The 72,089-nt window shown below is 37.4% G+C and overlaps 2 protein-coding genes across 4 annotated transcripts in view; both read right to left on the reverse strand.

Annotated features, from left to right (window-relative positions):
- Window positions 1-48,369: 48,369 nt before the first annotated feature.
- On the reverse strand, window positions 48,370-52,210 carry Rpl22l1 (ribosomal protein L22 like 1). Of its 2 annotated transcripts, none has more exons than XM_026394999.2 (4): window positions 52,179-52,210; window positions 50,621-50,713; window positions 50,342-50,463; window positions 48,370-48,615 (listed from the first exon to the last, which is right to left on the reverse strand). In XM_026394999.2, exons 1-4 carry the CDS (start codon window positions 52,185-52,187, stop codon window positions 48,471-48,473), a joined length of 369 nt encoding a protein of 122 aa, XP_026250784.1. In that variant the 5' UTR covers window positions 52,188-52,210; the 3' UTR covers window positions 48,370-48,470. The 2 variants fall into 2 exon arrangements, with proteins under 2 accessions (XP_026250784.1, XP_026250785.1); XM_026395000.2 differs by having other exon boundaries at window positions 50,621-50,710; window positions 52,179-52,200.
- Window positions 52,211-64,230: 12,020 nt separating this feature from the next.
- Eif5a2 (eukaryotic translation initiation factor 5A2) overlaps window positions 64,231-72,089 on the reverse strand; it is an 11,665-nt gene continuing 3,806 nt past the window's right edge. For both annotated transcript variants that reach the window (XM_077794081.1, XM_077794082.1), the window contains exons 4-5: window positions 65,562-65,693; window positions 64,231-65,251 (exon numbers count right to left, since the gene is read on the reverse strand). In XM_077794081.1, coding sequence (XP_077650207.1) covers window positions 65,192-65,251; window positions 65,562-65,693 — 192 coding nt within the window. In that variant the 3' untranslated portion in view covers window positions 64,231-65,191. The remainder of the gene's footprint in view (window positions 65,252-65,561; window positions 65,694-72,089) is intronic.

Raw genomic sequence — 72,089 nt, forward strand, 5'->3', positions numbered from 1 at the left:
CACACAAGAAAGTTACCTCACAGTGAATTTGTTTAGGAACTGTAGCCTGAGCTAGCATACGCCAGTTAACCACTGGGCCTTCTAGGTTCACAGAGGTAGTAACCGGGTTAATACATACTATTTTACTACTTGAGTAACTAGGTCTTTATTGCCTCTCACTGGACAACACAAACAGCTTTAACCTCTCTCTCCCTTCCTCCCCCAAATACCATATTGAATGCTCCACTCTAACATCCTATTTAGGTCTTCAGGGTCTCCTCTGGTAAGGAGAGGAAAACCTGAGCGCCCCCCAGTGGTAAACTGTCTATAATTGCACCCCCAGGCTTTTTGTTCTTTGCTGACTTTAACCATGAGTACTGAAGCCAATTTCAAGTATCAAATTCAAGGACATTTGGGGCCGCAATGTGGAGGTTAAGTCACCAAGCTAGGAACAATTTTGATTTAGTTGCAGCTAACAAAAAGCTTAAAAGTCTTTGGGTCTAAGTGCCAGTGTATCCTCATTTTTTCCTTCATACTTGGTATGAAGGTAATCAATACCTTCAAGGGCTTGGTAATGTGTACTTTGCTACATCAAAAAATAGTTCTACCACCTCCCACTCATAATATTTGTAGAATGAACTTGCTGAGGGTATAGCCACAGCAAAGGCCTCACAGGAATTAACACCTCATGCATCTGTTTCCAGAGCATCCTGTTCACTACCCCATGGAGTCAGTCAATCGCTACATTTTCATAAATTATTACTCCTAGCCCCTAACATAGAGCCCAACACATAATAGGTGATCAAAAATATTTTTGTAAGAAAAAGAATTACATGCTAGATTGTGTCTCCACCACCCCCGCCACGCAATGTCCAGTGTTGTAACCTTAATTCAATGTGTAACTATATTTGGAGATAGAAAACTTAGTGGGTATTTAAATTCAAATGAGATCCCAAAAGAAGGATCCTAACCTTATTAGGATTGGTGTTTTGAGAGAGAGAGAGAGAGAGAGAGAGAGAGAGAGAGAGAAAGAAAGAGAAAGAAGAAGAGGAGGAGGAGGAGGAGGAGGAGAGAAGAGAAGAGACATCAGAAATTTATCTCTTTCCATTTACAGAGAAAGAGCCCCGTGAGGGCACAGCCAAGAGGGTAGCTGACTGCAAAGCCAAGACGAGAGACCTAACCAGAAAAAAAGTCTCATATCACCTTGATCTTGGACTTCAGGTCTCTAGAACTGAAAGAAAATAAAGTTCTTCTGCCTAAGCCACCCAGTCTGGGATTTTATTATGATAGTCCTAGCAAAATAATACAGAAAGGAAAGCCTACAGCCAAACTGTATGCTGCAGTTTGAATGTGTCCCCCAAATTCATGAGTTAAAAACTCAGTCCCCAAATTTAGATGTTAACAATACTTAGAAATAGGACCTTTGGGAGGTAATTAGGATCAGCTGAGGTCCTGAGACTGGGGCCTCCGTGTTAGCATTAGTGGTTGTAGAAGAGAAAGAGAGATCCAGGTTAGCATGCTTGCTCTGTCTGGTCCTGTGGTGCCCTCTGCCATGTTATGACACCGCAGGAAACCTCTGGCCAGGTGCAGAGCAGATGCCAGCATCAAGCTCCTGGACTTCCCAGCCTCCAGAACTGTGAGCTGAATAAACCTCTGTTCATTATAAATTACTCATCTGTTTGGATCTGAAATATCCCCCCATGGCTCATATTCTAAAGACTTGGTTCCCAATGCATCAATGTCCAGATGTGGGGCTTTTGAGATGTGATTGGATCATAAGTGCTCTGACGCATCAATGGATTAACCCACTGATTGCTGAATGGATGATTGAGAGGTGGTAAAAACTGTAGGAAGGTGGAACATGGTTGGAGGAAGGAGGTCACTGGGGATGTGCACTTGAGGACTATATCTTGTCCCTGGCCCCTTCCTGTCTCTGCTTCCCAACTGGCTTCCATGAGCTGAGCAGCTTTTCTCTTTTATGCCTTTCCACCATGATATTCTGCTCACCTCAGGCCAGAGCAATGGAGTTGGTCAATCATGGACTGAAACCATGACTCAAAATAAATCTTTCCTGTTTTATGTTGTTTTTCTCAGGTATTTGTCACAGCAATGAGAAGTTGACTAACACAGTTGTGTTCATTTATAGCAACAGAAAACAGATTAAGACACCATAACAGAGTTCAAAACTCCAAAGCAGAAGAGAGAACAAAAACTATTGTGTATTCAGAATTGATATATGTGGCATTTCCAGACCAGCTGTTTCTCAAGGAAATTCTCAAACATCTGGGGAGGTTCATGTGCATCCAACCAAATGCCCATGGGTAAAGCATTTCCCCCTGTATTTTTTCCCCCACTAGCATTTCCCAGCTGCTGGTTTTCAGTGATCTCATGAGTATGTGACTTTGAAATTGTCTTCCCACCAGGAAAGATGAAGTTAGCACAAAACTCTCCTGTTCCCCAGATATTACTCCTGAAAGTCACCACAAATGCCAGCAAGCACCCAGGAATAAATGATGTACTTCTCATCCTGCCTTGGGTTTTATAGAACTCAGTCCATTTTGATCAACAAAACTGTATAAGGAAACCAGGCTTCCTGTGAGCCATGAGCCAACACCTGTGTCAGATTCTTGTCATAAACCTTGTCTTTCCAAATACCAGATATCAGATCACCTGCAGAAATACTACCAATAACTTTTTAAAAAATAAATATTCACTATAGATATGTGATGGAAAGAAGGCTGCTACCTCTGGACTTCAAGTGGGCTGCTAAGAATCTTTGCATCTTTAATAATGAAAACTAGGCACATGGGTAAAAGTAAAGAGCAGAGGATTTGGGTAATAAACCCCAAAGACTCAATACCATAATCCCAAATGTTGAAATCCTAGAAAATCAAAATCTCAAGAATATAATTCTGGAAAAAAATAATTTTAAAATTATTTTTAAAACATTTCAATTTTAAAGTGATTTTAAACTACTATTTAAATTTTAAAATAATATTTAAGAATTTAAAAGGGAGTTTATTTGAGAAACATAAAAACGTGTCAGAAGACTCCTATTTCACTTTACACAGTAAAATAGGCAATGAGAACAAAAATATTTTTGCAAGTATAAACACTCAGGTAATCATAATCCCAGAGGTATAAGATTTATGAGCAGAATCATATTCATTCAAAAAATGGCTCGAAATGTGAAGTGTAAAAACACACCCCCCCTAGGACTGGTAATCGTATGCACCCAGATTTATAACAGAAGTTATCTGAAATACCATGTGGACAACCCTAGATCCTCTGAAGAGATAAACCAAAAGCTATGATGGGTTACCATCTCATGTGCAGTGACCCAAAGAGCTGAGTACTCAAGAAATTTCATCTTTCACAAAGGCAGATATACATGAGGACATTTGTTTATTTTTTGAGGATGTTTTGATATTTTTACATACATGCATGTTGTTTATGCAAAAAATAAAAAAGCCGACATTGTGATAATGTACTTTTGTAGAGAAATTTGCAAACTTCTAAAAGTCTTTACACGATTTATACCTCCGATATTGGAAATGGTGTGAAGATAAAATACATAATGGAGCACATTATAAAATGATGCTGACAATTTTAAATAAGTGGAGAAAAACTTTTCAAAAAAAAAAAAAAAAAAAAGCAGAATCATACTAAAAAGAAAATTCCAAGTCAGGTCCAGTGGTGCATGCCTATAATCCCAGTAGCTCGAAAGGCTAAAGCAAGAGGATCACCAGTTCGAGATCATCCTCAGTAATTTAGTGAGGCCCCTCAGTAACTTAGTGAGACCCTGTGTCAGAATAATATTTTTTAAAAAACTGGGGATGTGGAGCAGTGGTTAAGCTCCCTTGTGTTCCAAACAATTCCACCTGGGCATTCTAGTAACTGCAGTTAGCTCAGGAGACCAAGACAGGAGGATCTCAAGTTTCAGGCCAGCTAGCTGGATAACTTAGTGAGGCCGTGTTTCAAACTTTTAAAAGTGGTGTGTGTGTGTGTGTGTATGTATGTGTGTGTGTGTCTAGCGGACAGGGTATGTCTAGAGTTTTATTATGGGCCATTGCATACAAGTAGCCAACTTCCATAATAATTAACTTTTTTTTTTAAAGTCTTGCATCACAATGAATAGCTGCTTTTTTTTTTTTTTGTCTTTTCCATTTTTCCATTTTTGGAAATGGCTCTACTCACTACATTTTATGTGGTACCTACTCTTTGAAATTCTTCTATGATTTGATATACACCCATGTGAAAATTCTCTATTAAATCTTCCCATCTTTCAGGCCATGCTTCTCTGTTTGGGGCACATGGAAATCCATTCTGCAAGCACTCAAATACACATCACAGAAACAACTGGCAGAAACAGTTCTGGTGATGGAATAGCAATACTGTTTTTTGTCTTCTTATCCTACTGTGCTCAGAATTATTTTTGAATCAGTCAATAACTTCATTGGCTTCTTCAAGCAAACGTAGCTCGGATTTGTAAAAAGCTCATGTAATTTCATCAGCTGGAAGGAACAGCCTCCCCAATCCACTTCCTCATGAGAATTGAGCTTTTCAACATTTGGGATTTTAATCTTTTGAGATTGTGAATTTGGGCATTTTGACTACAGGGATTTTGGTCTTTCAGGATTTCAACATTCAGGATTACGGCATTCAGATGATGCCTTGGGGGATTATGACCAGGACTGCACAGCAGAGCAGCCTCCTTTTCTTCTCTACAGGCAAATGCCAGAGTTGACTCCCAAGTGAGGCCCACCAATCACAAAATGTGAGGCCTTGGACAAGTTCCTAAACCTGTTTATGTCTCAGTTTTTTCTCATCTCAAAGTTGGTGATGATATCATAGTGTGTTAGTCAGCTTTTCATCACTGTTGACCAAAATACCTGAAAAGAACAACTTCAAGAAGGAAAGGTTTATTTTGGCTCAGAATTTCAGCGGGCCCCACGGCAGAACATCATGGAGGAAGGGTGTGGTGGAGGAAAACTCTCAGTTTATGGCAGCCAGAAAGCAGAGTGAGGAAAGGGCCAGAGAAAGATATAGTCCCCAAGGTCCTCCCCCTACTGGTTTACTTCCTCCAGCCATGTCCAATCTGCCTAGGGTCTCCATCACTTCCCAGTAAATGCATTCAAATTATTAATCCATCAAATGGATTAATCCAGTGATGAGGTCAGGCCTCATGATCCAGTCATGAGCACTTTCTGTAGTTCACGACAAAGAATAAGTATTCAGTAAGTGTTAACTATCAGCTGTCTTTCCATCAGGAAGAGGGAGAGTGTCACAAAAACATGAACTTATCTCTAAAAAAAAAATCTCATGAGATATTTCTAAAGCTTTATTTTTATTACAAAATTTGATTGTAGAAAATATGGAAGGTACTTGTAGCAAGATAGTATTTTGAGATGTTAATCAACATTTTTTTTCCATGTTTCCTTAACATTTTCCTTCCCTTCCCCGCCCCCATTCTTTTGGGCCAGGTAAGGTTGAAATTAGAGAAAAGCAGAGGAAATGACTTTTACTGAGTAGAATCAAAGTTTCGAGTTTTAAATCAGGACATGAAATCAATGGCTCAGCCCAGACTTGGAGAGCTACAAAATGACAGAAGAAGCAGTTTGCCTGCCCCAGAGAAGCAGAAGATTCCCTGGGTAGAAAACATAAAGAATACAAGGATAAAGGGGCTCTGTGTCTATCCATCCCTGCCCATCCACCAGCCAGTCTTAGGGAAGTGAGAGATGGCAAAAACCCACAGGAAGGTTTGGGACATCTGGGTACGGCTTAGGAGGGCAGTAAGCATTAACAGTCCCCCAAATGTCACAGGAGTGATAGCTACAAGGACTATCCAGGCAGCAGGGGCTGAGTTGGCCTGGTGTTTCCTGTTCCCTACAAGGTTCATGCAGCAACCAGGTATTTCCCAGAAGGGTTCTCTGAGATAGAACCTGGCCCAGAGAAGCTTTGGACCATTAAAGTGGCCCCAGCCCAGTCTGGTCAACCAGCTTCCTTGGAGGCTGACGGGAATGAGGGCATCTTAATGAGGACAGTGTCATTGGTGAAGATTACAAGGACTTCATGCCTTCCTTGACTCCCTCCCAATCCAGTGCCACCACGAAAGCTTGCAGAATTTACCTAAAAGGTTGAATGAAGAAATGGAGTCCTAAATTAGGTGATCTCAGAACCACAACACACCGAAATGCAGACTGTTCAAGGCACAGGACACCCAGCTCCAGAAGCAGGCAGAGGCACAAAGCTTGCTATGTTTTGCCCATCACACTGGGAGCACTGGTGTGGGGCTGCATCCGCCTGCAGGGGGTGCTTTTCCTAATTGTCACAATGCCACTGTGAGGATAGTGGGAGCTTAACTGAGCAAATCTTGATTTGTCTGAGATCTCTCTGCACTGACTGAGAAGTTTGTATCAGAAGAAGACTGGGGCTTATAGTAGAAATTAAATTGTGGCTTATAAAAGTAAAATTAGCATTTTTTACATAGCTAAATCTGTGGCTTGAGATTTGTGACTATAGAGATATATATCAGAAATCAAGCCCCTACCCCCTCAAAACAAAAACAAAACAAAACAAAAAAACTCACTTCTGTTTGTATCATGTATAATATTTTTGTATATTTTCTTTTACAAATTTTTCCATAATTAATATCACATGGAATATGAAATTTGGAATTATCAATTTTCTTAAAGTTGTATCATGTAGACAGTGGATATTGACCTTGTCTGTATTATTGAAACATCTGAGGTGCTTACATAAGTGCCAGTACCCAAAGCTTCGTCTCAGGCCAATCAGATCAGAAACTTAACATATCACCAGGATCACTAACTTGGGGTGCAAACATATGTAGTATAGAGATGTCTGAGGGCCAAATCTTTGAGAACTTCTTACTCCTATGGGTACTTTTCAAATGACAATGAGCTGTGACTCATCTGAAGATGCTGTTAAAATGCAAATTCTGAGTCAGCAGGGCTGGAGCCTGACATTCTGCATTTCTCTCAAGCTTCTAGATGATGCCCTTGGTGGGTAGACCACACTTGGAGTACCACAGGTGTACAAGTCAGGAAGGTGAAGAAGAACCAGAAAATAATTTCTATTTTAAACACTTTCCCAAGTCATTGGAAACTTTTTGAAACTATTGGTTTAAATATATAGACATTTTTAGAAATGAAGGGACCATATTTCTTCTTAACCACCCCCTAGTGTCATTTAAATTGTTTTCAATTTTGCTTTTGTAGCTAATGCAGGAATGAATCTCATTGTGCAGACTTCTTTGTCCCTACCTTTTATTTGTTTTGCTTTTGGTTTTTGTGGGGGATTAAGCCCAGGGTCTTGTGCATGTTAGGCAAATGTTCTACCACTGAGTTACACCCTCAGCCCTGCTCCTAACTTTTAAATAAGCAACTAGTAAAGGAAAATGAGGAAGTGGTAGAGAAGGCCCTGTGACCAACCAAGATACAAGTTTCTTTCCAGTGTTACTATGTGTGCTCAGATAAGTTCTACAATGTTTCTTCACTTCCGGCTCCATTGCTACAGAACGACCTTTTTCTTCTCTCATGTCCTTGGAACAAAGGGAGTTTAGAAAGAGACCTGCATCTCAGCACTCCCTGCTACAGCTTGGGGACAAGACCTGGGTATATGATAGCACCTGGGGCCACGTTCCCTTCATACCAACCCAGTATGGAATCTCTGGTGCCACAATCATGAACAAGCCCTGGGATTTGGTGTACCCTTGGCTGTTTGGATTTCAGTACCAGGGTAGGAGATCTGAGAGACATGAAAAGAAACAGTTGAATTCCAAGACACTCCTTCAGATCAAGTTTCCTTTAAAACATTTTTACCATTCTTCATCAATATTTATAAAGTGATGTCCAGATACAGCCACATTCCTTCAGAGCTGTGCCTAGAACACCCCCAGAGTACCTGATCAAAATACAACTGTTGTTTGTTGGAAGAGGGCACTTTTACAGACAAGCTTCTCTGAAAATGAGAAACCAGATCAAAATCAAGTCAAAACACAGTGAAGCAAAAGCAAATCTAAATCAATTACCTGAGCAGGAAAAGATGAATGTAGATTTTTAAGATCAACATGGTGTGGCAGAATGCATATAGAATTTTGCGTCCTAAGGAAGATTCCAAAATTGTTCTCTTGCTACCAAAGACTCAGAGCTTTGAGATTCAGTTTCTTCCTCAACAAATACTATGGAAAGTTTTTGTAAGCACAACCTTAAAAAAAAAAAAATAGTAGAGATATCTGGCCTCCCAAGTAGGCAGAATAGTAATAATTACTTGCCAACATGTGAGGATTGAGGACTATAAATCCGTTGTCATTTGTTTTCCATTTCCTCTGACTGTTTTCATCTGCCTTCCTGCCTTGGCTTCCTTTGGAAGTGGGGGTGGGGATGCAGACCATTGCTGATCTAATCTTTGAGAAACACTAGAAAATACACCCACTGTCTAAATAAGTCCTTCACTAGGTCCCTACCCGGTGCCTGGAATTCCTAACTGACTTGATGTTTGGGGTGAGAGATTTGCATCCCTTGCTTATGTTAGAATTACCTGAGAAATATTTTTAAATACTAATGCACAGGCCTTACCCTCAACCAAGTAAAGCCATGCTCTGGGAGTTCACGTAGCTCCCACATGTTTCTATCTTGCAGCCTGAGCTCAGAACCACTGAATTTGGATTTTAAAATACCAACAGGAAATCCAGGGTGGGTAAACCTGTAAGTCATTTTTTTCCCCAATGATCCTAGTTTCAAGAAACTTGTTATATTATGAGTCAATCCACCAGCAATGTACCACAGGGCTATTCTGGATGTCAAGATGAAGCACAACAGAGACAAGCCTAGAGTACCACAGAAGCGCTGCACCCCTATAATGAGTTGGGGAAATAGGGGGAGAAGCAACAATGATAATAAACTTTTCATCAACACCATTATCATCAATTACCATTTACTGAGTCACTACCAGATTCCAGGTACTATTATAACAAGCATTTCACCTTTTGTTCTTCGGACAGGATGAAGATAGTGATAGAGAAATTGCATTTTTTCTGGAAGACAATTTGGCAATGTGTGTTAAGTGCTCTCAAAATAAATATTCACGTTCTTGGGCTCAGAATGCCACTCTGGGGTGACTATCCCATAGAAAGTGTCACAGATGCAAATGGTGCTGATGTTAACACAGATGTTCATTACAGCATGGTTTATATTAGTAATAAACTAGGAATACCTTACTCAATGAATGGATGATGATTACATAAAAGTTGCTATGTTATACTCTGAAGTATCATGCAAACCACTGAAGATGTTTTCCTCTATGAATATATCTCATAGCACGAAAAATATAATAAAATATTAAGTAAAATAAGATATAAATTGATACAGTGTGATTCAAGAATGTAAGCTGAAAAACTTGTTTCAAAGTTGGTTGCAGTGGGCAGGACTCCATTTGTACCCATATTTTCTTTAGAGACCAAACTTCAAATGGTTAAAAATATATTGCTGTTATGATTTGGATCTTAAGTATTCCCCCAAAACTCATGTGTTGAAGGCTTGGTCCCCAGTGCAGCTTGGCCCTCAGTGTAGTCTTTGGGAGGTAGATGGGTCATGAAGGCTCTCATCTCATGAATGAATTAATCCATTTATGGATCCACAGCTTACTGGATCCTCGGAGAGAAATTTGTTATAAAAGTGAGCTCCTTCTTTGCTTTCTGGCTGCCATGAGGTGAGCAGCTTTGCTCTGCCATGTGTTCCCCACTGTGATGTTCTGCCTGCCACAGGCTGAAAGCAATAGGGCCAAGAGATCATGGACTGAAGCCATGAGCCAAAATAAACCTTTTCTCCTTTAAGTTGATTTCTCTCACGTGTTTTGTCACAGTAACTGAAAGGTGACTAACACAAATAAGAAAATAAAACTCTTTTAGTAACAACCGCTTTCATTTGTCACGTTGTGGTGCTGTGGAGTCATTTTGTTTTGATCCTTATACTCAGGCTTGACTCTGCATCCCCACCCCTACTTCCAAAGGAAGCCAAGGCAGGAAGGCAGATGTAAATAGTCAGAGGAAATGGAAAACAAATGACAACAGATTTATAATGTAACCAAAATATTTGATTCACAAGTTTTTCTCACTACTGGAATCAAGTTTCTCCGTGGGTGTGAAAAGAGGAACTGAGAAAGTAGGAAAGATTTGCAGAGGAGAAAACAAAAGAAAGTGGAGAATGTGGAGGGAGGAAAGCAAACAAAATTCAATTCAGCTTGCTGAAAGAACTCCTGGTCCACTACAGAATCTGGTTGGTCCTCACAAAGCCAGGATGTGGCTTGTTTTCTGACATTTTGCTTGTGTTCTGGTGATAGCCCAGGCAAAAGGGACCCTAGCACATTTTCAGGCCCGTATTCCCCTACGGTAAGCCTCTTCTTCCATCCCAACCCTAAGCCCCTGCTCCTGTGGCACTGGGGCCATCCACACCCGTGCTCAGCCTAGGATAGGTCTCCAACCCCAGCTCTGACATTCTCAGCATTTTCAATCTGAAATGACTTTTTTATTTAAGAAACTTAAAAAGGGATGGGCAGAGGCTCGCCCATTTAATCCCAGTTACTCTTGGATACTGAGGCAGGAGGATCACAAGTTTGAGGGCAGCCAGGGCAAATGGAGTGAGACCAGGTCTCAAAAAAAGAAAAAGGGGTAGCAATGTAGCTCAGTTTGTGAAGCCCTGCTTTAATCTCCAGTGCCTCAAAATATAAAAAGTTAAAAATAAAAGAGGATGGGAGGTGGAGAGGGAGAGGGAGGCATGCCATGTATTAGAATCATCGTATTTTATCATCCATTGGTTGAGACCATATGGAGCGGCCAAACCACAATGAACTCAAAATGGATTTTTAATGAAGTTGTGTTTAAGAATGGTAATAACATCCACTGACTTTTGAAAAGTCTTTGGAATATATGAAGTATTTTGTTTATGTAGCTCACAAATAATGCTTGATTTGTAAAAGTTTTCAAAGACAGGATAGGTCTATCTATTCTATTCTCGGAAGGCCTAGAAATAAGACTAATTCTAGTGCTCCCACCCTGCTCCTCCTAGTGAGCTAAGAAGCAACCATCCCTTGTGACTACCATTTTCACCAAAGTGAGAAGGACACTCATTTTTATTGGGCCCACACTGAGTGCCAAGCACTGTGCTGTGAAATAGTTATTGTTACTATCTTCGTTTCACAGATGGGGAAACTGAGGCTGGGGAGGTAAGTTGGTAAATAGTAGCCTGGGATTTCGTGACTCCACAGCCCTATTGCCACATGTGAATTGCTGATTATTGTCTTCCCAGATACAATACCTTTATCCTGAAGGGGCGGTTGAGCAATATAGAACTATTTTCCAATTCGCACACAGATGTGGCTATATATGTCTTCTGGGCCTGGTCATTTTAGGCATCTGGGGCTGTTGATCCAGTCTATTTCTATAAGATATATGTAAAAATACATTATGTATCAAAATAATATTATATAATGAACAATAATGAATGTGATGATATATGATGGATGTGGTTGTGATATACATGGCATATACAATTGTATGCTATATCATAAAAATAGGATACTTAGTTCTACCATCTAGAAAGGTAAGATTCAATGAGAACAGCACAGATAAAATTATGGAGAGATGAACCTCAAAAAATATAGAAATTTTATCCATATCAGGTGCTGTGCATTGGGGTGCTAAATTGTTCTGCAGGTATTTGAGAGCAGGCAGATTAATTTTAGTCTACAAACCAATGAGTTTGGGCTGCAGATGTGGCTCAAGCGGTAGCGCGCTTGCCTGGCATGCGTGTGGCACTGGGTTTGATCCTCAGCACCACATAAAAATAAAATAAAGATGTTGTGTCCATCGAAAACTAAAAAATAAATATTAAAAAAATTCTCTCTCTCTCTCTCTCTCTCTCTCTCTCTCTCTTAAAAAAAAAACCAATGAGTTAAATTAAGTCAGGCCTTGTAGTCCTCTGTGAATACTAACAATGTTTAAAGATTCTTTATACTCCAGATGTGGGACTCCTTGTCCAAATCTCTTTGATCAGGGTGAGTCATCTGGGAACATAGCTGCTCTGAGGTTGTGGCATATATAACCTACTGCTAGGTTTTCCCTCCTCCATCACATCCTGGTTCCTATTAAGTTAGAAGCACTCCCAGTGACTTGTCTCTTAGCATAATAGTCCTCTTGTTTCAAGACAGATCATGTGGACATTTAAATTAGCAATGAAATTTGTAAAACTTACCTACAGGATCCAACTGTCTTCCCCAAAGTTAAGAGGCACCACCCTCTAGCTTCAGGAGTCAACTTTGCTTTTATTTTTCAACTGGGGATTTCCACTGAGCTACATCTTCAGTCCTTTTTTGTTTTGAGATAAAGTGTCTCACCAAGTTGCCGAAGCTGGCTTCAGATTTGTGGTCCTCTTGCCTCATCTTCCCTCAGACCTGGATTATCAGGCAGGCACCAACACGCCCAGCGGTCACCTTTGCTTTTAATGATCAAACAAAACAACTATAACTTGAACCTTAAGAAATAAATGTACCAAGTTATACTATGTCCATGTATGAATATGCCACAAGGAATCCTGTTTATATTAATATAACTACAATGCACTAATTAAAATAATAATAGTAGAAGGGATATCAGTAGAGAAAGCAGATCAGAGGGAGGGAGAGGGAGAGGAAAGGGAAGGTGGTTGATCAAATTGTCATGTGCATGTATGAATATGGCATAATAAAGCCCACTATTACATATCATTATAATGTACCAATTAAAAATGAAATCCAATGCTTTCCACAAATTTTCTGGGGGAACTTACATTGTCCTTGTGCCCACCATTCACTCCACATCTCCTCTGTTGGTCTCACTTCAACCTCCTCTACTTTCTGCGTCATCGTATTCCTCTGAGCTGCCATCTTTTCATTACATTTTGTCCCCAGGGTAGTAGCATCCGACAGCTTCCTGGTTCTCCAAGGCAATGGTGTTTCATGTAAGAGGCTTACTGTGTGTTTGGATGCAACAAAGAAGAATCATACCACAGTTTAACAACTCAAAATGAAATATTCCACCTCTGTGTTCTTGAATTTCCTCCGGCATCCCAATGTTGCTTTCCTGGCTTGCTCTCTTGCCATCTATTGTAATGAGAACAGGGAGGAGACTGAGTAAGGACGCCTCAGAGTAAAGCTACCATCATGACTTCAAGACCAATTCTGGGTCCCAAATCAATCTAAGGATGTGTGTGGTCCAGATTCACATGAAGTCACAATCAAAGATCAGGCATAGAAATCACTTGGATGTCTAACTGCATCTGCCAAAGGGTGTGGAAGGCGCTCAGCCCAGCACCCATGGACTCTTCCTCCTCTCACCTCCTACCCTCTGGCTCTGTGGTTATTCAGGAGCCTCTCACTCTCAGAACTCTTACTTTCAGTTCTCCTTCAGGATTCTTTTTTCAAAGTTCAGCCAAAGTGGACTTTAAACCCTTCCGTCTCTTTTTCTTTTAGCCCCAATTACATCAATTTTGCCTTCTCAGGATTCCTTTGTTTTCTCTGTTTTGCCTACTTTTAGAATTCAACACAAAAGAGAAGAAACTTTTCCCATGAGAAACTGAAAAGAGAAAGAGAAGAAGGCAGGAGGAAAGAAACATTAGAAAATGCCCATGTTGATAATCCCTGTTCCCATTGTGCATTAATACAGTGGCCTCTCAGTACCCATGGAAGTTGGTTCCAGGACCCCAGCAGATACCAAAATCTGCAAACACTCAAGTCCTCTATGTAAAGGAGTGTCATATTTACATAGAACCTTCACCTGTCTTCCTGTATACCTTCTCATCTCTAGATTACTCACAATATCTAACACAAAGCAAATACAATGTGAATTATTGTTACACTGTACTGTTTAAGGAATAATGTTTACTACAGACTCAATTTTTTTTCAAATGTTTTTGATTGGCAGTTTTAACAACCAACCCTTCCAAGGAATTTCAAGCAGCTGAAATTTGAGATGCACTACCCTGACTTCTCCAGGCTAAAGAAACTGATTGCCCTTTGGCTCTGCCTCTCCCTACCTCCCTGGCCTCTGCCACATTAGCCTGGGAGGAGAACACACTGGACTTTTAGCCACAGGGTCTAAGGGTTCCTCATGTCAAAGTCTAATTCCTAAAAATTATTCTCTGTTTCTATCTCCAAGACTTAACCTTATTTTTCTCTCCCTCTGCCTTTGGGAAGCTGCCATCTTTTGCTTTTGTTCTTTGGGGTGTCTCTCCCCCAAGTTTGGGCACACTTTTAATAATTATAGCAACAGCTGTTCTCAGACCTCTCTGTGATGGTTACTTCGCATCCCTAAGGAAGTGGTTTACCTTCCTGACATTGGGCCTCCTTGATGCCGCCTTCCCTAGTCATTCCCCAAATGTATCTCTCAATTTATCCATCAGTAAATGTTCATTATGTGAACAGAGTATGGAATTTTAGTTCTTCTCTCAAAATGGTCAAAATGATTGTGTATGTAGAGACACAACTTGAAAAAGAGAATTGGAATTTCTCCAGATGCTAGCTGCAAAGACTTCTTTCATTTTAGCTAAGGCTGATATTAATCATGCCTTTTTTATTTTTGTATTTCTGATATTTTGGCATCTGGGGCTTTGCTGGCCCCTGGGAGGATTGTCCAACTGCTTCTCTCGGGGGTAGCTAATTGCTGGTGGGAGCAACCATTAGCCTGAGTGTACCTTTCATACACAAGCCAGCCCATCTAGCACCCATATCCTCCCAGCTCCCAGACAACCAGACACAGTGCTATACCCCAGAGCCCACTAAAATTATTCAAATTTGCTGTGAACCTGCTTACCCTGCCTCACCACATCCTTCCTATGAAAGCCACAATAATGGCTCTCACCATGTTTTCCTGATTGATCCCTCTGCCTCTGAGAGCCTCCCTGCACTCTCCAGCAGAAAGCTTTTGGCTGCCTTAACAAATGCCTCTTGAATTTTTAAATGTTAACGTGTATATGAATCATTTGAGAAGCATACTAAAATTTACATTTTGTTTTGCAGTGCTGGGGATCAAACCCAGGGCCTTACATACATATTCTAGACAAACATTTCACACTGAGCTATACCCACAGCCCAAGTTGTACATCGTGGTGCAGCATATATGGCACCTGAGATTCTGCATTTCTAACCATTCCCAATGACAAGAGTCTGACTACTCCATTTGTAAGGCCCTTGGCTAAGAGGAAGAACAATAAAAACATAGAAGCTTATTAGCTGGGATTTTACAGTAAGCATTTTTGCCAAGTGTTGTCATCAACTTAACATTGTTAAGGTAAAATACTATCTTGATTCAGAGTTTGTTTTCACCCTTTTTTTTCCAGAAAAAAAAAATATTTTAAGTGGTATATGTGTGCTATTAATTTGTGCATGAATATGGATTATATTTTCACTTTCTTGGCCAAGCTTTTGCTTAAGGAACATCCCAGGGAACTTGATGAAGAGGAGCAAGCATTGCCCCTAGTCACCACAGTCATTCAAAGGGAAAGTGCACAAGTTAGAACCAGATGGTTGAGGTTCCCAGTCTCTGCCATGCTGTTCTCCAAAACACTACATTAGCCCGTGCTTCTTAGATTTGCTTGGGAAGCAAGCAAGTACTTGGGAATCATGGTGCTCCATGAAGCAATATATTTATGTAATGATAGGAGGCAACTTTACCGGCAGAAAATATGACTCCAATAAATGAATGCAACATAAACTAACACCCATTCCTAAGTTCTCTTGCTAATGAGCCTCAGTGTCATTACTAGCAAAAGGAGGGGCAATCACCTGTACCTCAAAGACAGACCTCTGTTCCTTCAGTTGAAACCAAAGATGTGCCAAAGATCTGTGCTTCTGGTGCTTGCGTAACCAACACCAGAAGGCACGCGGTATAGCCACCATGATTTCCACGGCTGCTGGCCCCCATCATCTAGCATCTGTCGTGAACCAGGTACGATGCTAAGGGCTTTGAAGACATCTCATTGAACATGACAATAACTTGGCTGGATGGGCAAGCATTTTTTTTTTTTTAATCTTTATACTAAAGATGAGAAAGTTTAGGGCTGGGGTTGTAGAGCGCTCACCTAGCACATGTGAGGCCCTGGGTTCGATCCTTAGCACCACATAAAAATAAATAAATAAATAAATAAAGGTATTGTCCAACTATAACTAAAAAATAAATATTAAGAAAAAAAGATGAGAAAGTTTAAACCATGGTTCCTTGTGCTCTTTAGTACAGTCCGTTTCTTATTCTTCTTACAGTCAGGCACTTACCAGCCCAGGCTTCCATGCTCCAAATTTGCCTTTTTTTCTTAATAATTTTATTTATATATGACAGTGGAATGCATTACAATTCTTATTACATGTATACAGTACAATTTTTCATATCTTTGGTTGTATACAAAGTATATTCACACCAATTTGTGTCTTCATACATGTACTTTGGATAATGATGTCCATCACATTACACCATCATTTCTAACCCTATGCCCCCTCCCTTCCTCTCCCACCCCTCTGCCCTATCTAGAGTTCATCTATTCCTCCCATGCTCCCCCTCCCTACCACACTATGGGTCAGCCTCCTTATATCAGAGAAAACATTCAGAATTTGTTTTTTTGGATTGACTAACTTCACTTAGCATTATCTTCTCTAACTCCATCCATTTACCTGCAAATGCCATGATTTTATTCTCTTTTATTGCTGAGAAATATTCTATTTTGCATATATGCCACATTTTTTAATTCATTCATCTATTGAAGGACACTCCAATCAGAATGGCAGCTATTATGCATACAAACAACGATAAGTGTTGGCGAGGATGTGGGGGGAAAGGTACACTCACACGCTACTGGTGGGACTGCAAATTGGTGCAGCCAATATGGAAAGCAGTATGGAGATTTCTTGGAAATTGGGAATGGAACCACCATGCTACCCATCTATCCCTCTCCTCAGTCTATACCCAAAGGACCTAAAAACAGCATACTACAGGGACACAGCCACATCAGTGTTTATAGCAGCACAATTCACAAATCTGCCTTTTTTTTTTTAACAAAAAATTAACACATGGCTTTGGATCAAAGAAGTCCCCATGGCAGCTTTCTTAATCCATTTTGAGTAACAATCCTTCTGAAAATCCACTAAAAGCCTGAGACCCTTTTCCAAGAAAAGTGCACATAAGCAAACACAGCATTTTGCACTCAATTTCAAGGGGTTCATGGTCCCCGAGGAAAGAAACTTTATGCTCTGGAGTTTAGGAGTTCAGCTTCAGGCTGAACTCGATCTACTCTCCGCAGCTGAAATGTTTTCCTTAGCCATTTTCCTGACTATTTTATTTTTCAAATATTTATATTGATAAAAGATAAAACAAACCCTAAATGTCAAAAATATTCCCTGGAACCAGGAAGCCTATAGAGTTTCCATTTTTTTTCAACCACTGGTCATCAAAGAGGACTGTCTTTCTATTATTAATAGATAATATCAGTTCAGATTAGTGAACAACCCAGAGACTGCTTATTCCTTTTTCTCTTGGTATCTGAATGAAACGAGACACCTAAAACAAAACAATATTAATGCTCCCTCCTGTTTTGTTACATAAGAAGAGATTTGAGGTATTGACAAAAGATACAAAGGTGAGAAACACAGAGTTTGGTGGTTTCTACAATCCCCAAATATGAAGGGGAAAGAGTGGGACGAAGAGGAGGGATTAAGGAACAGAGGGAGGAAAGATGGACAAGAGAGAGGAGACCAGGAATTGATGTTTAGAAAGATTTGAAATTAATCTTTATCGTGCATGTTGCAGATCCTGTGTTCTCCCCAGCCAGCAGCATCAGCTCACCTGAGAACTTAACTAGAAACATAAATTCACAGAATCCATCCCAGGTCTGCTGGATCGGAAACTCAAAGATTGAGACCCAGCTTAGCTGTCTGCTTGTTTTGTTTTGTTTTTTGTTTTCCATAAATAATTTTTTTTAAGACTTGATTTTTTTTAACTTCAGGTTCATAGTAAAATTGAGCAAGAGATAAAGAGAGTTCCCATATGGTCCCTGCCTTCACACATGCATAGCTTCCCTGATTATCAATAACCCCCCACCTGATTACCAATACCCCCCATCAATACCAGAGTATTTTTTTTACAATTGATGAATTTACATTGAAATATTATTATAACCCTAAGTGCACAGATTACATTAGGATTCATCTTGGTGTTTTATATTCTGTGGGTTCTGACAAATGTGTAATGAATGACATATATTCACCATCATACTATCACTCAGAATTATTTCAGGGTTCTAAAAATCCTCTCTGCTCCACCTATTCATCCCTTTCTCCAATTAGCCTCTGGAAACCACTAATCTGCATTGTCTCCACAGTTTTGCATTTTCCAGAATGTCTTAGAATCGGAATCATATAGAACATAGGCTTTTCAGACTGATCTCTTTCACTTAGTAAAATGCATTCAAGTGTCTTCCATGTCTTTTTGTAGCTCAATAGCTTTTTCTCTTTTTTTAGTGCTGAATAATATTCTGTTGTCTTTATGTATGGCATCTTGGTTGTTTCCAAGTTTGAGTGATTATTAAATAAGATGGGATAGTTAATGGGGTCCAACATTAAGGCTTTTTTAAAATGTAAAAGCCTGTAGAAACATTCCAAACATTTCAGCCAATTCCTTTGTGCTGGGGTGATGGGACTAAGGTGGCAGGACAGACCTGAGTAAAGTTTACAGACTCAAGGACTAAACAGTAGCCTTAACACTTTTCCAATTCCTGTTTAGCATGGATTTGATTAATGCTCTACCTAGAAGCTATATAATACAAGCCTCTAGACTAGTACATTTAAGGAGTAACCTTTTCTCAGATCCTCTCTCTCACCTTGTGGGAGTTCTCTTTTCTTCTCACTTAAATAAACATACTCCTTTAATTCTTGCCTTTCATTATTGTTCATGGATTTCATTCTTCACATTTGTGAGACAAGAACCCAGAAAGAAATTGGTGGTGAATTGCTAGGGTCAGCCATTGAGAGCTACAACACACCACTTGGTAGATAAAGAATCCTGCTTTGCCAGCAGCAGCCCTCAGAGCTAACACCAGCAGGCATCCCCTGCTGTGATTAGCTGCTAACACTTTAGTGTTAGCCCATTTTAATGGACTTTCTGGGACTGCAGCAACCTGAGTTTAGGATCCCACCCGCCAGGAGAAGCAGAGAATCTCCTTTCATCTCCAACTTCAGTTTCATTATGAATAAAGCTGCAATAAGCATCTGTATGCAAGTTTTTGTTTAAACATATGTTTTCAGCTCATTTGGGTAAATACCAAGGAGCACCATTGTTGGATCAAACAGGAAGAACATGTTTCGTTTTGTAAGAAACTGGCAAACTGACTTCCAAACTGATTGTATCATTTTGCATTCCAACCAGCAATGAATGAGAGATCCTTGGTCCACATTCTCACCAGCTTTGGGTATTATGGACTTTGAACATTCTGATGGGTGTTTGGAGGTCAGTATTTTGTTTATATTGTGCACCCAAGGTCATTCTGACACACACTGAAGATTGAGAACTAGTATAGTGAACAGATCTTCTCTCACAGAAGTGACCCTCTCAACTCATCTCATCTCATCCTAAATCAAATGATGAAAATTGTGAAGGAGAGGACAATAGTGAGGAAACCAGTGTTCATTAGGCAACAACAACATGCCAGGCACTGTTTATTGTCTTATTTGACCTTTCCATAACTTTTACCCTTGTCTCCATTTAGTTTTTTATTATTATTATTTTTGTAGTTGTATATGGGCAGAATGCCTTTATTTTACTTGTTTATTTTTATGTGGTGCTGAGGATTGAACCCAGTGCCTCACACATGCTAGGCAAGCACTCTGCCACTGAGCTACAGTCCCAGCTCCTCTTGTCTTCCAAAAGATATAGCTATTTAAGCATACAGACCTACTAAGTAGTGAATTCACAGAAGGAAATTTGGAATGTATAAGTCATAAAGAAGAATATAGGAATTACCCACCACCCACATTCAAAACAACCACTGTTATCATTTTTCAAAAATATTGTTTAGTTGTTAATGGGCCTTTATTTTATTTATTTATTTTTATGTGGTGCCGAGAATCAAACCCAGGGCCATAGACATGCAAGGCAAGCGCTCCACCACTGAGCCACAACCCCAGCCCTACAGTTATCATTTAATGTGCCACTTCATAGTGGTTTGTTGTTGTGTTTTTTCAATCTCCCCTGTTAAACCCACTCTGGATTTAAAGGTTACATTGTGATAGTTCATGAAATTTAGGTTCCAGAGAAGATTCCTTTCTCTGAGATCTGAAGACCCAGGGACAAATGCTTCAGCTGCCAGTTTTGTTCTCACATCCTCTAAAAGCAGGTATCTGGATCTCCTTGTGACTGTGTTTGATAATACACAGAAATAAAAGCATAATAAATGTAAAAAAATGAGCTGAAGTAGATGCTGTTGATTCAAAACGAAGAGGCAGCCGAGATCCCACTGTAAGTCAGAACAGAAATCGTCCTTGACCCAGATGAGCTGCTTATCCTCAGTTCTCTAGGAAAAGTGTAGAGGCTTCTTTTGAGACCTGCCTGTCTTGTGCTGGGGGCTGAAGGGGATTGCTGTCTCTGGAACACACTGCCAGTATCTGTGCTGGGCACTGGACATCATTGTCTCTGCACCACAAACCTGAGCCAGGCATTGTGCAGCAGGCAGGGAGTGGAAGTCATCAAAAATTCTGGAAGATGTTCTGTGATGTTTGGATAGTTCTCTGCTAGCCCCCCGTGGAGGCTGGTGTGTATCTGTTTCATGCCAGACTCAGAGAAAATAGTAAAGATAAAAGACAGGAGGCTTGGGCTTATAGATGTTATTTTCATCAAGTGTGTGTTTTCCTTACTATTAAGACCACTTGTCCATGTGCATCATTTGGGGTTGCATTTTATGAAATCACCTTTAAACAAAGCAACATGTTTTTAGAATCTATAGCTGTGGGTGGCCTAAACATAATGAGCTTCCTCCTTCTGATAAAAAGGAAAGAAAAGAAAAAAAAAAGAAAGAAAAGCTTAGATCTTTTGTTTATTTATTTTTTCCCATCGCTGCCACTGATTCTATGAAAACCAGAGGCAATTGCCACCCTTTGCCTCCCAAACCCTTAGTTTTTACCCAATATAAAATGAAAATGATTATAACTAGAAGGATCTTATACATGACAGAGATGTATCACTTATAGCTTATAGATAATTGAAATTTACAATGAACAATTTTATCAGAAGAATGCTTTTTAGTCCCAGGGGTCCTTTATTATATTATGTATGCTAATAGGACACTTAAGGATAAAGGCAAGAAGTGGGTTCTAAAGAAGAAAAGCACCATTATCTAAGTCAAGGATTATTAAAAATATTCACTTATGAGAGAGAAATTTTAATGTATTTTACTTACCTATTATAGAAATAGAAAATATATTCATATAGTTCAAAATTCATAGTAAAAAGAGTGAAAAGAATCCATTCACATCCCAGTTCTCTACCTCTCCATTTTCCTATCTGGGTATAATCAGCTATAGGTGTCTTTTGTATTCAGTGAGATATATATTATGCATAAACAAGCAACAAACAGGGGAGTTTTTTGTTGTTTTCCAGTACTAGGGACTGAACCCAGAGGAGCTTAACCACTGAGCCAGTTCCCAGCCCTTTTTACTTTTCATTTAGAGACAGGGTCACACTATGCTGCTTAGGGTCTTGCTAAATTGCTGAGGTTGGCTTTGAACTTGCAATCCTCTTGCGTCAGCCTCTTGAGACACTGGGATTACAAGAGTGTGCCACCGCAACCAGCCATCTTAAACCCTATTTTTAATGCAAACAGAAATGTTCAAAACACTGTTCTTCATCTTGCTTTCACATGTAACAGTGTCTCTCTCTCTCTCTCTCTCTCTTTTTTTTTTGTTTTAGTGTATAAAGAACTTCCTCACACATGATCCCAACCTGAAAATCATATTCCATACTAAAAGTTCCTTTCAAATGTCCTTGTCTGTGCCTGTTTCTTCCCCCCTTTTAGTTGTTTTTGGTCTCTGCTTTATTTGTAAACTTTCTACCCTCGCCCCAAACTCAGAATTGGTCCTCCACCACTGAGTTGTGTTGCCAGTCCTCTTTTTAAATTTATTTTTTATCTTGAGACAGGATCTTGCTAAGTTGCTAGGGTTTTACCAGGCTCTCCAGGTTGTCCTCAAACTTTTGCTCCTCCTTCCTCAGCCTCCCGAGTTGCTGGGGTTGCAAGTGTGTGCAGCCCCATTCTTCCTGTATTTCATCTGGCTTAAAGGAAGATCAAATCTTTGTGCTGCAGTGACCTTAAGCTTCAGAGAATTCTAGTGATAGAAAGTCTCAAGAAAATCCCTGAGGTTGGGAGCTTGCAACTTTCTGGAGGGACAGATGTGCAACCAGATGTGAGGAGCAAGGAGTAACAACCAGACAGGATGTAGAATCAAGACTAACCACAAAAACAACGAGAGAGAACTAGACATTGGCCATAATATAAAGTATTTGGGTGAGGGAATTACTAAAAGCTGTTTTTCTATGTGAGGGTTCATGGTAAACATACAGAGGCACTTAAAATGATCAGTAGAAAGGGATTATGATGGATGTACATGGTTAGTGATAGAAATTAATATAGTCTCTCTAGATAAGAATGTAAGTCAAAAGTATTTCTAATGACCAACTTGGGAGAAAAAATTAAAAAGGTTAATAAAACTGTATCTGTCCTATAGAATTATCCAGAAACTCCAGTTACTTTAAGGAAACATGGATGAAAACATTGTCATATTGTTTGTAACAGCAAAATTTTAAAAACAATCTAAATATTTAATGTAGGAGATTAACATTATAAATTATAGTTCATCCATATGCTGAAATGCTATCAACTATAAAATATGTTTAGAGGTATGGAAAAAATGTTCTGCCTATAATTCTAAATCTGAAACAGTGAATAATATACTATGTAAAGCTAGAAAACAGAAACCGACATGATTCTGCAATCTGCATTTGGGGTAAAATTGGGAGTTCATAACCCACTTGAATCTAATGTATGAAATATGATATGTCAAGAGCTTTGTAATGTTGTGAACAACCAATAAAAAAAAAATTAAAAAAAAAAAAGATTACATCTGGGGCTGGGGATGTGGCTCAAGCGATAGCGCGCTCGCCTGGCATGCGTGCGGCCCGGGTTCATCCTCAGCACCACATACAAAAAAAACCCAACGATGTTGTGTCCACCAAAAACTGAAAAATAAATATTAAAATTCTAAAAAAAAAAAAAAAAACAACAGAATTTTGAATGTGTTCATCATAAAGAAATGATAAATAAGAACATAGATATGTTTACCCTCATATAAACATTACCTAATACATGCATGTTTCAAAACACGTTACATCATAAACATATACAATTTTTATGTTTTCATGTATCAGTTAAAAACATAAATTTATCCAGCCAGAGGCCTCTATAAATTAGAGGCACATGCCTGTAATTCCAGCAACTCAGGACACTGAGGCTAGAAGAGTGCAAGTTCCAGGCCAGTCTTAGCAACTTAGCAAGGCCCTCAGCAACTCAGTGAAACAATGTCTCAAAATAAAAAATCACAAAGGCTAGGGATATAGCTCATTGCTAGAGGGCCCCTGGGTTTGATCCCCAGTATAAATAAATAAATAAATAAGGAAAAAAAATAATTGATAATCCCTTACTATTTACAAGAAATATAAGTTGTTCATTTATAAGGGGTTTCAGGACCCAACTGTTACAAAAATATGCAGATACTCAAGTCCCTATTATATAAAATGATGTAGTATTCACGTAGGTAGATGAATTCAAACTCAGGAACTTCAAAAGCAAAAGGACTTTATTTGGGGTATTAGGAATCACAATAAGGAAACACAGTTTTAGATCATTAGGAATCAGTGTTTCAAAAAACAAGAAAACAAGGAAAGCAGACATCTAAATGAGCAAGCAGTTTAGTGATAAAAATCTCTTTGTTGGAGACTTCTGTTTGCATTGAGAAAGAACCAGTGCTCCATGAAAAATAGAAGATAGAGAAAAGAGCAAATGTACTTAATCAAAATGTCTATAAAACTGGAATCTGGCAACCTCTTGATACACTCTTGAGTCTCTGGGCATAGTGTAATTATCTATTCTAGAAGTTTGCAGTCAAAAAGAGCCAAAGTTCACATTCCTAGGCTGCACCTGGAATCATGTGGAAGTCCTTCTCCCTCTTGGCCTCCAGAATGACAGGCTCTTTCAATGTTGTTTATGTGTAATTTTCCTTTTACTTTCATACACATCCTCCCGTATACTTTAAATCATTCCTAGACTACTAATAATAAATAATATAATAATAAATAATATAATGTTAATGCTATAAACAATTTGCTACACAGAATTGTTTGGGAATGGTGACAAGAAGAAGAAAGTCCCTGTGTGCTCAGTAAGATACAATGGGGTGTATTTTCAATCCACGGTTAGTTGGATACATAGGACCAATCATATAGCAAAAAGGTTTACTCTGTATATTTGTCTTAGTGTATTAATAATAGTAAATGTTTACCAAGATTCACCATGTACCAGAAGCTCTTTATAGCATTTTAAATGCAACTTATTAAAATGTAACCCGTAAATTAGGAGCTACAGTAATTTCTAATTTGCCTACAAGAAAATTAAGGCAAAAAACAGTGGAGTAACTTGAATGAGATCAAACTGTTGGCAAGTGCAAGGGCCAGAGCCAGAGCCACATTCCGCCAGGTATAATGGTACCCACCTACCTGCACAGTGAACCACCTAGAAACAAAATGGTGCCACCCTGTGGACAGGTGTCCCCCTGCATGGGAAGGAGTCCTGGAGGTACTGGAGAAAGTGGATGCAGGGTGGCTTTGCCTGCACTGTAACAAAAATTCTGTTCTGACAGTCCGAAGTGGGAAACTTAAGTCAAGGGTAAACAATATTTTTAAAGAGGTTAGGAAAGGATCAAAATGAATCACCTTAGTTTCTTAAAGATTATTTAATTTAATCACAAAATATGCCATGAAATCATTCAATTTTTTTAAAGTATAAATAGTGTTTCTGAATCTGAACTTGCAGTGGGTTATTTATTTATTGACTAAGTAGTTCTTTAGTCTATAACGATTGGAAGTCTTTTGAAAGTGTGCTTTCCTAGCAGTATGGACTAAAATTACTTGGAAAACTTGGAGTGGCACCATCATTTGACCCAGCTATCCCACTCCTTGGTCTATACCCAAAGGATTTAAAAACAGCATACTACAGGGACACAGCCATGTCAATATTTATTGCAGCACAATTCACAATAGCTAAATCTTGCTAAACCTAGATGCCCTTCAGTAGATGAATGGATAAGGAAACTTTGATATATATACACAATGGAACATTTCTCAGCATTAAAAGAGAATAAAATCATGGCATTTTCAGGTAAATGGATGGAGTTGGAGAATATAATGCTAAGTGAAGTTAGCCAATCCACCCCAAAAAAACAAATGTCAAACGTTTTCTCTGATATAAGGATGCTGATTCATAGTGGGGTTGGGAGGGGAAGCATAAGAAGATTAGACAAATATAGATAGGGCAAAGGGGAGGGAGGGAAAGGGAGGGGGCAAGGGATATAAAAAAGATGAACATAATTTCCCTAAGTACATGTATGAAGACACAAATGGTGTGAATATACTTTGTATACAACCAGAGATATGAAAAATGTGCTCTATATGTGTAATATGAATTGTAATGCATTCTGCTGTCATATATAACAAAAACAACAACAAAAAAGTGTGCTTTCCTCAACACCAGGGACTCTGAGGCATGAGGATCATAAGTTCAAGGTCAGCCTCACCAACTCAGCCAGGCATCAAAAAATTGAGCAATATTCTGTCTCAAAATAAAAACTTAAAGGGGCTGGAGATGTAGCTCAGAAGTAAAAGAACCTCTGGGTTCAATCCTCAGTACCAAAAACAAACAAAACACTGTGCTCTCCTCCTATGTTTAAAATCAAATTAAATTATTCAGAATAAAATAAGGTTATTTATTATAATAAAAAACATAGTCCAAAAAAATCCCAATGTTAAATTTACATTATTGAATAGTCACATGGGGAAACATGGGTCATACCTTTTCTTTGGAAATGCTTTCAAAACCATTTTTATCATTAATTATCTCACATTGGTTTAAACAATCACCTCACCTATATCATTTGCCATAATTGTCACCAAATGTCTGTTTCCACAAGTTGAAACCCACTGACAAACGACAATTTGTCACCATAGAGGATATTTTAATAAATGGCCTCAGCTTTTCAGGACTCAGATATTCCCATAGCATATTCAATAACATCAACACTGTATGAATAAGTACACTGTCCGAAGATGGCTCCTGAGAAACTCTTTGACATTTTTATTTAAAAACCAACTGTCACATTGCTTTATCGTGTGTGTAACTTCATGTTTGAAAACTATATATACATAGTGTAAATTGGACTATATTTATATACACATAGCTAGAATGTGTTTCAAGGCATATGGGCACAGTTCTCTGAAAAGTACAATAAACACAATTTTCCCGTACATTGCATAATGGCCTGGGGCTTTGAGCAAACTAAAATAAACTACGCTAATTTTTAGTTTTATGTTAAAGTCTTAAATCCACCATATAAATATTCCAAAACCAACTCTAAGCAGTAAGCTGAGGCTGGAGAGAGCACAATCAGAGGGATCATCCCAAGGCTTTTGAGGGGCAGGGCAGTGAGCTTCTCGACCTTCTGTACTAAAAGGCTCCTTGTCATCTGGTTTCAATTCTCTTGTTTGTGCACCTTGCCATATTTATTATTGAATTCCTAGTTTCTTCTTCTTGTTTCATGTTCCATGTTCCAATGATTTATGAGAAATTGCTGATCTTGATGTTATCTTTGGCATCCAGAGTGTGCACAGAGCCCCTTAAGAATGCTGAGAGAATGAATGTGTTTTGAGCTGCACAATACCCAGGCTGAACAGATGTCCATCAATTCATGAAAAAATGCCAGCTGAAGATGCTTTTAATAAGATGGGTTTTTCTTCCCAAACGCAGCAACAGCAAAGATGCATTCAAAATCCCATATATTTTTCCCTATTTGATAGATGATCATTATTAGGAATGATAAGACTTGGTTTTAACGCAGTCTTTTGAAGAAAATTCTGGTCAAAGGTTTTTGTTTTTCCTTTTAGTTTTAGCTCAAAATGAAGCCTCTTTCTTTTTTTTTTTTTTTAACTTTTTTTTTATTGTTGGTCGTTCAAAACATTACATAGTTCTTAATACATCATATTTCACAATTTGATTCAAGTGGGTTATGAACTCCCAATTATACCCCATATACAGATTGCTGAATCACATCAGTTACCCTTCCATTGATTGACAAATTGCCTTTCTAGTGTCTGATGTATTCTGCTGTCTGTCCTATTCTCTACTATCCCCCCTCCCCTCTCCTCCCTCTCTTTCTTTATTTATTTTTCCTTCCTTCCTTCTTCCTTCCTTCCTTCCTTCCTTCCTTCCTTCCTTCCTTCCTTCCTTCCTTCCTTCCTTCCTTCCTGGTACTGGGATTGAAGGCAAGTTTGCTCTACCACTTAAGCTACATCCTCAACCCTTTTGTTAAAAGTTTTGAGACAAGTGTCATTAAATTGCCCAGGCAGACCTTAAACTTGTGATCCTCCTGCTTCAGCCTAAGTCTTCTCAGTTGCTGTGATGGTAGTCATGTACCATGGTGCTAGGCTACATCAGGAATTTTTCTTATTTGGTTGACTAAGAAATGAAATATGCAAATCAGATTTTATTTGTTTATTTATTTACTTATAGTGGGTGGCGTGGCAGGGATCTTGCTACATTGCCCAAACTGGTCTCCAACTTTTGGGTTCTTGCCATCCTCCTGCCTCAGTCTCTTGAGCAGCTGGGACTATAAGCAAGCACTTCTACATCCTCTCCATAGAGATAATTTAGCTTACAAGTATGTAGGAGAGGTAAGTTTTTAAAATGGTGATCAGTGAAAACTAATTAGCAAGTCAAATGTGCTTGAGAAAATGTATCTAATTAGATAAGTTTTACAGGCTAATCCAAGACAGTTGGGGAATTTTCTCTAGACTATCTCCCCTTCCCAAGAGGCAGTTAAACACAGCCCCAGGAAATTGCTCTCCCTAAATAAATGTTTTGTGACTTTGCCCATAAAATTTAATAATTTTTATTATTTTACTTTTGCAGAGCTGGAAATTGAACCCAGTGCCTTACACATGGTAGGCAAGTGCTCTATCTCTGAGCTACATCCCCAGACCAGAATCAGATGTGTCAACATATCAAGTCCTAATTATTTAAAATTATATTCTCCATTCATGCCCATCTTATTTCTCAGAGTTAAATCAGGAAAGCCACCCAGAGAAAGAAGATAACATGTAGAGAGGTTAAGGAACTTTTTGAAAACAGTGCACTTGGAACAAAAGTATATAATAGTAAAAGGAGAAAAGATATCCCATTTTTTTATGATAAAAACAGAGATAGTACTTCCCTTTCTTTTTTCAAACCCATGTATCAGCTGACAGAATACTTTGAACAATTGCTATCTCTCTAAATAGTCAAACAGATTTAGCAAGTAAGTAAAGATGATTTTAATAAATCAAGTGTTCATTTCTGCAGTTCCAAATAACCCATGGTACTTACAGGATAAACCTCAGTGGATTAATCCAATTGATGGATTAATAATTTTAATAGATTACTGGGTATCAACCATAGGCAGGTAGGGTGTGGCTGGAGGAGGTGGGTCACTGGGGACATGCCTTTGGGGTTTTTATTTCATTCCTAGCACCTTACTTTCTCCCTCTGCTTCCTGGCTGCCATGAGCTGAGCAGCTGTCCTCCACCGTACCTTTCCACCATGATGTTCTGCCTTGCCTCAGGCTATAGGCCATCCTTGGACTGAACCTCTGAAACCATGAGCTCAAAATAAACTTTTCCTCCTCTAAGTTGTTCTTGTCAGGTATTTTGATCACAGCAATGAAAAGCTAACACAGGACCTAATTATCTTTTCTGAAAATTTTCTAAAAAAGTTTAAGAAGGACCAACCCCACCTAAGAAATAATCCATGATAAAATTAATAAACATTTGTACCAAGCCCCAAAGCAGAACAACAACATAAAAAGGAGATATATACAACAAAACATTATATTAGCCTCAAACTGTTCTCTCTGGGATTCAGAAGAAACTGCTAGCCATAAATGATCAGAGAGATTAAGAGGGAAGGCTTGGTCCTGCCTAGATCTTGTATTCCCTCACAGCCAAATTCAGTTTCATCTGCGGCTGCTTCTCTGTTCCCCACAAGGGACCAAATCACATGCCAGTCTTGAGTCCTCACTACAGCATTTAATTCATTTATACTGTGCTTGTATTCTCAGACTTTCTATCTCTGATTGTTCAAATCCCTGACTTTAAGAAACAATGTCTTCTTTAACTATATTTCTAATTGCCAGCTACTTCAGTCTCTAACTGCCATTTCACCACCGAGGGTTGCAAATATAACACTGTTCAAATGCCATAAATATCCACTGTTGTTCCTCTTACAAAATACCTTTTTCTTTCTCAGACAATGAGAGGGGTTTTAGACCCTGGTGAATTGTTAGACACTGCATGTTTTCATTTATAATGAAGATAGGAGCTGCTACCTCATCCTTCTAGACTGACTTAACCCAAGGTCAGCAAGAATTTACATAAATAATTTTTTTACATAGCCATTCTTAGTACTTTGCATTTTTAAAAACTAAACTTTACTAAAGGTTTCAAGGGGGAAACCAAAAAGTGTTATACTTCATAGCCACAGACTCCTTATCAGTGCTGACTCTCCTCCCTCCACTCAAGCTTTCCACCCACCCTCACCCCCAGGTTTTCTTTTTTTTTTTTTTTTTTAAGAGAGAGTGAGAGGAGAGGGGGAGAGAGAGAGAGAATTTTTAATATTTATTTTTTAGTTCTCGGCGGACACAACATCTTTGTTGGTATGTGGTGCTGAGGATCGAACCCGGGCCGCACGCATGCCAGGCGAGCGCGCTACCACTTGAGCCACATCTCCAGCCCCCCAGGTTTTCTTTTCACACATCATTCCCCAGAGAGCCGCCAGCCTTTCTGCTTCCATTTTCTTCATCCAGTCTCTTACTTCCAGCCTACATATATATCCAGTTGTTAGCAAATTGAAAGCCTTCTTTTAAAAGTTAAGGGAGACTATCAATATCAATGTATTTTCCTGTTACTGTCACATTATTGTTTATAGCAAAGCTTTGTGATAGGTTTCATCATCCTAGTTTGCACTGAGAAGATTCCAGAAAAATACAAACTCAGCTTCTCTCTTCCAGAGCTTCTTTCTAAACACTATACAATGTCTATTTCCTTGTCTGATTATATCTGTAGGACCTTCGAATACATAAAGGTAAAATGCCCAAACACCAAAATCCAGGCAGCTTCATATACAGGGATAGTTTTTGCAATGCAAGACAGAAATTAACCACAGTATTATGGCTTTGTTTGTCATTTTTGGTTTGATAATAAAGGAAATATTTCAAGATCTAATCTAATATTGAAAATTGTCTCTCTTTTATTAGAGGGAGGGAGGGAGGGAGGGAGGGAGAAAGGAAGGAAGGAAGGAAGAGAGTTGGGGGGGAGGAAAAGAAAAAAAAAGAAGTAAGGGAGCCAGAGCAGCCTATACTACCTGTCAGACACACAAAATGAAGAAACAGTTTCAGCATTAGGCTTTTATGCAGAGTTAATAGTGAACCAAACATTCTTAACGTTTAGCATTTTATAAAGATGCATGCAGTAGCATTGTGTAGCAATTGGTGAGGATTCGGTACTGCAAAATCTGCACTTGAGAACTGGAAATAGAAAGACTGAAAGATATCTGCATCTTCATTATCAGTCCCTATCAAGGCAGGGAACGATGAGATATGAACGTGCATAGTTATAAAAGGGTAACAATAAATGACTCCTGGTAAAGGAAAAATGAGGGCCCAGGCAAAGCTATAGGGAAATACTAGTGAAAACAAGTCCTAATTCAAACACTTAATGTCTTCCCTGCACCACACTCCCAGCTTTGATCTACATCCTGCCACATAATCAAAAAGAGCTTTCTTTTTCTTGCCTTTAAACAGAGGAAACACATGAGGAAAGTAGCTCTCCCACATGCACTTGGATTGTAAATTTATCAGTTAGTATGAGCTAGATTGTGCTGCAGAGATAGAAAATTTTGAAAAATCTCAGGCTCTTAAAATAATAGATGTTTATTTTGTGTTCACACTTTTACATTCATCAAGATTGACAGTGACTTACTATAAATTCTCAGGGATCTGACTGGTGGACTCTCCATCTCAAAGTGGGCTCCCACAATCACAAAGGCACAAAAAGAGGAAAACATACTGCACTTCTTAAACTTTCCACAGAATTGACATCTCACATTTCATTACCCAAAGCAAGTCACAGGGGTATGGTTAACTTGGAAGAAGTTGGGAATGCATGATCTTATCATGTGCTCAGAAAAAAGGAGATGTGAAATATTCGGAACCAAGCCCACTAATTACCACAGGGAACTATAATCTAATTAAGGGAGAGCTGGCAGATTGTCTTCCTTCAATTTCTTGGCTTCCAAGGATCACAAAGGCTATTCTGTGCCTCCATGCAATGCATCAGCCATTTTGATTTGGTTTCACCATGGGCTTTCCCATTCCTTAATGAAAAGGGATTAGAATTAACACCAGAAACTCCCAATGCTTCTAACTCTATATTAGTCAAAAGCCAAAGGTCAAAATGAATTTAGTAAATGGCATAGAATTCATTACAAAAGTAGATTGAGCTCATTGAGCTTCTATGCTCAGTCATCTTTAAATAAAAGTAGCAAGTAAAGAGTCATTGAAAATTGTTAGGAAAGAGATCACCCTGGCAAGACCCACTTTCGTATCACTACTGGTGAGAATATAATTTGAAAATCTTTTTGTAAAGAAAAGTAGCAGTATATATTAACAGATTTAAATTATTACTCATTCTTTTAACTGACAGTTCAACTGCTGGGAACCTACTTTAAATAATCCCAAATGTTTAAAAACAAAACATTAAGTTCATTGCCCTACTGTTTATGATAGCAAATTATTTGAAATCGCTGAAATGTTCAACAACAGAGGAATGATTTAAGCAAATCATTCCAGGTTTGTGTGGTAAATATACATGAGATACTCATTAAGAGTTGAGTTTCTGGGAATATTATTATATTATAATATTAATTAGAAACAAATATTCAAAATTACTCATATAGTATGATCAAATCTGTGTTGAATACCAATGTCATTTAATATGCATTGTTGTGCATATTACAATTGTAAGCAGACCACTTCATACAATGAAGCTAAAGAAAACTTATTTTCTTTTTTGATATGATGCAGGTCACACATGCACAACTGATGAACTATTACTATTTCTTAATTAATGAGACCAATGACCACAAACTTGCTGACAACATGAGAATATGTAATAAGATTCTGAGTTGATTTTAGAAAGTTGGAAGACAGAGACAAAGTTGTGTGTGTGTGGGGGTGTGTATGTGTTTAGCAAAAACTCACTTTCAAAGCTAGGTGCAATGGTGCATACCTGTAATCCAAGAGACTTAGGAGGTTGAGGCAGGAGGATCATGAGTTCAAGGCCAGCCTGGGTAACTTAGTGAGACTGAATCTAAAAATAAAAAATATAAAGGGCTGGGGATGTAGGTCAATGGTAAAGTATCCCTGGGTTTAATCCCCAGAACCAAAAATAAAAACAAAACAAAACCAATTTTTTCAAAGTTATCAGAAGAAATTGGTTTGATATAAAAAGACATAGCAGGGAAAGACCCAGCAGACACATTATAAAGATTGAGACTGTTCTAGAGCATAATTCTTAGATAACGTGCCTACAGAGGTAATTCTCCTGTGTACTAAACCTTTAATATACTAATGCATATAAGATCAAGGGAAGTTGTTCAGAATAATAAGGTTTGAGAAATGGTTACAATGGGATTTTTTAATGATAGGTTTTAATTAATTAGCTAATTAATTAATTTTTAGACAGGTCTCACTATGTTGCCCAGTCTGGTCCTAAACTCCTTGTCTCAAGTAATTCTCCTACCTCTACTTCCAAGAGTAGAGTAGGACTGGGGCTGTTCGGAAGGAAGTCACAAAAAACAAAGTTTTATTAAGTATACTATGTCCGCAGAGAATGTGAGATATAAAGCCTGGACAAAGTCAACTTGATTTCAGATATTTGAAATAACATACTATTCTAAAAACAATTTACACCATGCATTTTAATAAACAATTCTTTCCTGTTTTGCTTTAAAATTCATCATCTATAAAACATCCCTTTCGTAAATTTATAGAATTCTCCTGTAACAAAGATACAGCTCCACCTAATGGAGAGAAATACTCAATTACAGCCCTTCCTGGAGCTAGGAATTAACCCAGCAGATCCTTAAATGTTAGTAAAATAAGTTTGTGTGGCCTGTACAAACATACACAATAACCAGATGTGCTTCTGTGCTTCTCCTTTTTGGAAGCCAGATGAGATCCAAAGGGAGTTGATGATAATTCATCCTAGGGTCACTCTTTTCCTTGGATTGGACTATGAAATATAAATATACATTTTATTGCTTATAAACACCAAAACCTTAAGCTCATTTTCCACCTGCTGCCCTATTAACCTACAAAACATAACATTAAATGTGTTTAATTTTCTGGCTTCTGGGAACCAGAATTTGAATCATGGCTTCTTTAGAGGTGGAAAGGGCATTAGAGAAGATCTGAACTAGTGGTTCTGTAACTGCCTGTATTAGAATCATCTGGGATAGTTAAAAATAAGATATCCCTACCTGGTCCCAACAACAGAAGTTCTGATTTAACTGGTCTGGGGAAGGGGCAGGTTTGGGTGGTGTGTGAAAGGTCCCTCAGTTGATTTTAATGTGCAGCCAGAACTGGACCCCACTAAATTCCAAGCAGTCTATATATTTTATGTTGAGAAAACCAAACTCCACTGAAGGGAATGATTATTTAACCTAGAATGTTACAGACTCTGACATATAAAAATCATGATTCTTTCTTTTCTGTAATAATGTTCTTACCAGCTCTTTTTTTATGTTAAACTTTCATCTAAGAAAAATAGCAAAAAAAAAGTCCTATTTCAAATCTCAGTAATATCAAATCAGACTTAAGAATTGTCCTCATTTTTTGAGAATCTAACCTCCAGTTCAAATTGTAATCAATTTTATCTCAATTTTTCTTTCACCCCACTTTCTACTCCATTATCAAATCCTGTTGGTGCTTCTTGTAAGCTCTATATGGGCAAAGTGTGAGCATCATGTTTGATCTATAGTCAGAGGTCAACAAATATGCACAAAATTAAATAAGTGAAATAAAGATTTCTTACATCCATCCATTGCTTATTCTTGACACCAAAGCTTCAATTATTCCTACTGGATATCCATCAAAGTCTCTTTGCTAATTTTTTTTTTTTTTGTAAATTCCCTAGCCTCTTCGCTAATTTGTCAATTTTTATTCCCTCCAATTAATTTATTATTCATCTTAATTTCAGCTTTCACCATTTCATTTCCCTCTAAAAAAGCACACATCTCTGTTTTAATTTGTTAATCTCATTCCACTGTAACTATCCAACATTTTTCTTTTCTGTTTTGTTCCCTATTCCTTTCCATTCATGCCATCTTTGTACTTCTATATCCTTCCACTCACTCATTCCTTAGTGCCTTGAAGTAGTTGAACAGGGGCCATGGGATCAGACAACAGTAAGTGTTTCTGATTTCAGCTCTGCTACTTAATTACTCAGAGCCTCAATTATTTCATCTATAAAATGTACCATGTAGATTTGCATTTCCTTGATTTCTAAGGATGTGAACACTTTTTCATACATGTGTTGGCTGTTTTTACTTCTTTTGAGAAATGTCTGTTGAGATCATTTGCCCATTTGTTGATTGAAAAATCTTCAACATCCTTAGCAATCAGGAAAATGCAAATCAAAACTACACTGAGGTTTCATCTCCAGTAAAAACGGAAATCATCAAGAATGCAAATAATAATAATTGCTGGCAAGGATACATTGTTGGTGGGACTACAAATTAGCACAACCATTTTGGAAAGCAGTATGGAGATTCCTCAAAAAACTAGGAATGAAACTATTTCACTCCTTGGTATTTATTCAAAAGATCTAAAATCAGCATATTATAGTGATACATATATTATGTATCAATATTTATAGCAGCACAAGTCACAATAACCAAGTTATGCAAATAGCCTAGGTGTCTGTCAACAGATGAATGGATAAAGAAAATGTGGTAAAGATACACAATGGAATTTACTCAACCATCAAGAGCGATGAAATTGGGCTGGGGTTGTGGCTCAGCACTCGCTGCACGTGCAGGACCCTGAGTTCGATCCTCAGCACCACATAAAAATAAATAAGTGAAATAAAGGTATTGTGTCCAACTACAAATAGAAAATAAATATTTTTAAAAAAGAACAATTATGTCATTTGCTGCTAAATGGATGGAACTGGAGAATATCATGCTATGTGAAATAAGATCGATTAAGAAAAATTAAAGGTTTAATATTTTCTCTCATATGTGGAAGCTAGAGAGAGAGAGAGAGAGAGAGAGAGAGAGAGAGAGAGAGAGAGAGAAAAGAATTTTTAAAAAAAGATCTCACAAAATATCAGAGAGACCAATAGAGTAGAGGAAGGGGATTGAGAGAGAAGAAGAAGAGGAGGGTTAAAGGATATACTGGGGAATGAAATCTACCTATTTATGCTGTGTCCATGTACAAATATACCACAATGAGTCTCACTTGTATACATATTTACTAATTAAAATAATAATAATAGAGGCCAGGCATGGTGGCATATGCCTGTAATCACAGTGTCTCAGGAGGCTGTCAGGAGGATCGTGAGTTCAAACCAGCCTCAGCAACCTAGAGAGGCTCTAAGCAACTCAATGAGACCCTATCTCTAAATAAAATACAATAAAGAACTAAGGATGTGGCTCAGTGGTTAAGCATCCCTGAGTTCAATTCCCAATATAATAATAATAAGAAGAAGACTAGTAGAGCAAGCAGATAGGGAAGGGAAAAGGAGGGAAAGAGAAGGAATTGAGAAATGTAATTGATCTAATTATGTCATGTACACATACAAATATAGCATAATGAGTCCAACTACTATGTTTAACTATAAAAAAGATACAAGTAGAAAATAGGATAATATATAAAACTCCTAGTCCTATGTCTTGTATGTAGTACTGGGTATGTACTCTGTCAATACTCACAGTCTTGATTCCTGTAGCTAAATAAGTCTTGATATCAGATGGACTGATTCCTCCCAATGTGTTTTTCTTAGATGGTTTTAGCTATTTTAGATCTCTTTCATATAAATTTCAGAATATACTCCTTCTTGACTAAAAATGATATACTTGTGATTTCCTTAAAGGAGCCAAGCTCCTTCCCCCACCTCCTATCCCACATGGTTTGAGGAACACAAACATGGTTTGAGAACACTACCTTCTGTCTTCAGCCCAAGGGCTATTTCATGATTGGATTAAGCCAATTAGCTTACCCCATCTCCTTTATTTCAGGGATTGGTTTAGGGAAGAACACCTGTCTGGTTCCTACCAAGAAACAATTCAGTCCTAGGCTGGCTTATGTTTTGCCCAAATCGATGTGGTTTTAGTTTTCTCTCATTTGCAACCTTATGAGTCTTAATTCTTGAGAAAGAGAAAAGCAGCCATGAGCTGACCTGGTACTCACAGGTAGGTCAAAGTATTCTGTTAAACATAAACATTTTCACAAAATATTAACACCAGAGTCACTCTGTGCCTCGGAAAAAGCAAGACAGAAACAAGACAACGTAGTGATCGTTTCTGAACACAGAAAGCAGAATACTGACAAAACCACAAAAATAACCAAATATCCTCCCCACCCTTCCTTTTTTTGGCTGATATAAGAAACAGCCTTGATTTTATTATTAGAGTTTTACCCCTAATTTATTTTTTTTTCCCACTAGGTAACATTCCTAAAGATACCCAATCACAGAATTACTCCTACTTCCTGATAGCACCCAATCTTAGCAAACTCTTGCTGCCTTAAACCCCTCCCCAAATCACTTAACACAAGCCCAGAGTTCTTTAACAATTCCCTATAAGGTCTTTACACTGTATATCCCCATCTTCCTTGCGGTGTGCTGACTCAATATAGCATTCCACCAAATTCAGCTTTAACTACAGGTGTTTCTGGCAGTGTTTGACTGCTAGACATTGTGACGGTTCATTTGGGATGTCAACTTAACAGTTGAGGGAAACCAGAGAGCTGGTAGAGCATTATTGCTGGGTATGTCTATGAGAGTTTTCCGGAAGAGATTGGTATTTGAATGAGAGAACTGAGAGGGAAGCTCTGCCCCCCACACCATGTGGGTGGGCACCATCCAATTGGCTGGGGAGCAGATAAACAAAAAGGCATGGGGAAGTAGGATTAGCTATCTTGTTAGAGCTGGCACTTCTGCCCTTGGACATCAGAACTCCAGTCTTCAGACTCTGGGACTTGCACCTGTGGCCTCAGTTTCTCAGGCCTGTGGTCTTAGACCTGTCACTAGCTTTCCTGGTTCTACAGCTTGTATCTGGGACTTCTCAGCCTCCATAATTGTGTGAGTCAATTCCTCTCTGTTATGGTTTGGCTCTAGAGTATCCCCCCAAGGGCTCATGTGTTGAAGGGTACACCCAATACAGCAATTTTCAGAGGTGAGGCTTTTAGAAAATAATTGGATCATGAGGGTCTAAACCTCATGAGCGGGTTAATCCATGGACAGATTCATAATTTGAGTTAACTGTTGGAAGGTGGTTGTGGGACCTAATTGAAGGGAGTGGGCCCTTGGGGGAGGGGTGCCCTTGGGGACTATATATCCATGTTCTCTCTCTCCCCACCCCTCTATTTATCTCTCCTCTAAATCATCTCAGGTGTTTTTGTAACAGTAATGAAAAGTTGACTAACACATTTCAATTAAGTATAAGTTCTGACAAGAGGTGCTGGTATATGTGAAGTCCTTTCCTGTGTCCTAATGTCCAGGGACTTTAGGAGTACACAAAGTCTTATAAAATTGTATGCAAAATATTGTAAAAGTTGGGTATATACATTTTTCTGGTGAGATCAGAGCCTGTCCCTGGGCAGGCTGAACAGAGAGTGAGGTGAGGAGGCCGAGGCTTTATTCTCAGGGGAAGCCACTGGATGGGGGAAGTGGGAGAGCTGCGAACTATGATCAAACATCCTTTTAAGTTCTTCAGGCTGCTGGGAAGACATGAGGGCTGGGGGAGGCTGTTGGACTCCTGCAGACAGGAAATAGCAGTGGCTTGAGCGGGTAGGGCCTCAGGACAGGGATAAGGGTGCTTGGAAGGCAGGGCTGGCAGGACGTCCTAATGAGCTGGGTTTGGGGAGAGAGATTGAGGAGCCTACACCTGCTCTTCTGGCTTCTCCACTTCTTTCAGTACTATTTTCCTACTTTCCCTCAAGAACTAGTCCCCTCTGCTCCAGTGGTTCCCCAAAATGACTCCAAACTAAGCCTGCACCAGATGCAGGTTTCACTGTCAAAAAGCAAAAGCCTGCCCCACAGGGTATATTTTAACAATAGCAAGACTTAACAGAAAGGAACCAGGACTGAGAGTAGAACCCGAGAGAAAGGGCATCCAAACTAAAAAAATACATTCCTTCAAAAAATTGACTTTATCTTTATATACCCATCAATGAGCACTCGTCCCCAGGAAAAAAAATTAGTAGTGTATGTTTAAAAGAAAATATCACACATTTTATCATTGCATATACTTCAGTTTGTTTATTTTAACAAATAAAACAACCATACTATTATAATCTTCCCAATAAAATGAACAATGATCAACCAATAACCAAACTTTTAAATAACACTTAATTTTAATAATTAAATTATGGCATTTTAAAATTTTGATAATTGAATAAATTATTATTCGTTTAATTATTGTAAGTATTAAAGTTTAAAATAATACTTTTACTACCCTGTTTGTGTTCAATTATGTTAGTTTACCTCAAAAACTTTTGTTTATATTTGGATTTTGTTGCTTTTTTTCCTTTCTTTTTCCTTCAGAAAGGAGACTGAAGACTGAACCCAGGGCCTCTCACATGCAGGTATGTGTTCTATCACTCAGCTACACTGCCGTTTGAATCTTTTTCTAAAACAACCCACGTATTATAAACAGTGACTTTTTTTTCCTTAAATTTCTTATTCTATAACTGTTTCCATCTGCTTCTGTTAGTGTTATTTCTTTGTTGAAAATACTGGTCATTTATATTACAAAATTTCTCACATTTTGGATGTAATAAATTGGATTTTCCTGATGTCATTTCCATTTTTTAAAAAATAACTAGACTTTTTTTTTAGTTGTAGTTGGACACAATATCTTTATTTTATTTTTATGAGATGCTGAGGCCTCATCCATGGTAGGCGAGTGCTCTACCGATGAGCCACAATCCCAGCCCATCATTTCTATTTTTATCCAATGCATTTTTTGCAAACCAGTAATTAGATGGAGAAACTCAATATGCTTTCTTTCTTTTGGGGAATGGGGTGGGGTATAGGGGATTGCACTCAGGGGCACTCAACCACTGAACTACATCCCTAACCCTATTTTGTATTTTAATTAGAGAGAGGGTCTCATTGAGCTGCTTAGCACCTTGCTTTTGTGGAAGCTGGCTTTGAACTCACAATCCTCCTGCCTCAGTCTCTTGAGCAACTGGGATTACAAGCGTGAGCCACCACACCCAGCTTCAATATGCTTTCTTGAGTTGGAAAGTAAACATGCCCTATGATCTGGAACATTTGGGAAATGCATGTACATTTTTGAGAATCATTACATTTTGGAATTCAGTACATTTTGAGGAAACAATGAATGGAAATCCATAAATAAAGACCTGAAAAGGGGAAATGTTTAATTTTGCTTAGGCATATATTTCCCATGTGATCTGTTTTTGCTGTATTACTATCCATTCACATGAAACTAGAGTCCTATTTCATGCCCTCTGATAAATTGGAATAGAAGATTTCAGAATCCTATGATTTAACATGACATGAGACACAACATGGATGTTCATAAAAATGTACTGATTGATTAGCCCAGTAGACACATATTGTATATTTTCTATTTATAGTGTACTTTACATGAAAGCACTATTCCTGTTCTTAAGAAATAAGGTTAAGTTGACAAATCAGCATGTATCCAGACAGTAAATTCACATGCTTGTTCATTTAAAGTGAAGGGCAGTAAAAAGTCAAATTATATATATATATTTGCAGAGTGGTGGAGCTGAGTGGCCTAGATGGGTTCATCAGGAAAGTTCCAGTGGAGAGGTCAGCTTTGGAAGTTGACAACAAGAATTCACAGCAAGTGAGAACTGAAAAATTACCAGAAATCAGCTGGTCCAATTTCTTTAATTTACAGAGGACATGAAAGCTTAAAGTCAGAAAAGAATAAACCAGATGTTCCTGCAGCCAAGCTTAGTGCATCCTTGGGTAGGTCTGTTGATTCTGTCTTTGTAGTTTTTTATTTTGCTTTATTTTCTCTCCCCTGAGGATGCTTTGGGGATTTTTCTCTTTGACCTTTGGAGTACTGAAATTTCTTCAGGAAGTGTTTGGTTGTGAGCATCCCTTCATGCTTTCTGGCCTACAGCCAGTTGAGGGAAACTTTGTTCTATTACTTGCACATCTGTTTCTGGGTCATTTGTTTTAATTTTTTTATCTGAGTCATTTTCTTTGGTGCCTTCAGTTTTATTCATTTGGGGCCATCCTTGTTCCCCTTCCTACATTTATGAATGGAAGGTAATGTTATTAATTACCTGACTTGGAATTCTTGTGTAGCCATTGAATTTGTTTACCTAGAAATGCCCATAAAGATAAATTTGGCCCATAAAATATGAGGTATTCTTTTTTAAAATATTTTTTAGTTGTTGATGGACCTTTAATTTATTTATTTGTATGTGGTGCTGAGGATTGAACCCACATGATAGGCAAGTGCTTTGTCACTGAGCCACAACCCCACCCCCCACACCCCATTGCCTCATTCTTTACAATCATGATCCAGCTCATGTAAATAGATGAGCACATGACAAATCACCACACCTTCGTTCTATGGAATACTGGAATATGCAGGCCTTTTCTGTTAAAAGAATGAAGTAAATATACTTATTGATAAACAAGCTTTAAGAAACATTTGGTAAAGCACAGAAAAACAATGTACTGCTGTTGGGAGCTGCCACATGGGAAATGAGCACCCCTTAGCCTTGAGTGATGAGAATGTGGAGATGTGGCAAGCCAGCCATGGGCTGTGTGTGTGTGAACTATGGGCATCGAGCACACAAAGTGGACTGAACGATTTTGTCCCTCTGTTCTCTGGTATGAGGTATTCTTAAGTCTAGTGAAGGAAGAAAACAAGTACACTGAAACTTCTGACAAAGTGTCAGAATGTTTACAGTGCAGTTTAACAACTGATTAACAAGCTTTGCATGGATTTGGAAAGTGGGGATGTTTGGAGGGAATTCCAAGGCGTGTCCCTCCCCAGACCTCTGGCTCCACTAGGGTTGGGCTGGAAATGTAGGGACCTGGCAGAGAACAGAAGGAAAGAAATGATCTGATTTAATAGCTACAGTTTGGTGATATGGCTCTCTGGGCATGAAGAAAGTCAACAGCTTATTCTTTCTCTTGAAGATTTTATTTATGAATTTCTCAAAAGTATTCTCAAAAACAGCATACTACAGGGACACAGCCACATCAATGTTTATAGCAGCACAATTCACAATAGCTAAACTGTGGAGCCAACCTAAATGCCCTTCAGTGGATGAATGGATAAAAAAAAATGTGGCATTTATACACAATGGAATTTTACTCAGCACTAAAAAAGAACAAGATCATGGCATTTGCAGGTAAATGGATGGCTTTAGAGAAGATTATGGTAAGTGAAGTTAGCCAATCCCCAAAAAACAAATACCAAATGTTTTCTCTGATTTAAGGGGGGTGACTCAAAGTGGGGTAGGGAGGGAGAGTATGGGAGGAAGATTACCTCTAGATAGGGAAGGGGGGGTGGGAGGGAAAGGGAGGGGGAAAGGGAATAGCAAGGATGGTGGAAGGTGATGGTCATCATTATACAAAATACATGTATGAAGATGTGAATTTGGTGTCAACATACCTTGTATACAAACAGAGATGTGATCAATTGTGGTATAAAGGTGTATTAAGAATTGTAATGCAAAAAAAAAGAGAGTACATATATAATGGCATAATGTGGCACAAACATACTTTATATACAGAGTTACGAAAAATTGTGCTGTAAATGAATAATAATGAATGTAATGCATTTCACTATTGTCATGTATGTAAAAAATAAAAATAAATAAATAAAAAAGTATTCTCATTGAGAATTTTTCACTGCCACATCTGCGACATGGGCAATCCTTTTCTTCAGTTTTTCACTTTCTACCTGTGCCCCAGGTGTATGATGGTCTATTCACCACTGGGCTCCATCTCTTTCAGGAAGCCCTCTCAGGTGGGCAGAAACTTGACCCAGCTCTGGTCCATCCCCATGGACTATATCTGGTCATGGGGCAATACTCGTGCATCTTTTTTAAAAAATATTTTTTTAGTTGTTGATAGACCTTTATTTTATTTATTTATATGCAGTGCTGAGATTCGAACCCAGTGCCTCACACATGCCAGGCAAGTGTGCTACCGCTGAGCCACAGCCATAGCGCCACTTGTGCTTCTTTGCATCCATGGAAATTGATTCCTCAAAGATAAGTAAGACACCTGGGAGCCTCCAACCTCTCAGGTCCTGGACGTTTAAGGAACTAAATCTTAGGAAGCTGAAGTCTGAGCACCTTCCCTGCAAGTTCTGCATAGATTTGGAAAGTGGGAATATTTGGCTCCTTTCATTTTGTTCTCAATCTTGGGGGCCTCCGCTGAAATGGGAGGAAAAAATACTCACTCTAAAGGCCTGTTTCATGTCTAAATGAAAAGTACAAGAGGGCTCAATAAGGAATCTTCCGTGCTGTGGGCCACCTCCCATGCCTGATTTTATTACAACATTGGGTCAGACAAACTTCTATAAGCCAGTGTGTGGGTATCAGGTAGCAAAAAACTGTAAGTAAAAAAGATTGGTCCTCCTGAAAATCTGAGTAGTCCTTAGGTTGATTCTCTAAGAAGTCAGTTGAGTGCACACCACTGAAAAAAAGGATTGCCTGATGGGTGGTTTAGAAACATTTTTAAGCTAAGGCGTTTATAGAGCATGAGCATCAAAGTTGGACTGATCTGGATTTTAATTCTGGATTTAATTTCAGTTTGGAAATTATTAGCTGTGTAACTACAAGTTGACTGTTTAGCACTCTAAGTCCTTGGTCTTCTGACTTATAAAAGAGGAATACTAGCTAATTTGAAGGGTAGCTAGCTGTAGAGATTAAATGAAATTTAGTATTAAGGCTTCAAAAACAGAAGGTTCTCAGTGAGCCTCCTCAGCCGGACATCCCTTTCCTGTTCTCTACTCCATTAACTCCTGCTTTTTGTTTGTTTCTTTCTTTCTTTTTTGGGAGGGGGGGTGGTTACAGGGGTGCTTAACCACTGAGTCATATCCCCAGCCCTTTTTATTTTTTTTTATTTTGAGACAGGGTCTCAATAAGTTGCTTAAGGCCTTGCTAAATTGCTGAGGCTGGCCTCTAACTTACAGTCCTTGTGCCTCAGCCTCTTCAGTCACTGGGATTACAGGTATAATCCCACTCTTCCTTAAAGAGCTCAAATTCTGTCACCTCTTCTAGAAGGGCTTTTGAGATTCTCCTATTGATGCATTATGTGTAAGTGCTTCTGAAGTATCTTGTGAGGTCTCTGCCACAGCATGAACCACACTAACCTTATGCTGTCTGCCCCCATCTTCAATTCTCCCATTAGAACTGAGGGCTCCTTAAGCACAGAAAGCATGATCAGCTCCACCCTCAGCTCCACAGACAGGGGAACATAGATTTGTAACATGTCCAGGCCCTGTAATTCCCACCATCCCATTTCAAAGAAATAGGAAAAAAGGAGTTGTATATTAATGTTTCTCTTTTGCGGGGGAAAAACTTACCAGTTTCATCATAACTGAGAAAGCAGGTCTCCAATCCCAGTCTGGTTCATTGAATCATAGAATTTTAGGGCAGGAAAAAGTTCAGAGTGCCTTATACTGGGGACAGTGTGTTTCAGGAAGCATATGTGTCTTAAAAATACACACTTAAGGGCCGGGATGGTGGCACAGTGGTAGAGCACTTGCCTAGCATGGGTGAAGCACTGGGTTCCGTCCTCAGCGCCACATAAAAATAAATAGGGGTATTGTGTCCATCCACAACTAAAAATATTTTTTAAAAAATACACATTTAACATTATGAGTTTATATTCAGAAAGTTTTTGTTTGTTTGACTGTTTGTTTTTTCTTTTAAAGACCTTTACTTTTTCTGTTTGGGGACAGAAAGCCCCAGGAACCTTGGTGAGTGGGGATTTACATATCAATCCTACCATGGATGGCAATCAGAACTGGGAACATGGAAACATGAGGCACTAAGAAACAGACCTATTTCCAGTCACCTCACGTGAGCCAAGTGAGGGTGAAGAGGAGTGTTCCAGGTCACACTGCTGGGAAGCAAGGAGGACAGGATGTGTGACCCCCAGACAGTGCTCTTCCACTGCACCATGACCTGGCCTGAGTGTGGGAGGAGCCCTGGGGGAGGAGGCAGAGGTGGGTGCCCACCATGAACCTGGGCAAGCCTGTGAGTCTGAAACTCAGATTCTTCATCTGCACAGTGGGAAAGATAATATTCTGCCACACAGGCATGGGGGATTAAAAGAGAAGAGAAAGCTTTTTTTTTTTTTTCTTTCTTTCTATTTATTCTTTTTAGCTATACATGACAGTAGAGTACATTTGACATATTATACATACCTGGAGTGTAACTTATTCTAATTAGGATCCCATTCTTGCAGTTGTACATGATATGTACAGGACAAATGAGCCAGTTTGAACAACAAATAAATTGGGGTGGGGATAGAGAGAGGGGGAAGCTGAGCCTTTAAAGCTTTAAGAGATATCATTTAATTGCAACCAACAACCTCATCACAACCCTAATTTGCACAAAGTTAAGCCATCAACAGATATTTAAGGGAATTTACATGCTGATTACGCATTAGATAATAGAAAAAATTATTGTTTAATGTGTTATTAGTATGATAATGGTATGTTAGTTATGTTTAAAGAGTCCTTACATTTTAGACACTAAAATTTAAAGATATAAGCACAAATTTATGGATGAAATTATATGATGCTAGGAATTTGCTTTAAATGAAATCTGGGGTGTGGGGAGTTACTGGGAACATAGACTAAACGTAGACTATTTTATATATAATTGAAATGTTCCATAATATATTGTTAAAAAAGAAAACCAACAAAAAGTTAAAAATAAAACAAAAAAAAATTTCCCAGTTGATGACAGATAGAACCCAACAAGATACAGAAAATCTGAGAATTTCAGTCCTTCAAAGTAAAGTTGGCTTCAGAACTGTGATGTTGCATGCCCAGAATGCATAGTCTAAGGAAGAGGTTTCTCTGAATTCCCCTAATTTCTTGTCATGGACTAACAAAATACTGAGGTCATTCACTTATAATATAAGTCTGATCTGGACAGTCTCTGCTCACATTAGTAGCTCCCAGGAAATGCTCAGGAAAATCACTGGAGCTCCAGCAGTAGCCTGCAAATATCCCCCTAATTGATACCTTCTCAGTGGTAGCCAGCCTCCAAGAGGGCCCCATGGTGAGTCCTTCTCCCCACATGCATACTCCTAATCAGTCCAAGGTTGGTGTTCCAAGGTTGGTCTGTGGGATCCATAAAATAAAGCAAAAGGGATGGTATGTTGCACTTGAGATTTGGTTATAGACCCTGCAGCTTCCATTGTGGTCGTTTTCTCACTCTTGCTTTGGTCACTTGCTTTGAGGAAAACCAGCTGCCATGACCTAAGCAGCTCCATGCAGAGACACATAGCAAGGAACTGAGAGTTCTCCAGCCAAAGGCCTTGTGAGTAGGCTTGAGAGTGGATATCCAACCCTAGTCAAGCCTTTTCCTTAAAGGGCTAGAGTTCATAAGTCAGGATTTGCAGGCCATATGGTCTCTCTTGCAACTACTCAACTCTGTCATTGAACACAGTATGAAAAGTATTGGGCATGGCTGCATTCCAATAAAACTTTATAAAAACAGGCAACAGTTTGCAGGACAGCAGCCCAGGTCCACAACTTGACTGTGACTTCTTGGAGCCCTGAACCACAGATACCTAGCTCTTATTCTTTAAGAACCATGTAGTTTAAGCTACATTTTAGTGTGATCAGTATCTAATACAACACATGGTGTTTCCCAACACACTCCCTTTTACTTCTCTAATTTCACCTCTTTCTACTCTCCACCACTCATTTAGCTCAGATCAAGGAAGCCTCCTTGTAGTTCCTTACATAAACCAGGGCATTCTTGCCTCAGGTCCTTCATTCTTATTCATCTCTATGCTTGGAATGCTTCTCCCCCAGAAGCATTGGATTTGGTATCCTTTAGGTCTATACTCAAAGGAGCCTTTCTCTTAAAGCTATACTACCCCTATTTACTAATGCAACACACCTTTCCCTGTCTCCTTTTTTTTTTTTTCACAGCATTTATCACCATGTAACAAGCATTTTGTTTAAGTATGTGAATATCAGATGTTTTTGAAAGTTAATGGTGGGCAGGGGAATGAGAACAACAGTTGGTCTTTGATGAACGATCTTCCTTTTTTAAAAAATGTTTTCAGTTGTTGATAGATCTTTATTTTATTTGGGTGCTGAGACTTGAATCCAGTGCCTCACACACGCTAGGCAAATACACTACTGCTCAGACCCAGCCCCAGCCCAGCCCTTCTCTATATTCTTCAAAGGCAGTTTTCATCCAATTCCAAACCTGACCTTTTATTTCACCTTTTGCAGAAGTCTATGAAGATCTTTTCACCCAGGTTCATCTGAGTTCTAGATCTATGTATATCCAACCTCCTGCTTGGCATCTTCTAGGTATCATAAATGTACCTCTAACTCAACATAGCCTAAATTGAACTGTTTTCCCCCTAAGCTTTCCTTTTTCCATTGTGACCAAACTTGGTAAATGGCACCATCTAATAGCGTACATATGAATGACTCTTGACACTTCTCCCTTCATCAATGCATGACCCATGAGATGATCTGAATCCTCCTCAGATTCCCATGTTGAAACTCTCTAAGTGATGGGAACTGTGGGAGATGACAAGGTCATGAACCCTCATGATTAGGATTACAAATACCCTTATAAAAGTTTTTGTTCAGTACTGGGGATTGAACCCAGGGTCAGGCTACCACTGAGCTTCATCCCCCGACATTTTTGTGATCCAACTACCTCAGCCTTCTGAGTCACTGGGATTATAGGTGTGCACCACCACACCCAGTAGTTTTAAATAAAAACTTATCACAACCTGGAATCAAGATATATTTGGTAACACAATTTATTGGCACCAGGATCCCACCCAAGTATCAGGCACTATTACCTCAGGTTTAACATAAACAGGCACATTAAACTTGTCAACATTCAACCTCCTAAATTTTGCCAAATCATTCTGCTTAAATAGCTTCTAAAGGCAACTGGATTTTAAAGACCATTTCATTTTTAGAATGGGAGTGGCACAGTACTTTGAGAAGTATGCTAAGAAAGTAGCTTTAGGGGGTTGGGGGTTCAGATCTGAAGCACCTTGATATACAACCGCTAACAGGTTGAGTAAGAATGCTGTTCACCCATATAGCCTTTATGCTAATTAGCAAAGAGCATTCTCTGAAGCATCAGGCTTTAATAAATAATTCAATAAACACTGAGCACCAATCTGCAATAATTATTCTAGGCACTCAGGACAATATTTATTAACTGCACAAAGCAGCTGAGACTGTCAAGAGATCTCACTTTCTAATAAACAAAACTATACGTAATAGGGCTTCTACATTATTTTTTGCACAACATCATTTTTACCAAAGACATCTGTAAAAGCAATGAAATTCTGGAAATCCTGAAAGCATGCTACTAAATATGAACTTTAAAAAATACTTATAGAAACTAAAGAAAAATCAAAATCGTGTAAACAGCATACTCTTACAATAAAAGAATGAGACAGAATTTGAGAACAAATTTTTTATTCAATGATAGTCCATATTTAGATGTTTCTTTTTCATGTACATTTCATTTGTTTTATTAAAAAGTAAAGCCCTAAAAAGGGAGACCAGTTAGTCCTCAGACTCTGATCCATCTTCATCTTGACTAATCTGGAAATAACGAAGTTCGTAAGTCTCCTTGTCAGATGCAACCACACGAAGCCAATCACGAAGATTGTTCTTCTTAAGGTATTTCTTAGTAAGATATTTCAAATACCTTTAAAATAAAAAACAAAAATCTCATTAAGAAAATCCCTGTTATGAAAAGGCTTAAGACATCCTTTGGCATATTCATTTTTTGTTTTCCTAGTTCCTCCAAAAATTGTCCTTTCATTAACACAAAGCACTGTGTAAGGTTGCTTGGGATATAATCAGTAGTTCATGCCCTATGAAACTCTCTGCTCCCATCTCCCTAAAATAAATTTTCTTTACATTGGAAGCAAATATGTAGGATTGCAATGGTAGCTTCCTTTTCATTGTTACTACCACAGCCAATGAAGCACTATACAATTTCCCTCTTCAAATACATCATTTACATGTATTTCATGTTCCCTTCACCACCACAATCACTTTCCACCCCTTACTCTAAAATTCAACCTTGGACCAGCTGGCTGCAACCTGTCAAAAATCCATTTACAAATTCAAGGTTTTGTTTTGTTTTGGTAGCAGAGATTGAACCCAGGGACACTGAGCCACATTCCCAGCCCTTTTTCATATTTTCCTTAGAAACACGTTCTTGCCACTTTATTCAGAGCTCAGGGAGTAAGTAGCTGAGGCTAGTTTTGATCCTCCTGCCTCAGCCTCCCAAACTGCTGGGATTACAAGTGCATGCCACCTCACCCAACAAGTTCAAGGTTTTTGAGAATCTTTCATCTAGCATCTATGTAGGTTTTTATAAAAAACAAAAAGCTCTTGGCATGGTCTAAATTTTTAAATTGCAGCCATTCCTTTTCATTACACAACAATTCAAACTACCAAACATTCTTGCTAAGCTTTACTACTCTTTGCTAATGCTGCTCCTTCTTTTGGAATACCTCATTACACAGGCCAAATTTTCAGATTAGCTCAAAACCTCAGCTGACATGCATGGCCACCATTTTAGTCCAAGTGACCACTAGCTCTTTCCTCAACACCAAGTTCACCAACCCACTCCTTTTTAGCCACAATGACCAAAGGCTTCCCAATACAGACCAAAACCCAAAACCCTTTCTATGGCTTAACCCTATATTCCAGACCCATCAGCCTCTATTTTTTTTGTGGTGTTGGGGATTGAACCCAGGGCCTTGCAAGCACTCTACCAAACTGAGCTATATCCTCAGCCTCTTCATCATTACTTTAAATCTGTCAGACTTCTCTCATTCTGCCTTTAACAATTCCCTTATGTGCAAGGATAGCTCACTCCTGCATTTCATTTGGGTGAGGTGTTTTATGATCACCTTATTCAAACAATGACTACTCTTAGGGTCATTGTTAAGTCACCCATCCCTATGATAATGTTGTCTGATAGTGTTTAATATTTGTGGAATACACAAGAATGAAAATTGGTAGCAAGATGTTAAAAATTGAGATTTTGCCTTTGACTGGATGCCTCTACTATATAAGCCAAAACCTTGATGAGAAAAGGTCATCACTGGTAAATTGGGACATTTCTTCCAAGTACATATTAGACATATTTCTTATAACATATTCACTGTAATTCACGTACAAAGAACCTTGGATATGAGCTGACTATATCTAGCATTAGATAATGACAAAACACTACAAATAACTGGCACTCAGAAACTAATATACTTTGAATTCATATAGCTCTTTAAGATCAAAATATTTTTCATATTATCTTGCTATCATCAACATTTATTCTTCATTAGGAACAGAATTCTAGGATTACATAATCTATAAAACACTTCACAAACCACATTAAAATTTGCAAAACAAGTACCAACCTCTTTGAGAACTGTTTCTCAGAAACAACTGTGATTTTATTCTTGAAGCGTTCAATGTGAACAACATTCCCGAGATTTCCAGTTTTCCCATTGACTTTAACCTTCTCCCTCAGAAATTGTTCCTATTTTAAAACAGAGAAAATGCAAAACTAGGGAAGAAAACCCTAGATATTCACTAGGGAAGGTACCCTAGGAATAGAGCTCAGGTTAATGTCAAATATTGCATATTTAAATTGTTATCAATAACTATACCATCAGAACAAGTAAAACAATACCTACAAAATTTCCAGAATCAAAAATCCCATCTTCTACAGGATGAGTAAGGTCCAAATTAAACTTCCAAGTGGTCCTCTTAGGCTTCTTGTCTTTCTGCTACAAAATTTAACAAAATCACGATGCTACATGACAATTTATTCAGTTCATAATAAAACTTCAAGATTAATTTCGACAGAATTTTCCCTTTTTGCTAGACATCTCATAAGCACAAAACAGAAAACCTTGAAACACGGTAAGCTATTTTCATTAGAATGACTCCAAAGAATCCAATTTTGACTGTAGCTGAAAAAGGTGAAGGAGTGTCTACTTCCTATTCCAACTTACAGCTAAAACGCCCACCTGATATTGATTTGAACCTTTAACCAAGTTCAATTGTTCAAATGGTCAAGAAAAGACTTTATGGGCTTTGCTTATTTTTCAGACACCTCATATTCACATTAAACTACCAGTGTTTACTACAAAACAAGCACTGGTTTACTGCTAACCTCCCACAGGAGGTTCACCCACTAGCCCTACCTCAGTTAAAAGCCAGAGAATTCTACCCACCAATTCAAACGTTTTATTACTGAAAATATGGAAAAGAAGATGCAGAGAGGGGGAACCTTTATTTGGTGGTTCTTTAATTGTAATAAATCAGGACCACATAAGCAAAACATGGCTAACAAAATACACCCAATAAAAGCAAATAATAAATTAAAAAAAAATTAACATAGAATGTCCTATCCAAATTAGATCCACTCAGATGGATATCAAATATTATCATCAGTCTGCTTTTTCAGGAAGCCTGGTAACTTGTGCTCCATCCGGAATATGTAAAACTTCGAATCCGGATTAGTGGGTGCTGGGGCTGACTTATTCTTGGCCAAATAACTAACATTCCTATTAAGGCAAATAACTTGGGAAATGCATATAATTTCTGTACAACCTAACAATTAACTTACAGCTCCTCTGGGCATTATTCAGTTCTATCTAACCTAGCATTTTTTCTTAACAATCTGTGTTAAACTCCCAATACAGACATTAACTAGTCAATATTCTTTAGGACAATTTAACATCTTGTCTTCTTATTAGTGTTTTAAATTTGAAGAACAATATTTTTTTTTATATTGCTGGAGCGTCATCACCTTTTTCAAAAACTGCTTGGAGAAACTTCCTCCCTAAACTACTTCTAAAGTTTTCGGAAACATTGGCCGCCGCAGCTCCTTCGGGCAGAAACAGCCGCCAGACCTGCCCGATCACCAACCTCTCCCCTTCCTGGCACAAATTGGCCACAGCGTCACCAGAGCCAGCAAGACATGGTCCAGCGCCTGCTCGTGGTCGTGCCTCCCTCCTCCCGGCATTTTAAGCCACTTCCCGGCCCAGGTACAGCTCCACCTCCAGCAGACCGCATGGCAGCCATGGGCGTCTCAAAAACCAACTAGGTAGCGTTGGTGTTTTTGATAGTGTTCCCGACCGGGTGTATTTCTTCCCTCTCTCTATCTCTAATGAGATGTCCCCACCAGCCAGAAGTTAAGAACCTTCCGCACCGCCAAACACTCTCACCAAGACCCGCCGTACTCACCGGCGCCATCTTGACAGCCAGCAGCGTGATCAGAAAGGGAGGGAGCGCCGCGCGACACGTATTTATACCCAGACGCTGCGTCACACGCCAAGAACGTAAAATCACCGCCTCCCGGAACAGGACGTAGGGAGGAGCGCGGAGGCCAGTAACCTCGGAAACCGTGGCTGTGGCCCCAGGCGAGTAGCCTCTGTTGGCGTCAGGTATTCAGGCGCCTTCCAGCGGTCGTGGTCGAAATGTTCTCCGGTTTGGCTCCTAAGGAATTCCTAGAAGCCCACAGACCACGGGGATTTCTGCAGTTAACCTGTGGTTACTCCCAGATGAAATCACACAAGGAATGCTGGAGTCATCTTTTCACGAATCACCTGGACCTTCTGTGCAGTCAGGGCAAGGCAATGTTTCGGGTTGATTAGGGATCGTCTCTCATATTGCAGTTATAAGACTTCGCGGAAAAGTTATTTGTATTTTGTCTGTTGAGGGAAATCGGTGCTTCGGAGAGCCAAAATAAACTCGGTTCTCGGAGGGAAAATCTAAGGGAAAAACGCGTGGTGTCTACTTCTTGTTTGAACATTGGGTATAAATTATTCTGTTTTATTCTGGTTTCTAGAGGTAACTCCAAGTCTACTATCTTCCATCTAAAATGCTTCCCAGTTAATATTCAATGAATATCTGGTGGGGACCATCAATTTGTACAAGGCACATAAGGGTGGAGGTATCTTGATGATAAAGGGAAAAAACAGTTTTTGATTTTTGTAAGATTCTAATTGATGTTAGATCAGAAAAGTGGTATGCCTCTCAGTATTTAACAGCCATACCTTTTTTGTGGAGATGAAGCTATTATACCTTTAGGCAGGGATAAGAGTGGAATGGATTTTTGTTAATTTAGAAAATGACCCTAGAAAATGATAATTGTGTTTGTCCTTTATACCAGCAATTAGTTATAGTGGAAACAATGCTTTAATAAAGCACGCAGAGACTGATTAGAAGAAATTCCTAGGAAAAATCCATTTCAACAAGAATTTTTAGTTGTTAATCTCAAGAACCACAGTAATTTTATTTCTTTTCCAAACATTAAAGGAGAGGGGGACAAATGCATTTTCTTCTCAATGGCTGCCTAAGCTACGGAGCAAAAATGATCCTTGCATTATTGGATATTTTTAAAAAATCATTAATTAATGTGTGTATGATTTTATTTTACTTTGACAGCTTTCTATGTCATGACAATAAACTCCTTAAAAATGATTAAGCCATTTGCACAAAGGGGATGTAAAAAAACCAATATGTGTCAAATAATTAATTAGAATTATGATGGGGGAAATGTTTTCTTTTAATTAGGAAAAAGAAAAGCTAAGAAAAATATTAACCAGAAATGTACAGATGGGAAGATTAAATGTTGTAAATAACTCAGTTCTTTTCAAACTGTGGAATTTTTTCCACATGGTATATATTAACTGTAGCAACATAATCAACATCTCAGTTATTTTTTATTTTGAAAGAAGACTCTAAAACAGATGTAACAATGTATGGAAAGATCCAAAAATGAAGTGGCCTTACCAGATATTTGAATACAAGGTACAGATATACTTCTAATATAAACTTCAGTCATTGTATCTACATGATACTAAGAGCCCAAATAGATTAGTTTTTAAAAATACAGTAGGACAATATCATAGATTACATTGTTAGAAAATCCCTCAATATGTAGCTACCTTTAAGAAATGGCTAAATAGTTTTATAAATAACATTTAATGTATAATAAGCTGGTAGAAAAATAAAAGAATATTTTGGAGGTTAAAATGGCAAGCCATGCTTATTTGTATTTGGAGTTTGAATTAACTCTACCCAAATAGCATGAAAAAGGTTCAAACTAAAAATCTAGTAATGTGTGCTTGGATTGTTAGTTCCAGGCAGAGGTAAACACAAATGCTTTCTGGAGAAATACAGTTTTAAATCCAGGCACAAAGAATTCTCTGAGAGGAACTTGTAGAAATATGAGCTAACCGTTTTGTTTTTTTTAAATCACAAAAACATAGGAAAACTATATATATGGAAATACTTACATATTTCCTTAATATGTAATTAAATAATAGCTATACACTAATTATATGGTATTATATACTTTGTTAATAACTTTTTTTGAGTATGTTTTAAATGCATCCAGAAAATTTTCTGAAAGAACACAAATCAAATATTCATGAATGAGGACCTCCCATTTGATAACTGTTTTACGCAGTGTTCTCTAGAGAAACACAACTGGGAATTGGCTTACATGATTATGAAGGCCAAGAAATCCTCCACCATCTTTTGTAAGCTTGCAGACAATGAGAAAAACTAGTGGTGGAATTCTGTTTGATTCCAAAAGTCCAAGAACCAGGAACTCCTATGTCCATGGGCAGTAGAGGACAAATGTCCCAGTTCAGGGAAAGAGAGACCACGTGCTCTTCCTCCATCTTTTTGCTTTATCTTGGTCCTCAATGGACTGAAGTGAGGTCTATTCACATTTGTGTTACTCTTCCCTACTTGGCTACTGACTCAAATGTTGATCTCTTCCATGAATAAAAATCAACCCCCAAACACTATTAAAATCAGACCCACAGAGACTGTGTATATTGAAACTATAGGATACAAAATATAAAATAAGCATTTTTAATATTTTAAGAGCTGAAAGTATTCAAAATATAAGGAAACCCAAGACAATTAAAATTTGCCAGCATTTTAAAAACAACTGAGCAACAAAGAACTTCTAGTAATTAAAAGTAGAAAAACTAAAATTAGAAGTATTTGAGTTAAACAGGAGAGTAGACATAGCTGAAGGGAAAACTAATGAATGGGGGCATTTACTTAGACTACAACCTAGAAAATGAAAGAAAAAAATCAGGGCATGGTGGTGCATTCCTATAGTCCCAGCTACTAGTGGGACTGAGGCAGGAGGATCTCTTAAGAGACCTTAAGTTTGAGACCAACCTCAGCAACATAACAACATATTGAGATTATGTTTTGATAAATAAAAAATAAACAAAACAAGAAATGAAAATTAAAGAAAAGTATAAAAGGTAGACTAAGAAGACAAGGATATTCAAGTAAATTTGTTCCAATTATGTCAACTGGGAGATCTAGAAGGACATAGTAGAGATAATGGGGGGGGGGGGGGAGAGTGACAACTACATTGATAGGTAATGGCTGAATTATCAAACCCAGAAAGCCAAGTGAACCACAAGTGGGATAACTTTAGAAACATTTTAGTGAAATTTCAAAACACAAAGGCAAAAATTTATTTCAAAAGAACCCAGAGAGGAAAAAGACTAAATATCCATTAAAGGAATTATACCAATAACTGACTTCACCTCCACAACCATGAAAGCCAACAAGGGAATACTATCTTCCTGGAGCTTCTAAGTATAAGCTATCTTTCACGAATAAAGAGGCATTTATGACATCTTCAGATCATAAACTTTGAGTTTGCCACTAACTGATCCTTAGGAAAGAATTCTGAATGATATACTTCAGGAGAAGGAAAATAATCCTAGAAGGCCCAAATGCCACAAGAAAAGGTAAACAAAGAAAATGACTAATTTGTGAGTAAATATCAGCGATGTGTACAATAATAATTATATCTGCTCTATGGGCTTAGGTGCTGTTTCTGTTCTGTCTTGAACTTGATGTTTATATTATCAAATATGTTTGTTTTGTGAAAACTCATTAAGCTGTAAATTATGATCTGCCATTTTTCTACATGTTACATTTCAATTAATAACTCAGATTTTACTGTATGCCAAAATATGACAAAATAAACGAAATAAGAAATGCCTAGAAAATGACTTTTCATCAGCATTAAAAAAGAATAAAATTATGGCATTTGCAGATAAATGGATGGAGTAGGAGAATATCATGTTAAGCAAAGTAAGCCAATCCCCCCAAAACCAAAGGCTAAATGTTCTGATAAGTGGATGCTTATCCATATTGGGGGGGGGCATGGGAAAAATGGAAGAACTTTGGGCAAAGGGGAGGGAGGGGGAAGGAGCATGGGGACAGGAAAGATGGTGAAAGGACATAGACATCATTACCCTAGGTACATGTATGACTGCGATGCTACGTCTTGTACAACTAGAGAAATGAAAAGTGCTGCAATTGTGTACAATGAAAAAAACTTTTCAGAATTTACAGAACAAACAGGATGTCTGGAGATTTCTATATCTTTTAAATGAATTAACTCTTTTTATTGTTGGTATTGGGAGTTGAAACCAGGCATGCTCTACCACTGAGTTCCACTCTCAGCACTACCCCCATCATTTTTAATTTTGAGACAGGGTTTTGCTGAGTTTCCTACACTGGCCTTGAATTTGTGATCTTCCTGCCTCACCCTCCTCAGTTGCTAGGATTACAGCACTTGTTTTCATTCACCACCATACTTGGCAGAAATGAATTAAGTTTTTAATTAAAACCTTTCTATAAGAAAAATGAACAATAGCTTGATTAGTGAATTTTGTCAAGCAACTGAGAAATATATCAGCTTTATGACCAAATTCCTATTCTGTTTTCCTTTTATTCCAATTCAGGGGAGCATTTACCCAGTTTCCTGTTCTCCATTGAAAAATGGCTGCTCTTAGGGTGTTAGCTCCCTTCCACTTTGATATTGTGAACCTGTGAGTGTTGGTAGGAAGGTTCCCACAAACGACCCATGCCTCTTTTCAGAAAAGCCCTGGGGTAGAAGTAAAAATGTGTAGGGAGGTGCTATCAAGTTTCATCTGCACAAACCTGGTTGCTACTGCTTCTCTTAAGTGAGCAGTTCAGAAGTACATTCCATAGGGCTTCATGGAAGATCCCTGTCAGGATTAAGCCTCAGTTTTTGCTAGTACATTATATTTGCTTCGGTTCCCTCCCAGTTCTTCTCAGTTCCTTACTTCTTCTACCTGGGATTACTTCCTAAATTGATCAACTGCATAGAGCCAATAGGCAATGACACCAATTTTACATAAACTCAGATAACAGAAAATTAGACACACCTAACTCATTTTATTAGGTCAACATAACCTTGACACTTAAAGCTAAAGGACAAGGATATTTCAAGAAAGGAAAATTGTTACATTCAATACACACACCCCATAGTCACAGATAAATTACTAGCAAACCACACCCAGCAATATATCATGTATGAGACTGGGCAATCATGTTATTTTTAGTTGATAGTATTATATCTGTACAAAATTTAAAAGAATCTACAGATAAATGATCAGAATTAGTTTGTGAATTTATTAATATTCCTGGATGCAAAGTTTCTGTACTAAAAACCAATTACATATCTATTAATCAGCAATAAATTAGAAAATGGAATTTTAAGAAAGTATCATTTCCAGTAGCACAAAATTTATAAAATACCTAAAAGGTAATAAAAGATGTGAAAGATCTCTCTATGTATATAGTTGCTTAAAAAATGCTAACATTTAGTCAAACAGCACTCTGGAGTTATCTGTCATCCCTATATAACTATATGTCATCCATGTATGTGTATAAATATGTATGTATACATACATATATATGCATACACAACACACACACACACACATACACACACCCACACAAGATATATGGGGGAGCGGACTAAAGAATTCCCAAGTCAGTAGAAGTATGCTCAATGCTGACAAGTTGAAAGACCCAATATACTAAAGATGTCAGCTTTCCCAGATTGACTTGTAGATTCAATGTGATCTTAGAATAAAATGGGAGGACTCTCGGTTTAGACTAAGACTTGTTTCAGATACCATAATTAAAACAGTGAAATATTGTTTCAAGGCTAGACAGAGACAAATGGAATAGAGAGCTCTGAAACATAAATACACACCTATGTTTGCTACTTAGGGCAAAACGGTGGAGAGAAGACAATCTAAAAACCCTCATTACTTTTCTAATATATACATTGTATAGATCAATGTACATATGAAAAAACATAAACCTTGTGGTCAACATAAGACTTTAAAAATCTACACTAGTATTTTGTACTGGAAAGATTAAAGATATGTTTATGAATGTTTATATGTTTGTGAATGTTTATAAACAAGCCACAAACATTTATCTATGAAAGTATCAAAAGTATGTATTTTGAACAATGAAAAAAATACTGTGACATGCAGACAAAAAGGACTCTAAAAATAAAGTTATCTGTCATGATCTATTTGTATTTCATACATCTGCTTTTCATGCAGCTCTGTATCTGTTCCTGGACTCATGCATCAAAGTTTGCTTCAGGAGCAGAAGATCCGTGGTATTCTGTAGTGTTCTCTTTTGGAAGGCTCCAGCTCTATTAATAGCACAAAGGATCACACTGCAATATATAGACAATGTCTACATCTCTGAAATTTAATTATTAAAACCCATCCTATTTGTTAGAAGCTGATTCATAAAAGAAAAAAGATATCTAAATTTCCCTTTTCTTGAACAAAAGTTTCCAGTCATCAGTTATCATCAATTAAGCATTGTAAAAATAATAGGGTTTGTATGTGTAGCAAAACTATCACTTCATTTTCTTCCTGTGCCATGGGTCACAAAGTGTCACCTGTCGAGCATGAGACACCTGTTGAGCATCATTGCATTATCTCTGGAAAAATGTATTCAAATGTTGTTGTAATGCAAACATCACTTGTGGAAACAAACTGCACAGCTTTGGCAAAGTATGGGCTGCAGATTTGGAGAGCAAACACATTGGTATACAGAGAGAGAAATGATTGGGAAAATGGATAGGTAAAAAAGTCTGAATAAAGGTATATGTGGGTATTATTGAACTATTTTTGTAAGCTTTGGCAAGATTTAATTATTTCTAAATGAAAAGATTTTCTAAACTGAAAACATATGTATAGTACATCAGTTTTCTTAAATTTATGTTATTGGAAGGAGATAGACATGATATATAACTACACACACACATGCATAGGCTTTCTTTCTTTTGCATTGCTGTTTTTCCTAGTCTTTTTTTATTTGTACTTTCTTCATTTTCCTTAAATTAACCAATGATTTTTCCAATCCATTAGTCTGTTTCAAAAAAATTGTTTTTTAATTTGCTTTTTCTATTTATCTCAATTTCTGGTTGTATCTTTGTCATTTCCTTCCTTGTTCTCTCTTGGTTTATTTCTAGCTGTTTCAGAAATGTAACTCACTTATGTTCACTTCTTGTTGTTGTTGTTAATACTGAAGTTAGGACTATGAATTTCCCTCTGATACTACTTTATATAGATACACATGGGTGTATTGGAAAACATCCATGGGTGTACCGGCCAAAGAATTATTTTGACTAGGTTCAGAAATAATTCCCAAATCAATGAACTGATATGACCTTGTAAGGGCTTTTTTTTTTTTTTTGAGCCAATATATACACAGGGATTGTAAATTATATTGCTGAATGTATTATGGGAATAGATGTTTTAAATTCCTGGTGGAGGACACACTTTAGACAGGAGGCCATGAGTTATAAATGTGGTGATTCACAGAAAGGTACCTCCTATTTGGATAAGATGTTTAATTGGGCAGGGAGAAATGGAGACAGATTTTAAAATACAATACATAATTAGCCCTTTTCACTATTGTTTAAAAAATCTCCCATGTATACCTCTGAGAAACTGGGCTCCAAATATTTGCATGTGGCAAAAGGTGAAAAAGAAAAAGAAAGCAGGGGATTTGGGGGCTGAAAGACTAACTGGTATTTCTTTTCCAGCAACTCTTATTTTATGGGTTTGGACGGTTAAAGACATTAGCAACAATGATCATGGATATGAGGTAACAAATGCCATTGTAGCCCTGGCATGGCTCACAGTTCAGGAGAGATATTCTAGAACTTTTCAGTGTATAGAATAAAGAAACTGCTGAGCCGCCTAAAGATAGATCTATTCAGGTGGTGTGGAGTAGACACAGGATGAAAGAATAGTAAAGATTGCTTCAGGGACTCACCACACCACTTATGTCACTGTGGAAAGAGAAGAGCAATCCCAGCTAACAGGGAAGAAACACCTCAGACCCCGGGAGGTCAGGAGAGAGAAGAATATTAACCTCTCTTGCATTAGGTGCCTCTGGAAGGGTCCACAGGGATAGGAAGAAGAGGGGAAGGTGTTTTTACGTTCTTGAACCTGTTCAATTCTGTTCAATCCTGTTCAATTCTGAACCAAGTTGACTGTTTTTAGGTCACTTTAAGAACTAATAAGAACATAAAAAAAATTGTGCCTAAACCTGGAACTAAAATATAAAAATTAACATTCTTAGCCCAAAATCTGGTATATAATACAATTTTCTAGTAAGAAAACATTTTTGAATGTACATATACAAAATAATGCAAGCTGTTAATTAACTTTATTTTATTTAATGTAACTGATAAAGTTAACGGACAAATATATCTTAAGGTAACAAAATGTTATAACTGATGTTTACCATCTACATTTTAAAGGATATTTTAGTATAGCCAAAGACTTCACAAGTGGATTTTACCCATTTTTGAAATGTAAAATACACAATTATAATATTCATACTACATATTTTACAATTTTAAAGTTTTAGCGAAAACATTTGAGTCTTTGCAAGTAAAAGCAAGAGTTCTTCTATATCTAAAACAAATAAAATGTATTACTAATAAAGTGCCAACTGATTAGATAATGCATTTCAACTATTTTGTTTAGGGGTAGGAGGACAAAAGTACATAAATTGATTACAGAACTAGTCATTTTCATTATATTAGTATAGAACTAGCAATTTTCATTATGATTCATAAAAAGCAAAAGAGTGCTTATAGTAGATATTAACCACAATAAAGAATTTTTCTCAAGAAAGATCACAACTAACTTGACAAGCTGCTCAGACATTGCTGAATACAGTTTTAGTGTCCAGGGTTTTTTAAAAAGTGCATTCTTAAACTAAGATAAAACTAATTCTACCAATAACAGGAAATAGTTTTAGGGACTTCAAATAAATCAGATAATCTCTTTTTTTTATGGTAAAATAGGTTTCAAACTGTTGAAAAGAGAAGGATCTAGTGGTGAATGACAAGGTTTGGCAAAAGTATTTTCTCGCAGGTGAAAGCTTGGTATGCATTGCTTTAAGATGCATCTTTCACATAAAGAAAAAAATGTTTATTAGATGTATACAGCACTTTTCAGGCACTTGACCTCACTTGGTAGTTAAGTTGGTGTTCAGATGTTTATTTAATAGAAAAAGATTAAATTATAAAGTGACTTTAAACCATGTTCCCACAGAACATCTGTGTTCTGTAAACTAAATCCAAATGTTCCCTGCTAAAATCAAATAATGATGCCATATACCCAATTCAGAGGAAAAAATTTAATAGATCAAAGTTAATAGATTGAATTTTCTCAATTTTAGGATTTTTCACTATAAATTTTTCTTAAATCTTTGTTGCCTATTGTTTGAATGCTAGCAGGGAAAAATAAGCTTGAAACCTATGAAATATGTCTAGATAATATTGGAGAATTTGAAACTATCAGAACTATAAGTACAACCTACTTGTTTATGGAAATATGCTTATATTTTTGCTCTTATACTGCTTAAGAGCCATATTTTCTCACAGGAAATGTATTCCTAGTCAATATTATAGAATTCAGTATGTAAACATTTTAAGGTACCCAAAGAGCATTATGAATTTTCAGTCTATTATCCCTAAATATGTTTGAGAACCACTACATAAATGTTTGGCTCTAAAACCATCTTTGGGGTCCATGCCAAAGGAATGCTATCAAATATTTCTAAGATTAGGGCTCTAAGATAAAACCACCCAATTCTGTTCTAAAATGGAAAATATGGAAAGATTTCAGTAAAACTGCTACTAATATTTCATTTTTCTTAAATACCTAGCATGTAGTTTAAATATGTGGATATTAAGAATTTTTTATATGTATGTAGTACAGTGTTACAATTTGGGAATAGTTTGCAATATACTTTCAGGCAGTTAGCTTTAAATAATAAAACTTCAGCTCTAAGCACAAACAGCCCTGAGAATAATGCATTCAAATTACAGCTCAACTAGAAACAATCTAATTGAGAAACCTTAAAGTACAAAAACAAATTCTGGAAAAGTTGTAAATTAAAATTTAAAAGTTACCAACATTTGAGGCACTACCAGACTACAGTACTTTTAATAGTGGGAAAGACTTTGGAAAAAGAACAAACATACAAAGCTATGTGTGCACATGTACACACTCACATTGTGCTGTAATGAAAAATTGTGTCCCCAAGTTTTATAGCCTAAACATTTTATTGCAGCATCTCCTGTTAAAGATATCATGGTCTGGCTGCAGGAGTTTTGGTAATTAATATAAAGCATGGTACAGAAATTTGTACCATTAAGGGAAACTGAATCAAGAGCTTCATTGGCAACAATTTCTTCAAGTGACTGACAGCCCTTGGAGGGGAGCAAGAAAAAATATCACAAGTATGTTATGGTGCAAATGCTGAGTCAAAGCAGCAATGATTTGAATCTGTCAGAGAGTATACAACTTTGTAGCAAATAAGGTGTAACAAAGTCTTCACAGTAGAAATAAAACATGTTGTCTTAGAAAGAAACCTGTTAATACTGTCTATAAACTGGTGAAATGTGTACAGACAAAAATGGTATATCATTGTTTAATCTATCAACATGACAATTTATATTCTACACATGGTAACTTGTGATATTTAACATTGTGCTACAAAAAAGTACAACAAATAGTAGGAATCAACTTTTAACATTTCTCTGATGTCAAAAAAGAATGAAGTCACTTCTGTTCTATGTTAAAAAATATATGTTCCCTGCTTCCTTTTAATACAATTTATAAAGCTTTACTAAATGAAATATTTTGTTCTAGAGAAACATCTATTGACTTATGTGAAAATAAACAGTCCCATATCTTTAAAATCTATATAATTATGTTAGAGTATTTACACTTCATATAGTATTTAAAATGCAACACTTATGCATAAATAACTTTTGCCATTCAAGGTATGGAGATAGAGATGCATTATTATCATTTGTACATACTTATATCACAATTGAAAACATATTTATGTGAAATTTGACAAATTAGGAAGAACAAGGGCATGCTAATCCAGAACTAATACTAAATCAGAACTCTAGTATGGCTAAGAGGGACCAGATGAATGACCAGCAAGCAGCACAGATTAATAACTTTCTGGAATTCCTGTGGGTAATGTTAACCAGTAGCAAGTGAGATACACATTAGAGATTATAGAACTACAAAAACTAGAGCAGTATGGAGTAGATACTTAAATAGCATACTGGAAAGAATTTAGCCTAATTCCTAATTGTGCTTTGGATGGGCAAAAGCTAATGTCATGCTAAAATCAATTACTATAACACCTCAATATTTCTTGTGCTTTAGAATCCTCTTCCTTGCACTTCTCTTAAAAGTATCTTGCTTCTTGTCTAACTGGGTTTGCTGAGGCCAAGACAAGATTTTAAAGTGTGTACAAATTAAGCAACTAAAATTTGTATATCTTATGTCTAACACTCTTTCTAGTCACTGATTAGATCAGTTACATCATCATATATATTTTTCTTTAGATGATAGGAACAAAGCCCTTTGAGGTCAAGGCATGATGGGAGGGATCTCAGAACTTGTCTTAGAGAATCAAGGCATTACTGAGATAAATGATTTCCACTCCAATATAATCATTACTATTGAGTTAAAGGTCTTCACAAACTCTATAATGATGTCTTATTTTGGAACAAGTAAATTTGGAATGAGTACATATACTCGTGTGTGTGTGTGTGTGTGTGTGTGTGTGACAGAATGATCTAAAAAAATGGAAGTGCAGTTATGTCACCTGAAACACTTCTTTAAAAAATAATTTGGCTTATATAATTCTTTCCTAGTTATATTTTACATCGGTACTGAATTAAGACAGAAAACAGAAAAAATACATATACTTAAAATAAGTTAAATAATAATTTTAAATAAAGTAACATTTCTTCCATGATTGACTTTCATTTCACTTTAGAAAAAATATGCATAAATTTAACAAATCAATTTAAAGTTAAGAATTCCAACTCAACTTAAGAATTCCCAGTTTTAGTCTAAGTAATATTTTAAGGTCAAAAAAAATACTTTAAAATGGTTGAAAAGGAGCAATTACTGATAAATGCCAACACTTATTCAACATGGTTGCAAAAAAAGCACTGCAGTGTCCTGTAAAGCAGGTCAGTCCTTTCAGTGCCAGGGGGTTAAAGGGGAAAAAAGTTAAAAGCAAAAATATAACTAAAAAGCTACTTTCTATTTTTTATGCTGATTACAAAGGTCTCAAGTCAAAACCTAGAGTTGACCAACCTCCTTTGCCACTGTCCTTTTTGTCTTCTTTACAGTCTAACATGCTCATTTTCATCCAACAGCTCAATGTCCCTCTGTCAATGACAAGTACTAAAACCACCATGTAAGGTGTAAGTCTACTAACAATGTGGCAAAGAATGGTATGACCGAGGTAATGTATATCATTCCACACAACCACCAAGGTAACTGACGCTTTTTAATAACATGATTTTTGTTTAAAGATGTATTTGCCACACACAGGCTAAAACTGACAATTTTAAACCATAATTTATGTATTCTATGACATTAGTTTGAAATTAATGCAAAGCAATTCAACTTAAATGTGGTATTTCAATACCACCAAATGCTACATTATCTTTTAAAACCCTGGTTTAACTTATCATTTTATTAAAATTAAGGAATGATTTGCTCAGACAAATCACATTTGCTGAAGCTTTATGTTTCTTGGACTCATACTGAAAACCACAGGAATGTTATAGGAAAGACACAAAATTAAAAAAAAAAAAAGAATTATATATCTTGATTTTTTTTTTTTGTTAAGTTACCAACTACCAGCAAAATGAACCAGCACAATTTCAAAACAGTTAAAAAAAACAAAAATGAGGTTGCTTATGAAGGCCATAGCTTTGGTGACAACTTAGAACCAAACTTTAGATCTGCAGTTGATCCAGACCTAAACGGTTTGCTCATGCCTTATGTCCCCATTTATTTGCAGGGCTTTATGGCTACAGCATATTCTTCACTCATTGCACACATGACAGACACCTATAAGGAAAAAAAATGCAGGTAAAAGTTACCCAGAAGGCAATACATATACAAGATATATTTAATTTACCATATACTGTGTATTTGCAGATATTTTGTGTATATGGACTTTGGAAAGGGGTAACGACCCCCCTCCCCAATCATCTACTTTCTTTATAGTTTCCTGAAGTAGAATTTCTCAGACTGTGGTTTTGCAAGACACTCCAAGGAATAGGGAAAAAAAGAACTATAAATATTTCAACACTTCATAATTTAGGCCAAAGTTTTTATAAAATTGTTTAAAAAACACAATCTTCTCCTAGGTCTTTACCTGCACATCTTCACCTGCATTGTACTTTCCTTCTATTTCTTTGCCTAGTTCACCTTCTGGCAGTTTAAGATCCTCACGAACTTCACCAGTTTCTGTCAGCAGGGAAAGGTAACCATCCTGAATGCATATCAGCTATTAGAAGAAATTATAAAATTTATACTAATTAGATTATATCCACTCCTTTGTAATGTTACACAGTTAAACTGCAATCTACACTAATTTATATAAATACATGTAATACATTAATATATTGTTGGTGTTTAAAACTGCTAAAGCACCAAAGTATAAAATACAGACTAAAATACAGTAAATTCATTCCTTCCTGTACTCTTCCTGCCCAATCTCTGTATTATTCAGCAGTTTAGGCTGCTTTTACAGTGTATTCTGAAGCATTTACATTTAAGTATAAAACACAAATATGGTTGCTTTTCAAAAAAAAATGGGATCGGTATTTTTCAGCAAGCTGTTTTTCAGGCCTTAGATTTCTATTAGAAAATATAGACTTACCTTAATCTAACCATTACACAAGTGCATGGATATGCTTGTTACTGAATTAACTGTTTTTCCATTACTGGGCAATCAAATTATTTTCAATTTTGCACTATTACAAATAAAATTCTATTATAATTTGACTACAACCAAAGTTAACAATTTTTTATCTCTAGTTCACTACTAATAACAGATTAAAAACAAACACTAGCTTATTGTCATTAATGAAGCAAATCCAGTTATTAACCTAACATTAAAAAAACACAGTTTTGCTATAATTCAATTTCTTTTATTACTGAAATGAGGAAACAGCCAGTCCCTACTCACTTATTCTAAAAGCATATGCACCATCAGTGTGCCTAGAATTCTAACGACTTCATAAAAGACCAATCATCCAGAAGACCAGCTGCTAACACATACCAAAGGAGTCAAAGACGTGGTCCTTGATTCCCTTTAACCACTGTGATATAACCCAGGCATACCACATGGACCAAGTTTCTAAGCTCTCCTCCATGTACACCATTTACCAAATCTGCAGTGACATTCCACAGAAACTCCACTTATCATGGGAGAGGTTGAGTTTGCAAATATATCTAAATTCCCAAAATCAGAAAAGCCATCCTACAGAGCAACAATAAAACATTTTCTTTTGAGACAGGGTCTCACAGACTTGTCCAGGCTGGCCTCAAACTCTTGATCCCCCTGCTCAGTCTCCCAGTAACTGGGATTATAGAAATGCATCACTGCACCCAGCTAACACTTTTAATTAACTTCTTAGTTACTCAAACATTTGTGAGGTAGTTGGAAAGGAGTGAAGAACAAAGAGGTTGAGGTAAGAAGGATAATGTTTAAACAATTAACCACATGCTTACAAGGCAGATCTTTCATTTCTGCTCTTTCAGCAATTTGCTAAAGTGGAACTCGAACTACTTCAAAGTTAAAGGTTGCTATTGCAACTAGTGACTGACACAGAGGAACCAAATAATACTAGTATTTTGGTAATTATAAACTGGCATTTTTTAAGAGTTAGGAATTCGTAAAATAAACTGTGGGGTTAAATATAGAAAGCATTTCAAATGTAAAAGTGCAAAATATCTAGTAAAACAATGTATAAACATTAAACATCTTATTAAAATAAACTGCGATATGAAATAAAATTGCAAGTTTTCAAAAACAAAACTAAGCTGCAGAAAAACAAAATAATGAAAATAAATTACTTGATCATTTAAATTATTAAGAATCTTAAAAAAATTATATATAGAAAAGTTGCAAAAAGAATGCAATAAAATCCCATTTCCTTACCCTAGATTCGCCTATGGCTAACATTTATCCACATGTGCACTTTCTCTTTGTGTATGTAAAACATAAAATATCATACAGTCTTATTTTTACTTAATCACTTGAGAATAATTTTCACAGATCCTGACTTTTCAGTACTAAATACATAAAGTTTATTTTTCAAAATCAGGAAATTTAATATTGATAACCTATTATCTTATATATAATCCATATTCAAATTTGCCAATTGTCCTGAAAAAAATTGAATTTGCAGAGAATTATCACCTTCAGAGTAGTCTTCTTTAAAAATGCAGGAAGAGGAAGTAAAGAAAAAGCTAAACTAAATCTGATCACATCTCTTCATCTTACTACTAAAGCTTCAGGAAATACTAAGGACAGAGGAACACATTAACCAAGAAAATGCAATTAGCAAAACCCAGACTGTGACAAAGTCTGCAGAACAAATGACCCAGTCTCTTCAACAAAAAATTGGAGAAAGAGAATTCAAGTACATGTATGAGAGAGGAGAAGCTATAGATTAAAATAGCATTAACAGATATATAAGCCAATCTCATTTTATGGACCTAATTTAGGTCCTGACTCAGATAAACTATACAACAAAACAATAACCACCACTGATGGGATATATTTGATACTATTAAGTAATTAATAATTTTTAGGTGTGATATGTTTTGTTTTTTGCTTTATCATTTGTAGATAAATTAGCTTCAAAATAATGAAAAGGCAGAAATTACAAGAATAAAAAAATAGATGTAGGTGTTATGGTTTAAATGTGAGGTGTCTCCCAAAAGCTCATGTGTGAGACAATTCAAGAAGTTTCACAGAAGAAATGTTTGGGTTGAAAGAGTCTAAACCCAAAATCAATGATTTAATCCCCTGATAGGGACTGAGTGAGTGGTAACTGATGTGGTAGGGTGTGGCTGGAGGGGGTGGGAATTGGGACGCGGTTTGGGGTATATATTTTGTATCTGGAGAGTATAGACACTCTGCTTTCTGATCATGATGTGAGCTGCTTGCTGAACATCTGCCATGATGTTCAGTCTCACCTCAAACCCCAAGGAATGGAACCAGCCTTCTATGGACTTAGACCTCTGAATCCTGAGACTGCAAATAAACTTTTCCTCCTCTACAATTGTTCTGGTTGGGTCCTCTAGTCATAGCAGTGAAAAAGCTGACTAAAACAGTGGGGTATAGATGAAACAAGATTGTCAAGATGTATTGTAATTGTTGAAGCTGGATGATGCACTGTATACAGGATTTTGATACTTTGAAAATTTCCACAATAAAAAGATGGAAAAATGCCATGGCATATAAGAATTCTATAAAGGGCACTATATGTTTAGCACCACTAAATGTTGGGAGGCACAATAAGTTAAAGAAGCAAAGGATGAACTAAAAGGAAGGGTGTAGGGAGAATTAGTGATCATAGATTCTGTCCATGACATAGCCAGGATAAATAAGAACACTGAAAGGGAGGAATTAAAGAGAAACTTTTTCTGCCTGCATTTGTATTATTGGTATGCAGCAGAAGGCTGGAGAAGATATAGCATCATTACAAGTGCTTTGTTAGCTTTAATTTGTGAATTCTGCTTTTCAATCTGTTTTAAAACAGACTTGTTTAGGTAAGACCTATTTCTTTCAACTTCTTCCTTCTTTTTCCTAGCACTTTCAAGCTCCTCCTCACAGTTAGTGGTTCCTGGTAGAGAATGAATTCTTGAACATTACCATTATATCACCTAAGCAAATGACACCACCATCAACTGACCCAAGTCATGAAGCTGGATATGCATAGTAACACTCATCACTAAGAGGAAGTAGCATATATGAGATCAACAAACAAGCTGTATAAGTTGCTCGGATGCAGAAAGTACCTTTTTATCTCACACTGATACTTCTTCCTTTTCATCTCATCCCAATAGCTTGATAGGAAATTCCCTATAATCAGTTGACCATGAAACAAAAATAATTTAATAATTTCTAGGTGTTAATGCATAGTATAATGCACCATTTGGACGTGGCCCTGAGCAGTGGTGAGGGATAGGGCCACTAGATGTGGGAGAACAGAGAACTAGAGGTTGGATTTATACTGATTATGGGCCAGAGTTAAGAGCTGGGCTGCAAGGTCAAGGACACTGAAAGAACAAGATAGGAAAACTGCTGATAATAAGGACCTTTCCATAAAAATTAAAGAGCAGATCCTATGAATGCTCACCAAAGGGCACCTGCTATAACATAGGTTGTAAATAATTAGGTAGAAAAGAGGGTTCTATGAATGATATTCAGTTTCTTTTTGGTGCCTTGTTCCAGTCCTTGTTCAATGGGCTCAATGACACAGGAGTTCTCCCACTAACTCTGATCTGACAATAGCCCCTACTGAGAACCTCATAGAAGAGACCAGCACAGGATCCCTGACACAATTTCCCAGAGGGAACAGCTATCTATCTGATAACACTGTATCCCTTCTTTCATGGAAGAGGCAGTGATTTGACTTACTGCAATAGACCCTTATGGGTTTGCCTTTCCTACATGTAGTGCTCCTGCTAAAATCCCATCTGGATTTACCACATGCCTCATTCTTGTCATAATATTTCACATGACATAAATTCCAACTAAAAAATCTCATTTTACAGGCAAAATGAGACAATGAGAAGATACCCAAAGAATTCACTGGTTCATGAACTCCATCATTCCAAAACTATGTGCTTTGACCTATTGAAGATTCATGTACATCATCAGCTGGGTAATACTTTGTGGGTCTAGGGCTGTTTTGTAGTAGGTTACAACATATATGGAGTTATTTTTCCCAAAAGTAGAATACACAAGTCTAAAAACCAAAGAGGGTAGTTCTTCTCACTATTACCCTTAATGATACTGTAGCAAATTATTTGCTTCTTGTCTTTTCAAACTGGATTCTACTGGCTTTGAGGTGTTCTATTCCCAAAGAAAGACTGGCTTCCATAAGGGAACACAAGGATTCCACAGAGCATGTTAAAATTATAAAAAGATTTTAAGTTCAGGGAAATTCATAGCATCATTATTGTCATTAGTGTTTTAAGTTGCAACAAAAAAATTCAACTCATTTCAACATTCAAAAGATAAGTCATTTATTATTTGGACTTAATAGTCATCGTTTTGGCAATTTACCAATAATCCAAAAGTCTACAATATATACTTTATGTGTCCTGTACTTGTTTTCTTTCTGGAAAATAATCTTTGAATGACATGAAACTTCTGTGAATATACATAAAGCATTTAATTTGGGTGGGATGCATGGCATCACAGAACTTTCTAAAAAAAACATTCAAGAGCCAGGCGTGGTGGCGCACACCTGTAATCCCAGCAGCTCAGGAGGCTGAGGTAGGAAGATTGCGAGTTCATAGTCAGCCTCTGCAATAGTGAAGCACTAATCAACTCAGTGAGACCCTGTCTCCAAATAAAATACAAAATTGGGCTGGGAATGTGGCTCAGCTCTTGAGTTCAATTCCCAGTACCCGCCTCCCCACCAAAAACCCAGGGGAGTCATGAAGTCTGAAAGAGCATTTCTAGATTTATCAATTTAGAGATTTCCAAAGGCATCTGAATGTATTTGTATTTTACACCATCACTGAGCTCCAAATGGCCATAACTACTTCTGGGAGAAGTAATGGAAGTTATCAATCTAATCCAAGCTGATTTTGGAATTGAGGAAATAATATTTCTTTCATTCTGAACTTACATTAAAAATATACAAAGTTAAAATTACAAATGTTTCTTTTCTTAAACATTTACTTTTTAAAAAAATGTATTTTTCAGTTATAGTTGGACACAATACCTTTATTTGACTGATTGATTGATTGATTGATTTATAAAGTGGTGCTGAGGATCAAACCCAAGGCCCCACAAGTGCCAGGCGAGCACTCTACTGCTGAGCCACAACTCCAGCCCCTAAATATTTATTTTTAATTATTATAATAATAAGGGCTGGGATTGTGGCTCAGCGGTAGAGCGCTCACCTTGCACGGGCAGGACCCAGGTTCGAACCTCAACACCATATAGAAATAAAGGCATTGTGTTGTGTCCATCTACACCTAAAAAATAAATATTTTTAAAAATTCTTATAATGATCAGATATACATATTTCACTTTGGCTGGCTATCAAATTGACATTCAAAATACTGAATTCAGGAAATATAAAGGACTAAACATAGCCAAATGATAAAAAAAAAAAGTAGGAATTTACTTAAGGCATGTGAATAGATAAGTGACTTTCTCCGTAGCACAATAAATAAAACTGTAAGCACAGAACTTTTTTAAAAGAACAGAAATAAGTGTCCCATGTTGGCTGGATAATGAGAAGATGTGGGCACTGAGTATTTACTATGCCATGCAATGTCCTATTAACTAATGAAGCCTTAAAATGATTCCATGAGAAGTTTATTATTCATACCCCATTTTATATGTAAAGAAATGGAGACAAGAGGTTAAGTAACTTGCTAGCCAAGGTCACACAGCCAAAAAGTGCCAAAGTAGGAATCTATACCCAAACTATCTAGCTTTTATCAACCTTTAATCCACTCTCCCACATAATTATATACTAATGGCTGGAATTAAGTTGGACTGAAACACTTGTCTTGGCTGCAAAATTAAGAAAGCACCCCCCTAAAAAAATAAACCCTCAGTGATCAAATATTTTAGTACAGTACTTTATTTTATTTATTTATTTATTTTTTATATATATTTTTTTTTTTTTAGTTCTCGGCG

Source organism: Urocitellus parryii, chromosome 2 (assembly GCF_045843805.1).
Source record: "Urocitellus parryii isolate mUroPar1 chromosome 2, mUroPar1.hap1, whole genome shotgun sequence".
NCBI lineage: Eukaryota > Metazoa > Chordata > Mammalia > Rodentia > Sciuridae > Urocitellus > Urocitellus parryii.

Excerpts from the sequence above, each read along its gene's own strand:
- Rpl22l1 (XM_026394999.2), bottom strand. Across the intron at positions 50,464-50,620 it reads TTTTTGATTCTGGAAATTTT|GAACAATTTCTGAGGGAGAA; the intron begins GTAGGTATTGTT and ends GTTTTAAAATAG. Across the intron at positions 48,616-50,341 it reads GAGAAACAGTTCTCAAAGAG|GTATTTGAAATATCTTACTA; the intron begins GTTGGTACTTGT and ends TTTATTTTAAAG.